Source organism: Raphanus sativus, chromosome 3 (assembly GCF_000801105.2).
Source record: "Raphanus sativus cultivar WK10039 chromosome 3, ASM80110v3, whole genome shotgun sequence".
Taxonomy (NCBI): domain Eukaryota; kingdom Viridiplantae; phylum Streptophyta; class Magnoliopsida; order Brassicales; family Brassicaceae; genus Raphanus; species Raphanus sativus.
The window spans coordinates 18,433,829-18,498,336 of NC_079513.1; the positions used below are offsets into that span (position 1 = coordinate 18,433,829).

General features: G+C 37.6%; 5 protein-coding genes and 1 pseudogene across 7 annotated transcripts in view; 3 read left to right on the forward strand and 3 right to left on the reverse strand.

Moving 5' to 3' along the window:
- LOC108808653 (ABC transporter A family member 2-like) overlaps positions 1 to 1,462 on the reverse strand; it is an 8,350-nt gene extending 6,888 nt beyond the window's left edge. The window contains exons 1-3 of the mRNA XM_057006403.1: positions 1,291 to 1,462; positions 1,029 to 1,198; positions 760 to 945 (exon numbers count right to left, since the gene is read on the reverse strand). Coding sequence (XP_056862383.1) covers positions 760 to 945; positions 1,029 to 1,198; positions 1,291 to 1,462 — 528 coding nt within the window. The remainder of the gene's footprint in view (positions 1 to 759; positions 946 to 1,028; positions 1,199 to 1,290) is intronic.
- LOC130494648 (ABC transporter A family member 2-like) overlaps positions 1 to 1,520 on the reverse strand; it is a 23,914-nt gene extending 22,394 nt beyond the window's left edge. For both annotated transcript variants that reach the window (XM_057005867.1, XM_057005868.1), the window contains exons 1-4: positions 1,291 to 1,520; positions 1,029 to 1,198; positions 760 to 945; positions 586 to 681 (exon numbers count right to left, since the gene is read on the reverse strand). The gene's annotated coding sequence lies outside the window, so the exon portion shown is untranslated. The remainder of the gene's footprint in view (positions 1 to 585; positions 682 to 759; positions 946 to 1,028; positions 1,199 to 1,290) is intronic.
- Positions 1,521 to 29,994: 28,474 nt separating this feature from the next.
- On the forward strand, positions 29,995 to 45,874 carry LOC108809207 (ABC transporter A family member 3-like; annotated as a pseudogene).
- LOC108833392 (uncharacterized) lies at positions 38,252 to 40,686 on the reverse strand. The gene is made up of 6 exons (XM_057005833.1): positions 40,608 to 40,686; positions 39,753 to 39,937; positions 39,548 to 39,674; positions 39,109 to 39,396; positions 38,817 to 39,026; positions 38,252 to 38,710 (listed from the first exon to the last, which is right to left on the reverse strand). Exons 1-6 carry the CDS (start codon positions 40,677 to 40,679, stop codon positions 38,438 to 38,440), a joined length of 1,155 nt encoding a protein of 384 aa, XP_056861813.1. The 5' UTR covers positions 40,680 to 40,686; the 3' UTR covers positions 38,252 to 38,437.
- A 2,132-nt stretch (positions 45,875 to 48,006) lies between the features above and the next one.
- LOC108809204 (ABC transporter A family member 7) lies at positions 48,007 to 53,940 on the forward strand. The gene is made up of 16 exons (XM_018581344.2): positions 48,007 to 48,262; positions 48,369 to 48,756; positions 48,839 to 48,918; positions 49,009 to 49,156; positions 50,340 to 50,459; positions 50,540 to 50,664; positions 50,741 to 50,899; positions 51,206 to 51,368; positions 51,479 to 51,604; positions 51,694 to 51,777; positions 51,879 to 52,225; positions 52,307 to 52,507; positions 52,622 to 52,731; positions 52,899 to 52,983; positions 53,094 to 53,222; positions 53,319 to 53,940. The coding sequence occupies exons 1-16, from the start codon at positions 48,191 to 48,193 to the stop codon at positions 53,811 to 53,813; spliced, it is 2,832 nt and encodes a 943-aa protein (XP_018436846.1). The 5' UTR covers positions 48,007 to 48,190; the 3' UTR covers positions 53,814 to 53,940.
- Positions 53,941 to 58,552: 4,612 nt separating this feature from the next.
- On the forward strand, positions 58,553 to 59,962 carry LOC108830225 (putative DNA glycosylase At3g47830). 2 transcript variants are annotated; one of them, XM_018603823.2, is made up of 4 exons: positions 58,553 to 58,976; positions 59,103 to 59,303; positions 59,441 to 59,497; positions 59,591 to 59,962. In XM_018603823.2, exons 1-4 carry the CDS (start codon positions 58,602 to 58,604, stop codon positions 59,801 to 59,803), a joined length of 846 nt encoding a protein of 281 aa, XP_018459325.2. In that variant the 5' UTR covers positions 58,553 to 58,601; the 3' UTR covers positions 59,804 to 59,962. The 2 variants fall into 2 exon arrangements, with proteins under 2 accessions (XP_018459325.2, XP_018459324.2); XM_018603822.2 differs by having other exon boundaries at positions 58,554 to 58,976; positions 59,573 to 59,962.
- The last annotated feature ends 4,546 nt before the right edge of the window (positions 59,963 to 64,508 follow it).

A 64,508-nucleotide genomic window follows, 5' to 3' on the forward strand; every position in this document is an offset into this window, starting at 1 on the left:
ATAAAATTATAAATAATTTCGAAAATGATTTAATAGAAAAAGAAAATTAAATTTTATATTTGGATAACACATTAACTCAACTGAAAAAGACAACATTAAAATAGGTAACTTAATTTATATTAGGACAACACATTAACTCAACTGGAAAAGACAAGCATTAAATTAGGTAGTTATTTAATTCTCAGTGGCATTTAGACGTAAATACTGTGCAACTTATAGGGTTAATCCATATGTGTACTTCTGTTTTAATAAAGTAGATGTGTTTTTTGTGGTTTTGATAGAATAATACATTTTGTGGTTTGGTGAAAAATATGTCTACTTGAATGTTAATTTTTTATTAGAATAAAAGTTATTCGTCATTTGTTATTTGGACAGATTCATCTCCATCAAGATGCACCAATTAAAATCATCTTGATAAATCATCCAGATGAATCTTATATGAGGTTAAAATTTTATAACCTATCTTGATGGATCATTGGATGATGAACAGTAACACTAAACAAATATCAATTTCATCTCTATTTAAATTGTCCTTTGAATGGACAAACAAACAGACTCCTATTTGTTTTGCATCGAGAAAGGTACCTGTGTTATAAAACTAATCAGAAACTCAAAGAAGCCAACAGTTGTCGCTGAAGATGCTTTGCTGATAAAAGCTGATAGCATGAATGCTAGTCCAATCTAGCAGGTCATGTAGAAGAGAGATATAAATCCTCCAATATGTATGCAACGTTAGTGTTACGGACTCAGTTTTTTTACCATATTGATCTGGAAAAGCATGAAAAGTAAGAAGACGACAAAGAAGCTGTTCTTCAAGAAAAAGTCGAACTGGAACATCATTCCAAAGAGAACTATCAAGAGCGCCGAGATTGTTGTAAGAATCCCTTCCCATGTAAGCCATGCCAACCAATAAGCAGTGTCAAAAACACCCATCATTGTCATTGCCTGTTACAAAACAAGTCACGCAATCAATGTACGACAGAGTGTGGGTAAAATAACATCCTAAGTAGATAGGAACTATATCATACCTGGCGAAGTTTGAGCTCTTTCTCAGTGATCAAAGAACTGAGTTGAAGTACAAAACCATACATCGCAATGGCAAGGAAGAAACTTGGTCCTACTGCGTCCAATGCAACAACAGCTTCAATAGCTAGGTGTGGAAACTCTTTAAATCCGAAAACCCAGTTAAACTTTGGATCTGCAAAACGTATGCCACAGAATCAGCACTAAGTAGCCACATGCTAGAACCACAAGGATTAAGCAAGAAGATACATAAACAATATGCATAACCTCCAATTAAAGACCTAGCGATTTCACGCTCAGCAGCAACTTGAAGAGGTATCTGGAACTTAAACGTAGGATCTTCGAACCTTCCTCGTTTCATCTCTGGTGCTGAATTTGTTTGAATTCCATAGCTAATCACTGTAGGGTTTCTTTCCTTAAAGTGCAAGGGATTCGCCATGAGCCAGGCATCTACATCATCATGACTCTTGAATGATCGAACCTGAGTTGGACCACATAATTCTAACGGTTGGTTAATACGCACATTCGATTCCACTCGTCAAAACCCTTTTCTTGAAAAACACGTAAAGTTTCCAGAAAAGACAAAACCCTTAAAAAATTACGTAGAGACACGACATACCTTTTCCTCTGGAATCGGTCTCCCTGGATTGTTGTCTCTGATCGCGTCAACAATGTCTCTCACCCGCCGGGTATCATTTCCGCTCCATACGAAGTCAAAACAGGGGAGCTTATCCTCACAAGGCGGGATTGGCGGAGATATCAGCGCCGTGGGATCAGTGACGGGCAGTGGATGTAGGGACAGGATTTACATCCTCCCACAAGGCCCGAATAATAGATGGCCCGGCCCACTAATGACTTTGTGTTGGCTCGGCCTGATAGCACAAATGAGCTATTCTCGCTTGTTCGGCTCATGAGCACTTTCAGTTGGCGGCTCGGCTCCCGACGAAGCGGCGCTCCGAAGCCCACTAAGTTGGAGTTACGTCATCCGGCCTACGAGCAAAAGCCCATCAAGCTTAGGTCACGAAGATTAGGTCACGAAATCAAGAAGACGTCAGCTATAAAAGGAGGCAAAGGGACAACGAGGAGAGGATCCGAAATCACACACACTCACCTGGCGGCTAGAATTAAGGTTTTCATCTTGTATTCTCGCCGTTATATATTTCCGACCGACAGCTTCCGAGCTCCGGTCTCTCTTTCTGACCGTTTGTTTCCCCTTTTGTACACCGATTGAACTCTTTCTCATCTGAATAAAAACGTCTTCGACTAAACCCACAATCGAAATCTGTCTACTTTATCATAGAACCGTTTTCCGATCAAACAGTTGGCGCCCACCGTGGGGCAAAGCAAAGTAACGTCAACATCAGATGGGATCGACTAACGACGGTTCCACTTCAGGAGAAGAGCAGGACGCTCGTGAGCCGACTCCAACCCCGACACCGGCGACTCCCTTTCCGGCGCCACCACCAGCAACCATCGATACCATTATGGCCCGTCTAGCTCAACAGAACGCCGATCAGAAAGCAGTAACCGACCAGCTCACCGCTCTCGCTGCTCTCATCGCCCCCCTTGCTGCGAACGTCGACGCTTCGACGGCAGCATACCGGCGACACCTTTTCGCCACTGAGAGGACGGCCGGCGCCATCCCTACTCAAGACGAGGCTCCCGACGCCGACGACCGCGCCCCGGAACAATTCCCCGGCGTTTCCGACGCGCAAACCATCAACGAGCTCGCGGCGCTCAAGCAGTCCATCCTCGACATCAGCTCGCAGATCCACCACGTGACGACATCCGCTCCGCAGATCGAGCGCGTCTGAGAGAACCAAAATCGAGCACCGTCCTTTTCGGTTCATGGACATGGCCCATGATGGTGATCATGTCGACCAGCTTGATCCAACCGAGATTTTTCCATCAGATCGTGACACTACTTTGGAGCTAGATGAGCTGAGTGAGATAAGTGACACTACTATGGAGCTGGATGAGCTAAGTGACACTAACTTGGAGCTGAATGAGCTAGGTGATACTGAAGAAGGAGCTGGTTTAGCTGCTGGGCGAAATGAGCCTTTTTCGGCCCACCGAAAAATTCATAACAAATTCAATTTGGGTCCGTTTTACACCAAATTCGACCAGGCCTTTCCTGATGGTCTCCTGCCCATTTGCATCAAGAAATATCAAGAAAAGGAGTCAAAGTCGTGGCCTGCATTGATTTCTTCAAAGACTAGTCAAAATTCAACTTCTTGGTTCTACAAAAGTCTTTAGTCTTAGTCTTTGTTTGTGTTTTCTATGTTTCTAGTTTTCCACAATTATTTAAGTCTTTCTTTGACTCATTCTACTATAAATATGTAATTCATTTCATGAATAAAATCAGTTCAATTTGGTTGTTTATTTTTGTTCTTCTTCTCTGAGTGAGAGAGAGTTCTTAGCTAGTTCATCGGTTTGTACCGGCTTGTTGATTTGGTGGTCAGCCAATCATCTTTGTGTGTTGTTTGGTGGTTAGCCAACACATTCATCCATTCTTTGGTGGTTAGCCTTAGATCGTTGGTATATCAAGAGTCATTCCGCACCTCTTGACGATCCTATCAATCCATCCCAGTTCCAGAAGTGCCATTGCCTTCTCGGTTCATATCCAACACCCGGCCAAAGCCATCCTTCCCGATTTTGGGTCTATCATTTGGTATCAGAGCCACTTTGGCTGGTTTGTTTTCTATCTTCTTTTCACCTTCTCATCTCTTCATCATTTCTTATTTCTTTTTGGATCCGGGCTGTTCTTTTACTCCCTTGTGATCGCCTTTAAAAAAAAAAAAATCGATAAAAAAAGAAAAAAAAAATAAAAGTTTTGGCTTGAATCACTTCTGAAGAGAAATCCAGGGGGAGTGGTGGAAGAGAAAGCCTGCTGGCCGAGGAGAAATCCGGCCTTAGGACAGTTAAGGCGGATCCACACAAAACAAAAAAAATCTCTTCATCTTCATTTCTTTTCTTTTTCCACAAAGTTTGTTTTTGGGTTTTTGATTGCTGAATTTTGACTGCCTATCATCCTTTGAACCAGTAAAAGAACTCTGAGTGATCACCTAAAAATCGTGAGATCAAACACTTTGAGAGTGTGAGGATTTTTTTGTGCTAACATTTGTTAAGTGTTTCAGGATGTTTCGACTTCTCAAGAAATCAAAACCACTACAAGATGATATCCTCTTTCCTTTTAAAACTGTTTCGGAAAAAGAGCAATTAATTTTTGGAAATAAGAAACAGTTTGCTGTTAATAGGTTTGATTTTGTGCAAAAAAGAAAGAGACAAAACAGGTCGGATGATGAGAAGTGGGTCAGAAGTGGTGATCGTCCCTTCACCAAAACCCAGAGAAGCAGCCGTGATGTGTTTGATCAGAATGAGATTCAGACTTATGCCAGTTTGGAGAAGATGTTGCATAAGGCGATTCATGCTGTCCGGCAACTCAAAAGGAAGGAAAACACCAACACTTCTTCAGCACCAAAACAGCAATGTAAGTCTTCTTATCTTTCAAATTCTGATTTGAAAACTAATGATAATTCTTTTGATAAAAGCAAAGCTGTGAAACCCACAAGCAAGGCTCTTTCTACCAGGTGTTTCAAATGCCATAAGGTCGGCCATTATGCTAACAAGTGCCAAAAACAGAAACTATTGGTGACCTTGAAGAACATTGAAACCGAACCAGAAAAGGAAGACCGTTTGCCAATTTTCGATAACTTCACACATGAGCCAATGGAGGGGCTAGATGAAGAACAAATCCATGGTCATCTAGCCAACCAAGAAGGGTCTTCTTCCAATCAAAAACTGGACCAAATTCAAGGTGAGCATTGTGTTGATTATAATTCTTTTGCTTATAATCCTTTTCCTTTTAATGTTTCAGATTTGAGGACAAATCTTTTTGAAGAGGGAGAGTATGATAGAACCAAAATCGAGCACCGTCCTTTTCGGTTCATGGATATGGCCCATGATGGTGATCATGTCGACCAGCTTGATCCAACCGAGATTTTTCCATCAGATCGTGACACTACTTTGGAGCTAGATGAGCTGAGTGAGATAAGTGACACTCCTATGGAACTGGATGAGCTAAGTGACACTAACTTGGAGCTGAATGAGCTAAGTGATACAGAAGAAGGAGCTGGTTTAGCTGCTGGGCGAAATGAGCCTTTTTCGGCCCACCGAAAAATTCATAACAAATTCAATTTGGGTCAGTTTTACACCAAATTTGACCAGGCCTTTCCTGATGGTCTCCTGCCCATTTGCATCAAGAAATATCAAGAAAATGAGTCAAAGTCGTGGCCTGCATTGATTTCTTCAAAGACTAGTCAAAATTCAACTTCTTGGTTCTACAAAAGTCTTTAGTCTTAGTCTTTGTTTGTGTTTTCTATGTTTCTAGTTTTCCACAATTATTTAAGTCTTTCTTTGACTCATTCTACTATAAATATGTAATTCATTTCATGAATAAAATCAGTTCAATTTGGTTGTTTATTTTTGTTCTTCTTCTCTGAGTGAGAGAGAGTTCTTAGCTAGTTCATCGGTTTGAACCGGCTTGTTGATTTGGTGGTCAGCTAATCATCTTTGTGTGTTGTTTGGTGGTTAGCCAACACATTCATCCATTCTTTGGTGGTTAGCCTTAGATCGTTGGTATATCAAGAGTCATTCCGCACCTCTTGACGATCCTATCAATCCATCCCAGTTCCAGAAGTGCCATTGCCTTCTCGGTTCATATCCAACATCCGGCCAAAGCCATCCTCCCGATTTTGGGTCTATCAGCGTCCTTGCCGAGTCTCTCCGTACCCCTTTTACTGAGAAGATAACCAGGGTTAGGCTCCAGAAGATGGACAAACTCCGTTTACCGACCTTCGACAGACTCTCCGACCCGACGGTCCACGTCACGTCGTTCAACATCGCTATGCGCCGTGCCAATCTCTCCGACGAAAAGAAAGACGCCGGCTTTTGCCAGCTCTTTGTCGAAACCCTAGAAGGGATAGCCTTGGCTTGGTTCACTGGCCTCAAAGAAAACTCTGTCAACAGCTTCCACGATCTCTCCACCGCCTTCTTGAAGAACTACATCATGTTCACCCGCGAGGAAGCGACTGCTTCCGATCTGTGGAACCTAACCCAAGCCAACGGTCAAAGCCTCCGCGACTTTATGGAAAAATTCAAGTCTGTCGTCTCAAAAATAGACATCCCCGACCAGATAGCCGTTGAATCCTTGAAGAATACCCTTCATCTCAAGTCTACGTTCCGAGCCGATCTCTACCGACACCCGACGCGATCCCTCGTAGATGCCATAGCACGTTCTCATAACTTCATACGCATGGAAGAGGACACGAAGGCAATCATCGGACGACAGAACGCTGCGAAAGACGCAGCAGCGAAGCAGAACTCGGCCAAGACGAGTGACAGTCGTAAGGAGCCGAGGCAGCATTCGTCCGGCAACCAGAAACGTAACTTCGCGTACGCCGTTACCGAGGAAGAAGACCCCGCGTCTACTTCTGTAGTTCGGGAAAATGGTTGGAACGTTTACAACCGCCCCACTTCCGAAAATGATCCGAAGAGCCAAACACCTTCCGAGTCTTCGGGTCCTAGCACTCCTCCTTCCCGCAAATACTGCGCCTATCACAAAGTCGACACCCACGATACGAACGAGTTCAATGTCCTCTACAAGCAATTCTTATTGTCTGTCGCTAGCGGCAAACTGGAGATTGAGCCACCTCCCAAACCAAAGCCCAAGAACAACAAAAGCTGGAGCAAAAACAAAGAAAAGAAGTCTCAGAAATCCAAAGAGAAGCAATCACAAGCCAAAACAGAAGATGATGACGCTCAGGATAACGACGACTCATCGGCCGACGAAGATCAGCCGAGAAACCGTCGACGAGTAGAACTCATCCTCTCCCGAATGAGCGACTCTTCGGAGGACGAGCAAACCGAGCGAACCCCTCCCCGAGTAAACACTACCAACGCAGAAGGGACCGACCTTCGGACTTTGCTAAAACAGAAAGCCGCAACTGCAGCGATGCTTGCACCGACCGAGGCTCCACACTTCAGCACAACAGACAGCGCATCCAAATCCCGAAGGATCGACCCAGATCATCCCTTCCAAGTCTCTGACCTACGTGATAGCCTCAACTCCAAGGCCGACGACCTAAGGATAAAGCTCAACCGTTCCAAACATTCAGACTTGCGTCGCCATTTGGAAAAAGCAAAGGAGCGCCATCCCAATGTCACCTCTGACGACGCCGGGACTACCGATCTCTGAGAGCAAATCGAGTCTCGGCGCCGAAGTCGTTTTCCCCGGATTAGCATAATCATGGGCGGGTCTCCTCTCTGTGGCGATTCCGTCAGAGCAGTCAAAGATTACAGGCGACAAGTTGTCACCTCCAAACGGTGGCCCTCGTCAGTTGACGACAACCATCAGATAACATTTTCCAACGCCGATACACGGGGTGTCCACATGCCTCATAATGATCCGCTCCTCGTGGATATCGGAATCGGAGAGTGCCAAGTCACCAAGGTCTTGAGTGACACCGGGAGCTCGGTCGATCTCATCTTCCGCCACACGCTGGATAAGATGGGCGTCGACCTACACAACATGAAACCATCTTCTCGAACCCTCACCGGATTTAACGGAGCTTCGGAGCAGATGCTTGGTACGATACGCCTCCCCGTCTACGCTGGAGACATCGTTCGGACAGTGAAATTCTCTGTCATATAAGCCAAAGCACCGTACAACGCAATCCTTGGCACTCCCTGGCTCCATGCAATGAAAGCCATCCCATCGTCTTATCACCAATGTGTCAAGTTCCCAGGAAAGGATGGCAGCACGCAGACCATCCGCGGGGACCAGCAGGCCGCAAGGGAAATACTCATCGCGACAGTGAAACTCCAGCAGTCTGTGTCCCTTATCAATTTCGTCTCCAAACCTATCCATAAGGTATATCCTCAGAAAGAAGAGATCCGCGAGGTGTCGCTCAACGTCAACGACCCGACGAAGGTCGTCCGCATCGGTGCGTTCCTCTCGGATGAAATGCAATCCCAGATCATCTCCTTCCTCCGAGAAAATGCTTCGGCATTCGCTTGGTCGGCATCAGACATGAAGGGGATCGACCAAACTATAACTTCACACGAGTTGAACGTTGATCCCACTTTCAAGCCTATCCGGCAAAAGAGGCGGAAACTCGGGCCCGACCGTTCGAAAGCAGTCAACGAGGAAGTAGACCGTTCACTCGAAGCTGGATCCATCACCGAGGTACGGTACCCCGAGTGGTTGGCAAACCCGGTTGTCGTCAAGAAGAAAAATGGGAAGTGGCGCGTCTGCGTCGATTTTACCGACCTCAACAAGGCATGCCCGAAGGACAGCTATCCGCTCCCCCACATCGACCGACTAGTCGAGTCAACCGCGGGCAACGAACTACTTACCTTCATGGACGCCTTCACGGGGTATAATCAAATAATGATGCACCCCGATGACCGAGAAAAGACAGCTTTCATTACAGACCGAGGGACCTACTGCTACAAGGTCATGCCTTTCGGATTGAAAAACGCCGGAGCGACTTACCAGCGCCTCGTCAACAGAATGTTTGCCGACAGACTGGGTAACACCATGGAGGTATACATCGACGACATGCTTGTCAAATCACTTCACGCAAACGATCACCTCGACCATCTACGCGATTGTTTCAAGACACTGAACAAATACGGGATGAAACTCAACCCAGCCAAATGCACTTTTGGCGTCACCTCGGGCGAGTTTCTGGGGTACATAGTTACCCAGCGAGGCATCGAAGCAAACCCCAAGCAAATCTCAGCGATAATCGATCTACCTAGCCCGAGGAACAGCAGAGAGGTGCAACGTTTAACCGGCCGAATCGCAGCCCTCAACAGATTCATTTCTCGATCCACCGATAAATGCCTTCCGTTCTACGAGTTGTTGCGAGGAAACAGACGCTTCGTCTGGGACGATAAGTACGAGGAGGCGTTCACTCAGCTCAAGCATTATCTCACAACGCCCCCGGTCCTCGCTAATCCCAAAGTCGACGATATCCTGTCTCTCTACATCGCGGTCACCTCCTCGGCGGTTAGCAGTGTCCTCATCCGCGAAGACCGCGGGGAACAAAAACCCATCTTCTACATCAGCAAGCGCATGACCGAAGCAGAAACCCGCTACCCGACCCTTAAAAAAATGGCCCTCGCTGTCGTTACCTCGGCTCGCAATCTTCGCCCTTACTTTCAATTACATAGTATCGAGGTTCTCTCCAACCAGCCTCTTCAAATGGTGATGCAGAACACGAATCAATCAGAACGACTGACCAAATGGCCAATGGAACTAAGCGCCCACGACATAACATATAAGAACCGCACAGCAGCCAAGTCGCAAGTCCTTGCCGACTTCCTTATCGAGCTCACACCGGAGCTCGAACAAAACCTCGTATTACCTAGTAATAACTGGATATTGCACGTTGACGGCTCCTCCACGAACAAGGGATCAGGCGCCAGCGTCCAGTTGCAGTCGCCAACCGGAGAACTGATCCGACAGTCCTTCAGCTTCGGCTTCGCCGCATCCAACAACAAGACGGAGTACGAGTCTCTCATCGCGGGAATTCGCCTCGCCCAAGCCGTCAAGGCTAAAAGACTAAGCGCTTATTGTGACTCCCAGCTCGTCGTGAGTCAATACCACGGTGACTACGACATGCGCAACGATCAGATCGATGCATACCTCCGCATCGTCCAAGATCTAGCCAAAGGCTTCGAGTTCTTCGAATTAACCAAGGTGCCTCGCGGAGATAACATCTGCGCCGACGCTCTCGCTGCCCTCGGCAGCAAGCTTCACGATCAAGTCAAGCGAACAATTCCGATCCAACGCAAACCGAGCATCGACTTAGACCATCAAGAAAGTGGAGTCGTTACTTCGGTTACCGAAGTAGCGCCGTCGGCGACGATTCCCCCATGACATCACAAGACGATCAAACGACCGACTGGCATACCGAGTTCATTAATATCCTCGCTCACAGAACGTTACCCGCCGATAAGTGGGAAGCCAGGAGATTGAAGCGACACAGCGCGCATTACGTTGTCACGGAAGGAGAGCTCCACCGATGGACAGCCACTAAGGTTCTCCTCAAGTGCATTCATGGCGAGCAAACGAGGCTCGTTATGGAAGAAACTCACGACGGCGCTGCAGGTAACCACTCAGGACGCTGCTGGAACTCTATGCATCTACGACGCTTTCACCCATAAGGCAACCGCCAAACCCGCCAAAAAAAAAAAAAAAACCGAGTAAGTGCACCATCCAGTCACTCTTACTTACAAAAAAGAACACACCCGAGTAAGTGCATCCTTCGGTCACTCTTACCCGCGAAATCAAGTAAGTGCACCCCACGATCACTCTTACTCACAAAACAAGAACTACGAATGGCTTGATCCTCCCTCGAGGTACGTAGGCAGCCTTAACCGGTCCAGCTATAACCAAAAACAAAATCAAACCTTCCCCGAGAAGAATATCCCGCAAAATACGAGGGTTCATCCCCTCATGGCGGTACCTATACGCGAGCTCGGCCCGACCTTCTCGCTGACGTACTACGGTACCCGCCTCCCCGACACCGAATACGTCCTGATCAGACACACGTTCGCGGGGACACGGTCACGTCGCTACCATTAGTCGGCGCGCCCGAAGCAACGACTCTTTTATTTCGTGATTTGTAAAGTAATGGTTCGGCCGACCAAAAATTTTGAAATTACTTCGAAATCAATAAAGACTGTCAATGTTTGAAAATTTTTTTTCTAAGTCTAAATTGAGTCTTCCCATCTCCGTGTTCGTAAAAAGAAATTTCGGGATGAGGCAAGCCCTCTGAATAGCAATGTCTTAACAAACGACTAAGTTCCAAACTGGCTTCGTATACTTGCCTAAAAGGCAACGTGAGTAAAAATCAAAGCAAATCCGTTACTTGTTCAAAGCAAAAGTAAAACAAAAGAAAATACTACAAATGTTATTGGGGTACACAAACTCCTAAAAACAACAAACGGGAAACAGCAAGTTCAATCCTTTGTAGCGTCATCAGCAGCCTGCTCGGTGCGCCCCTCCGGTCCACGTTCCCCGGGTGCTCGCATTCTAAACTCTTTCCATTCTTCTTTCCTCTCTGGCTCCATTGAAGTCGGAGGGTCAACGTCAGCTACCGTCTGCGGATCGGCATCGTCTCCTTGCCCCCGAACCGAAGAGGCCCTCTGCTCAACGGCCGATTCGTCGTCTGGACCATCCGTCTGATCTTTCGCAGAAGTGTCGGATACAAGGAGAATCGATGGCTCTTTCTCAGTCTGATCTTGAACCACCTTTTTGTCTACTGAACGCTGACCGGAAATGGGGATCTCGCTCAGATCATCATTCGGAACCACGGCCCATGATGGCTCGCCATCGAGGCTCCGGCTCCCCGAGTCTTCGGCTACCAGTCGAGAAAGTGCAGCTGCGTCATTCGGATCAATTAAACTTGCATTTGATCCGAAAGTGTCCAGGCCGGCCAATATCCTCTCATCGACGAACTCAGACGGCAACACGAGCGGGGAAAGAGTGAGATCGGTCTCTGGGATAGCACCCACATCGAGCTCCTTCGCCTTCTCATCATAATCCTTTTCGCGAACCGAGAACATGTCAACTGTGTCCTGCGGGATATCGCGGCCAGCTTCCTTCAAAACCTCGAGACAAGACCTCGTCCTGAACGCTTGGTTGTACATCGCATTCGCATGGTCGAAAGGCTCCATGTGCTTCTCTCGATCGGCGATACTGCGGAAACACCTATGGCATTTCGCGATCATCTCTGTTTGGACGCGAACCCTCTCCTTCGTCACTTCGAAGACCCGCGAACGCTTCAGTCGCTCGATTTCCATCGGTTGCTGCTTGATCTTCTTCTCGTGCTGCTCGATGATCTTCGCCTGCTCCTTCTCCATCTCCTCTTCCGTCTCCTTCATGAGAGTGATCTGCGTCTCAAGGATCCCCACGGTTTCTTGAGCAGCGCCCAACTCGGTTTCGACAGCAGCCAGCTTCTCTTTTTGAGCCTTCCGACGGGAGATCACACTGGATGCTTTGAGCTTGTCGGTCTCTTCCGTCCATTCAGCCTTTTTCCTCCTGATGAACGCATCCTTAGCAGCCACCAACTTCTCGGAGCGCCTCAACTCAACACGGGTCGCCTTAAGCTCGGTATCATATAACTCAACAACGAAGTTCATGCTCCCATCACCCTGAAAAGAGAAAGATTGCGATCACCGTCAGCACCATAACTAAGATGCATGTCACTTAATAAAAATAAAAGAAGAATCCTTACCCGAAGTCTGGCTTGAGCAGTGTCGGTGTATTCCTTCTTGAAGATGAGATCCTTCAGAGGCAGTGGCCGGGGACCGCCGTTTATCTGGCTTACTAGTTCGGCGCATTTATCCGGCGCGTAGATAAGAGGAGTCGTCCCATCGTACTCGAAGCGCACTCGATCCGGAAACTCGGGAGGACCTCTCCTCGGGACAGAGCCTCGTCCGGCCGAAGCCTTAGACGTTGATGGCTGAGCCAGAGCCATCGTCGAAGCAGTTGGAGCGGCCTTCTTCTTCTTCTTCCTGTTCAGTTGGAGCAGAGCCTCGGGAGAAGCATCCTCAGCTTCCTCCGTTGGTTCAGCAATCGTATCCTCGCCTTCCCGAGGTCTGGTCTCTTCCTGCTAAAGCGGTTCCTGACCGGCTTTTGCTCCCTTCTTCTTTTTCTCTTGGGAGGACCCTCGGTGTCCGGACGATCGCCAGACGCTTCTTCCTGGTCCCCCTTAGCCGACGATTCGTTGTGGGATCTCTTCTTTCCTTTCTTCTTTGAGGGGTCGGGGGTTGTCGCTGCGACATCCTCGGAGACCTCATCAGCCTGCCGAACCTCCGCAGCAGGATCCTCAGTTGGAGAACCCCTGACACGAACCGGAGATCTTTCCATCAGAAGATCCGGAGAAGCGCTCTCATCAACGGGCTCCCAAACACGACGCGGAGGATCAGCCCTCGGAAGATTTAGTTCAGCTCTTATCAGCTCACTTAGGTTCGGAGGAGGCATCATCTTTCTGCCTTCGTTTATTATCTTCTGAAACAAATCCCTATCACTTAGCAAAAATAAAGAGAAGAAAATAATGGAAAGGGAGGAATATTTACTCCTCGAGATCCTGTCGATACTCCGGCGAATTCTCTCCCGAGTGATCGTATTCCAGTTCTCCTGACGAAGCAATGCAACCGTACGAGCACTCGCAAGAAATTCCTCCGGATACGCGGCCGATGTTGGATGATCAACTGCACAAACAATGAACACACAAAAAAAGAGTCAGCAACCTGAAGGCACGTCTAAGACAATCAGAGCAATCTACCAATATCAGGGTTCCACAGGAACCGATAGTCGTCACCAGGAGGATCCTCGAAAGCCGACTCATCCGACTTTATATAGAAATAGCATCTCTGCCAATTGTTCGTCTTGCTCGGATACCAGGTGACTACATTATAGCTTGGGCGCATCTTGATTATCCAAAGCCCATCGTTCATCGTCTGAACAGATGTCAATTCCTCGAAGGCCCGAACACTTAGCGATACATCGTTCTCAGCGGCCATAACCATCAATGCCACGGCTAGCCGATATGACCCGTTCAGGAACTGACTTATCGCCGCATCCCGATGTCTCGCGTATGATGTGACCAACCGAGGAATCGGGAACCACAACCTCGTGTCCTTCTGAAAATAGGACTCATAAACACACTGAAACCCCAAAAGAGGAGACCACTGCCTCTGTTCCGGTGAAGGGATCAGGAAAGTCACCCCGATCCCTCGGAAATCCCGAAGCAGCGCCTTCACGCTGCTTGGCGTCGATCGAGTTCCCTCCACATTGCTCCAGGACTGTCCCGCCACATCCGGAGAACGGATAAATTCAGGAGGCAGGGCCGAGAGCTCCTCGAAGATCCCCTCGGGGAAATAGATCGTCGGGAGGAAAGCAGGAACCGAACCCCGGTCTCTCGCTCCTCCTTGACCGTCCCTTCCGCACTCTCGAGCCCGAGAAGCTGTTCCCTCTCTCTCTCTTCCCTGTGTAATCGTGCCGCCTCGGACACTAACACCCTCTGCGCTCGATCCATGTTCTCGGTATCCATCATCGCTTCTCGATGGATCCGATCAACATCACCCCCGTCTCTCGCGGGATTGGATCTGCTGTCTATCCTCTTCCCCTTCTGCTCTCTCGTCAATTTCCGACTTGCCGACATACCGCTATATAATATACAACAACAACTAGAGAGAGAAGTGGAGGAAGAGAGAGAAAGTACCTGGTCTCGCGAAGAAGAATGAGAGAAATGAGAAGGGAGGACGCTAAATATAGAGAGAGGGGTTCGCGTCTAATTGAGGCGTCATAATTAGGTCTATCTGGGCCTAATTGGGCCTTCTCGGAGAGAACCGGAGTAAACCAATACGAACCGTCGGTTTACATCAACAATCACCAAACCAATGTGTCGGTTTGATTTCCAGAGGAAAACCAAACCCAACCGGAAAGGACCATCGGTTTGGGGCAAACCGATGCGTCGCTTCGACTTCCCTGGAAAACCGGAAAGAACCATCGGTTTGGGGTAAAACCGGTACCGGTCTCCAGCCAACGAACTGGACGAAACCGTAGCGCCGAATAAACGCCGACAGCCAAGTCCATTCACACCGCATCACCGTACCTCGGCCTATCTACCATTCAAGCCACCTTCTTCACAATTCATCGAGCTCGGCTCACGCCTCCCATCAATAAACTGGGGGGGACTTACTGTAGGGACATGATTTACATCCTCCCACAAGGCCCGAATAATAGATGGCCCGGCGCACTAATGACTTTGTGTCGGCTCGGCCTGATAGCACAAAGGAGCTATTCTTGCTTGTTCGGCTCATGAGCACTTTCAGTTGGCGGCTCGGCTCCAGAAGAAGCGGCGCCCCGAAGCCCGCTAAGTTGGAGTTACGTCATCCGGCCCACGAGCAAAAGCCCATCAAACTTAGGTCACGAAGATTAGGTCACGAGATCAAGAAGACGTCAGCTATAAAAGGAGGCAAAGGGACAACGAGGAGAGGATCTGAAATCACACACACTCACCTGGCGGCTAGAATTAGGGTTTTCATCTTGTATTCTCGCCGTTATATATTTCCGACCGACATCTTCCGAGCTCCGGTCTCTCTTTCTGACCGTTTGTTTCCCCTTTTGTACACCGGCTGAACTCTTTCTCATATAAATAAAAACGTCTTCGACTAAACCCACAATCGAAATCTGTCTACTTTAGCATATAACCGTTTTCCGATCAAACAGTATAGGAAGAGAAGCTCTTCTCCATAGCCTCCTGGATACAGAATATGAGGAGGATGAAGAAGAAGGAAGCGAAGAGCTGAAGGAGCGTTGATCTCTTGCTACGCCATGAGAGAAGAAGATTTTTCCAGCACAGAGCCGTGTACTGCTGCCAGAGAAGAGGCAAACCTCTCTGCAACGTCATACTCACCGTTTCTAATTTTTCTTCTACTACAGTATTTGATTTGATACTAGGAGACGAAAGTAGTTATAGTACCTCTGGAGTTTGACAAAATTACGAACTAGCCACTCAGATAGTCAATTTGCCTCGGAAACTACCTGCGAAGATAACTTCCAGACAAAACCTTGTTCAGATAGTAGTTGCAGATTATTTATTTTTTGCAATTAAAAGACAGAAAGACTGGTGTTCTCAGATTAAAGAAACACACGACAGAGTAATATTTCATTTAAATTAGTACTACTAGATGAAAAATATAATTATAGCTTTGACTGATATAAGTTCCTTTTAATTATTGGCTACTATTACAAAAAAAATAAAAATTGGCATTGAACCAATAAATATGTCGGATATCCTTTTTTAAGTTTAAAAATAGAACTTAAGACATTATTAATTTACTAACACCAAGCTTTTAGAGTTTTCTATTTTTTCTGCGAAAACTTTATTATCTTGTATGTACCAACTATATATTCTAACATACCAATAAGATCAACTATATTTCAATATTTTAAATTTTCAATTATTTATTTTTAATTTTAAAACTATATATGATGTGACATTTATGAAATTTAAAGTTTAATAAGATAAATTCGCCTTTTGTAATTTAATTTTCTGCAATGAACACGTCTCTCACAAATTCTAACTATGAAATCTTATATAATAAAGTTGACTTTTTTCTCCCTAAGGGAAAAAATCGCCATGTGTCGACTTAAATTAAATGGTGCGTTTCTGATTTTTAATCTGCGTTCCGTTCAGTTTTATTTATTTGGTTTGGGCGTTTGTTACCATTATAGGTCCATACTTTACCTTGATTTCTTCTCACTTCAGTTTAACGATTTTGTGATCGTCGATCGGCTTTACGATTTCCTCTCCAACTGATTTGCTTCCTTTCGATTCATCTTCCCTTTTACTCTAAGACAATATTTCCCTAATGGCAACTTCGCAGCTTCATTTCTCCCAGTTGAAAGCTGACCGCTGTAGGTATGTGGTTCAAACGAGACTCCTTGTAAGGCTCGGGATGTCAAAAAAGGAGATCAATTGATGGGCGTCAGCTATTAGTGATGGTTTAGTGTTGGTTTACATCTGTTAGTAAACCGGTTATCTTTGTAAACCACTATATAAGTGGACGTTGTACACTCTGTTTTGTTTAACGAGAATAACAGAGTTTGTTACAGTTCCATCATCTTCTTCATCTCTCAAACTCTATTATGGTATCAGAGCCTTGAGGCTGAAACCTCAAGCGATCTTCTTCTTCATTTTCTCTCCTTCATTGACCTAGAACAATCGATGATTCTCTCGATTGCTCAATCTCTTTCCTCGTGATCGGTTCATCAATTGGTTATTCAACCAAGATCCGATTCGAATCGATTCGCCAATGGTGATCCGTCGTTCGTTACGTCGCGGTGCAAGACAGGCGTCGTCGTCAGCTCGTCGAGCTCCTATTCCAGAATCGTCGTCTCCGTCGTCACCTGAAGCTCCGATTGTAACAGAGATCTCACCAGATAGCATTCATTCACCTTATCACCTAACAAACATTGATAATCCAGGTCTTTCGATCGTCTCTGAAGTTCTCGATGGTTCGAATTACGATAACTGGAGTATTGCTTTGACTATTGCATTAGAAGCTAAAAACAAGCTAGCTTTTGTTGACGGAACTCTTGAACGCCCTGCGGAATCACATCGTCACTATCGAATCTGGTCAAGATGTAATTCGATGGTGAAATCTTGGCTTCTCAACTCTGTTTCTAAACAGATCTACAAGAGTATTCTCCGTTTCAACGACGCTGCAGAGATTTGGAAAGATTTGTTAGCTCGTTTTCACATTACAAATCTTCCAAGATCTTATCAACTATCTCAACAGAGTTGGTCACTGCAGCAGGGATCAATGGATCTTGCAACGTACTACACAACTCTGAAAACCTTATGGGACGAATTGGATGGTGCGAATTGTGTTGATACTTGCAGGAATTGTGAATGTTGCAGAGCCATTGAAAAGAAAGCTGATCATGCGAAATTCATAAAGTTTTTGGCAGGTTTGAGTGAATCTTACTCTGTGATTCGAAGCCAGATAATCATGAAGAAACATGTACCTGAGCTTTCTGAAATCTACAACCTTTTGGATCAAGATTACAATCAGAGAAACATCATTCCTGTACAAAATGCGACTGCTTTTCAGACTTCGGCTCCTCTCATCAATGCTACGCAGGCTTCGTTGCCTCCTAAGCAGAGCAGACCTATATGTGCTCATTGCGGATATAACGGACATACAGTTGATACCTGTTATAAAATCCATGGCTATCCCGCAGGTTTAAGCACAAGACTAAACAATAAGCTGATAAGCATTCTCATGCGGCCAAGAATCCTGTTGTTGCTCAAGTTGCTGTTACAGAACCAGTCTCAAACTTGATAAACAATCTTACTAAAGAGCAGATCGAGGGAATGATTGCTTACTTCAACTCTCAGATGGCTTCTCAGCTCAAGTGAACTGTATGGCCTCTACTTCTGGAGGAACAATCACTACTCTCCCCGGTATTGCATTTTCTTCCTCTACTCTATGCTTTGTAGGCATGCTTAGAGCGACGAGAAATGCTTTATGTTCTGAATCTTGGATTGTTGACAGTGGTGCAACTCACCATGTTGCACATAGCAAAGACTTGTTTATTGAGATGTCTGATGCTGTGAACACTTCTGTCACACTTCCGACTGGACTTGGGATTAAAATTGCAGGGATTGGAAGCATACGTTTGAGTGATTCTCTGATCCTCAAAAACGTTTTGTATCTACCAGACTTTAGGCTTAATCTACTGAGTGTGAGCCAGTTGACTAAAGAGTTGGGATACAGAGTTGTTTTTGATCCAGATGCTTGTATGATACAGGATCCTACCAAGGGGTTGATGATTGGGAAGGGTGAACAAATCTCTAATCTCTACGTGCTGGATGCAACAGCTATGGCGAGTTCTGCAATTCTGCAACCTCTGCAACCTCTGAAACAGTCTTTTGCTTCATGTTCAAGTGTTGTTGTAGATGTTGGTTTATGGCACAGTCGATTAGGCCATCCTTCTATGTCTAAAACAGAGTCCATTCTTGATGTATTGGGTCTCAAACATATGAATAAAGAACCGTTTCACTGTGCCATATGTCCTCTTGCCAAGCAAAAACGACTTCCCTTCCCTTCTCAAAACAACATGAGCCTTCACGCGTTTGATCTTCTGCATATAGATACTTGGGGACCTTTCTCAGTATCTACAACAGAAGGTTATAGATATTTCTTGACCATAGTGGATGATCACACTCGTGTCACTTGGATCTATCTAAAGCGCACCAAAGATGAAGTTCTCAAAGTCTTTCCAGAGTTTATTACGATGGTTGAGACACAATATCATACTAAAGTCAAGGCAGTAAGATCAGATAATGCTCCAGAGCTGAGATTTGATCCGCTCTATAAGAAGAAAGGGATCATATCTTTTCACTCTTGTCCAGAAACTCCTGAGCAGAACTCAGTTGTAGAAAGAAAGCATCAGCACATCCTAAACGTAGCTCGAGCTCTTCTATTTCAGTCTCACTTGTCTCTGGAATTCTGGGGTGACTGCGTCTTGACAGCAGTCTTCACCATCAACAGGTTACCTACACCTCTGCTTGATGGAAAGTCTCCTTATGAGGTTCTCACTTCAAAGAAAGCAGACTATGATGCGTTAAAAGTCTTCGGATGCCTTGCTTACTGTTATACATCTACAAAGAACAGAAATAAATTTCAACCACGGTCAAAACCTTGCATCTTCCTCGGTTATCCTGCAGGATACAAGGGTTACAAACTTCTGGACTTGGAGTCTCATAGCGTACACATATCCAGAAACGTGGTGTTCCATGAGCAGATATTTCCTTATGCAAAGGAACAAACAGAGCCATATGAAGATATTTTTTCTTCAGCTATGGAGTTAGATAAGTCTTCTGCGTCAACTAGTGAATCACTTGATGTGATGAATGATTCACAGGCAGAAGAACATCCTACTCCGAAAGTCTTTAAAGCAGAGGCAAAACGGATTTCAAAGCTTCCTGCTCACTTGAAAGACTACTACTGCAACATATCAGAATGTGACACTGGGATACCCTATCCGATGTCAAGCTATATGTCTCTTGAGAGTCTTTCTGATGAGTACAAGAACTACATTTGCTCTGTAGAAATGTATCCTGAACCAACAAGTTTCACTCAAGCAAAGCGATTCGATGAGTGGTTAAAGGCTATGAACGAAGAGCTTATTGCTTTAGAGAAGAATGAAACATGGACAGTATGTTCTCTACCACCAGGGAAGCATGCAATTGGATGTAAATGGGTTTATAAGCTCAAGTTCAAAGCTGATGGAACCTTGGAACGCTATAAGGCTCGTTTAGTAGCCAAGGGTTATACACAGCAAGAAGGTATCGATTTTGCTGACACCTTCTCTCCTGTGGCCAAGATGACGACTGTGAAGACTCTTCTCTCTGTCTCAGCTGCAAAGAATTGGAGTCTTACTCAGTTGGACATCTCTAACGCCTTTCTGAGTGGTGACTTACATGAGGAGATCTACATGACTTTACCTCCAGGGTATACACCAAAGGAGGGGGAATCATTACCTCCGAATGCTGTATGCAGGCTCAGGAAATCATTGTATGGGCTCAAGCAAGCTTCCAGACAGTGGTTTCAGAAGTTTAGACACACTCTTCTTCAACTGCATTTTCACCAATCCAACTCTGATCATACTCTCTTCATTCGAAAGAGTGGAGGTCTCTATACTGCAGTGTTGGTTTACGTGGATGACATCATTATTGCAAGCAATAATGATGCAGATGTTGATCAGTTGAAGAAAGACTTGAGCGCTGCTTTCAAACTCAGAGATCTTGGTCCACTAAAATACTTCCTTGGTCTTGAAATTGCTCGTTCCAGTAAGGGCATTTCAGTTTGTCAAAGGAAGTATACGCTTGGACTTCTTGAAGATGCAGGACTTTTAGCCTGCAAACCATCTCAGATTCCTATGGATCCGAATGGAAAACTCTGTTCTGATTCTGCAGAACCGTTGCTTGATGATCCGGCAGCTTACAGACGCCTTGTTGGACGCCTAATGTATCTGACTATAACTAGACCTGACATCACATTTGCAGTCAACAAGTTGTGTCAGTTTACTTCGGCTCCAAAGGATACTCATCTTCAAGCTGCTCTGCGAGTTCTCCGTTACTTAAAAGGAACGGTTGGCTATGGTTTGTTCTACTCTGTTGAGTCTAATCTTGTACTCCAAGCGTTCACTGATGCAGACTGGGCCTCTTGTCTAGACTCACGACGCTCTACCTCTGGTTACTGTATGTTTTTGGGGAATGCATTGATCTCATGGAAGTCTAAAAAGCAGCAAAGCGTCTCTCATTCATCAGCAGAGTCGAAATATAGAGCTATGGAGTATGGCTCTAGAGAAGTTATTTGGTTAAGGAATCTCTTAGCTGATCTTCAAGCACCTCAACATGGACCTGTTGCTTTCTTCTGTGACTCTACTGCAGCAATTCATATTGCCACAAACCCGGTCTTTCATGAGCGCACCAAACACATAGAGTTGGACTGTCATCAAGTTCGAGAACGAGTTGTACTTGGCTTCATCAAGCTTCTACACGTCCGTACGAACAACCAAGTTGCTGACATCTTCACCAAAGCTTTATTTTCACCTCAATTCTACTCTCTCGTTGGCAAGATGGCATTAAAGTCTATCTATTTGCCATCTTGAGGGGGAATATTAGTGATGGTTTAGTGTTGGTTTAAATCTGTTAGTAAACCGGTTATCTTTGTAAACCACTATATAAGTGGACGTTGTACACTCTGTTTTGTTTAACGAGAATAACAGAGTTTGTTACAGTTCCATCATCTTCTTCATCTCTCAAACTCTATTATCAGCTGCTTGATTCCAAGGTATTTTCATTTGTTCCTTATTTAAATCTTTTGTTGATCTGACTATATCGATGTTTTGAGCAATAACTTCTCTTATTCAAGCGGTTTCTTCTCAGGTTAGCCCCCAAAGCTTGGAAACATTTTAGATGATCAGTTTGTTTGTGAAAGGTATATTAAAATTGACTCTCTTTCACATGTTTATCTAAACAGTTTTGTAAAGAAATTTTTAAAACCCAATGATTCTGCTCCAGTTGCAACCAAAGGCATAAGGGCAAGGAACCTGTAATATGGATGGTTTTTGGAGAGGTGATGCCCGAACGAAGCATCCTAGGGATGGGAAGTGAGAAATGAAGTGTCTTAGAGGAGCCACATCTGTTTCAAGTACGGCTACTGACTTTTGCGCTGAAGCAAAGGCATTGAGATGGAGTGTTATTTGCATACTAGAGCTATAATAAATTCTGAATTTTACCACTTTGGCTCTCACCAGTACGATGTTATAGGTCAACTGCTTGAAGGAAAGTAAGGTCTCATATATAGTTCAGTTTATAATTTTATTTGTTTAGCATTTGATACGTATATTGATGAATTGCAGAAGCAAAGGAAGATTTATTAAAACATCGCAAATGGATTTCGTTAATGGTGGGAGTTTGGAGTTCGGCGAAGCACACTGTTTACTCCAGAAATTTGTGAGAGAAAAAGCCTTTGCAAAAGTCAGGGGAATCTCTCTAAAAGCAGAAGTGACGAAATGTGATGATATAGCACAATAGAGTTGAAGCTTAGATGGCTAAAATCAAATATGTGGCTAGAGATCTCGATCTGAAGCTATAGAAAAAGTAAGAGTGAGCACTAGAGCAATGTGTCAACCTTAAATCAGACATCTTCTGAGATAGAAGCTGCTCGACGAGAAGTTGAGGAAAGGAGAAACAAAGCCACTGTGTTGGAGGAAGCTAAATTCTGAGGGTCGCTCTTAAAGTCGAGGAAGAAAAAGCTGTCGAGGTTAATGAGCTTGAACAAATAAAGTCAGTGTCTGAAAACTCAACATTTCCTCGAATCTGTACTACCACGACATCTGAGTGTGGAGCTGGAGCTTAGAGCATCGCGCTAATCTCAGGAAGAATTTAAGTCGCCGAGCAAAGGAGCTAAGGTATTCGATAAGCTGGTGAATATGAAAATTTCAGCCGCGCTGGCTCAGGTGGAAGCATATAGAGCTAGCGAAAACAAGACACTGAAGAAGTTATAGGCACGCAAGAGGAGATTGAGAACTTAGGTATGTTGTTGAAGGACTCAGGAGATGTCAGGTAAGATATCAGAAGAAAGCAGAGGAATCGGCGTCGAGGATTCTTGCGGAAGCTAAGCAAATGATTCCGCTGAATCATCACCACAAGATCTCTACAAAGCTACGAAACATAATCTATCCACAACAAACTCGAGAAGACAAAAATTTGTGGTATAAAAAGGTTGTTTACCGAAGCTAAGTGTAATCTTAAATAGAAATAAGAATCGAGTGGAAGGGGTTCTCCTTCTTATCTCTCTGGAGAGAAACCCTTTTTGATGTATGCTTTCTTTTCAAGAGTTGAGAATTTTGGTTGTCGTGAAAACGACCAGAGTCTTTTTACTACATAAGGTTTTGTAGTTCGAGATTAGAAGCAAAGTTGGTCTTTCAATGTGAAAACTGGTTTTATTTCTGTTGTTTTATTGTCTCGTTGAGTTGTTGTAGCTGAGGAAGTTATCGATAATGTTTTGGAGAAAACTTGGCCATGATCTGAATGAAGATAGACGCAACAAAAGATTTGGCGGTGTCTGTCAACTAATATTCAAAAGCAACGCTAAACAAGTTGAAGAAAGAAACAACTGATTATGTATCACAGCATCTATTGCTCAGTGTCTCAGATTTTTGAAGAATGATACGATAAGTTTATCATCACATGGTTTGAACCTCTCACTCTAATACCTCTGTTCACCCTATTCACGTGAACGGATTCAATCGAAGAACTTTTTGAAATTGTAATCCAGAAGTAGAAGCAGCTGTCTTCAGGAAATATCCTACTCATGCTTTGGAAGGTCTATTTGTATTTGACCCTATTTCTTGTTATGTTATCACCTTCCTTACCATGAAATAGAACATCCCAACTCAACCATGCTTATTCAAGAAACAACTGTATTTGATTAAACTACGGGAAAATCACGTAAAAAACGTCACATAAAAAACCTTTAGAGTGTCACTTACTAGCACTTTAAAACTCGAAGTTTTTTCACTAACACTTTTAACTTTGAAAATGACTTGTGTATCACAAAAAACCTCCAAAGAAAAAAATTGACCTATTCAGCAGGTAATTTTTCAAAAATAATTATTTAATTAATATAAACAAAATAAATAAATAAATAAATTCAAATAATAAATAAAATCGAAACTTTTAATAAAATTCTCAAAAATGAAAACATAAGAAAAAAAAATTAAAATTTTAGAAAATTAAATAATTTTCTAAAATTTGAAGAAAATAAAAATAGCTAAAATTTTAATAATAAATAAGATTAAATTTAAATAGAGAAGAACTAAATAAAAAGTTCATTTAAAAAAAATAGAAAATTCAAAATTCAAAATAGTTTTTTAATTATAATATTTTTCAAAAAATATATTATATCATCGTGGAAAATAACAATTTCAAATATATCACTAGTGACAATGATGGTTTCTGATTTTTATTTAATTGATGAGTTTTTATTAATTTTTACGATTTTGTTTAATTTTCTGATTTTTTTTATTTTTTGTTTATTTTACTTATTAAATAATATTATTTAACTAGTTAGATAATCAAAAGAAAATTAAATAAAATCAGGATATTAAACAAAAATTGTAAAATTTAATAAAAGCTCATAAATTTAAAAAAAATCAGAAAATTAATTAATATTTATAAAATTAAAATTCATAAATAAATAAGATCAAAATAAAAAACAGAAAAATAAAAATTTCATATATTTCAAAAAAATGAAAATTCAAAAGTTTGAAAAAGTTTTTTTTGTCATTTTCAACGATGATGTTGAAAACTATCATTGGAGATATGGAAATTATCGTCATCTTTAATGGTTATGTGAGAAACCATCATCGTCACTAGATTTTGAATTTTGAATTTTGAATTTTCCATTTTTTAAAAGATTTGTGAACTTTTTATTTATTTCTTCTCTATTTAAATTTAATCATACTTATTATTATTTTTTAATTATTTTTAATTTATCAATATTTTAGAAAATTATTTAATTTTAAAAATATTTATTTAATTTTCTTAAACTTTAATTTATTTATTTTTGATTTTTTTCATTTTTGTAAATTTTGTTAAAAGTTTCGATTTTTATTTATTTTTTGGATTTTTATTTATTTATTTTGTTTACTTTATTAATTAAATAATTATTTTTGAAAAATTACCTGCTGAACCGGTCATCTTTTTGATTTGGAAGTTTTTTATGATACAAATGTTACTTTGAAGGTTAAAAGTGTTAGTGAAAAAACTTCAAAGTTTAAAATGCTAATAAGTGAGACTTTGAAGGTTTTTTATGCGATTTTCCCATCAAACTACTAATAGCCGAAGACAATAATATAACTGATGATTCTCAAGTCACTCTTACTATCACAGATTACAACCAAAATACGACTGTAAGACTTGACGTCAACCTTATCATCATTGATCTTAAGGTAATTAATAGGCTTTAAAACTACAGAAGAAAAAAACGATATATGCTTTATATGCTTTGGAAATTAAAATAATGAAATCTATCTATGATCTCTTACCTGAGGCCATATTTTTCATTTCTGTTGTATTGATCAATGGTTTGGTACAAATATAAGCTATCCTATATGTAGGAAAAGTCATATATGATTCAGCATAATTACAATTTATAAGAAGATTTCTTATGTTCCAATTTTCAGTTTCATTTACATACTGTTTTTGATTTTAGTTTTTATTTTCAAACAAAATATATAAATGTTTTTCCTCATTTCTAAATATGTTCCATTGCAGGAATGGATTTCTTACCAAATCAAATAAGAAGAATATATAAATAAAACTTTATTACATACGTTTAAATCCATATTAGTATAAAAAGTAAAATTTCAAATATTGTTCCTTCTTTATACTACACACATGGTACTTAACAGTATAAATATGTTTTTTAAATAAAACATTAACTTTACTTTATTTTTAAATTCCAACTAAATTAACTTTTATACGATTATTGTTTTTTATTCTATTTTTATTAAATCGATAATCACTATCAAATGCATCAAAAATGCCATTTTCTTTCGACCAATTTTCATATTTTGAACATATTTTATTTACTAAGACCATAAAATAAATTGTAAATTTATCTAAGAATAAAACATACGAATCCGGTGCGTAAAGCTGGAATATCACTAGTTATAATTAAAATATAACATTAAGATACTAAACCAAAAAGCCTCGCTATATCATCCAACTAACTGCTATATGATCACATCGATGGTGTGCACACGTATTTAAACTATTTTTTTTTAACTCGAAGAAAGTTGAGATACATAGTGTCGATAAAAAACCAAAGATAAAGAACATAAACCAACCAAAATAAAACAAAGACATAAATAGAGCCTAAAACTCATATATGTCCACAAGTCTATTCTTTCCACCTTTCCAGAATAATTCGATATCGATGGAGCTGACCTAAAGAACAAATGTCTTGAGCAGTCCCAACCCTAAAAGGAATATCACCAAGCCATACTAGAACCAACAACATCAGAAACAATCGAGAGGTCAAATCTACACCAACTCCAGCAGCTGCTATCCATGTGAAACTTGCATGACCAGAAACCACCACTAAAAATAAGATACAAAGACAAAAGACCTTGAAACGCTACTTGGAAAAACGTCAAAGAAGACCACCAGCTCTTACACGCGGACACTCGCAAAGCAGCCAAGTGACCTACAGAACAAAGACTGCCCACCTCCTTGCAAGAGAAAAACTGAAGGTCAAGTTAACTGCTTCGTATAGAAACCATCTTCCAATACCACAAAGGTCCAAGATAAGGTCTAGTAGATACCTCAACAGCGAACATAAATCACAAAAAAACGAACCCAAAAATTCAACTTAGGATGCGACGAAGTGACTGAAACAGCAAGAACCAAACAAAAGCAGTATTTCCACGACTTCAAGCTAATACTAATTCACTACACAAGAACATAAGTTCCGGTGATCGAGATGTTAGAAAAATCATCATTTCCAAAGATATAAAACCGGCGATAGAGATGCTAGAAGAATCATTCTCTCCCGGAGACAAAAAGCCGGCAGTAAAAAGTTTTGAGAACTTCTTTCCCCATAATCTTAGCCGCACCTGGTGGCGGTGAGAACCACCAACCACCGGAGCAAAAGAGAAGACCGACGGCTGCTCTAAACACAGTACTTAAACTATATATAACACAATTTTTCTTAAATATATATTACTAGGGTCGGACCGCGCTTCGCGCGGCGAGTAGATTTCATTAAGAATTTAACATGTTTTTTTTTTCAAAGATGTAATTATATATTTTATAGGATATTATTTATGTGAAATCGCTTTATATAGAATTTCAGTAAATTAAACCTCAAAATCGTTGACAAAACAAATAACATTTTGATCAGAAAAAAAATTCAAACTAAAATATTTATTAAAAATACAAAACACTACACTATATCATTTTACCATTTACTTCATGTTTAAAATAATTTTGATGCAAAGTTTATTTGGAAAATACTTATAAGTGGATCACATTTGTTTATGTTCCCTGATATAAAATTAACTATATTATTTATTCAGTGGCTTAAAATAAACTATCTATCATGTAGTTAATTGCCTCATATGTAGTTGTTGCTATTATCATTTTGGTGTTATTTTTTGTATTCGAATAATTGTGGGTTTGTATCATTTATACAGAAGAAGTTGTGGTATGTGGGTTTGTCTGCAATGTTGTTTTCTCTTGTAGTTTCATCTATAATTATTAAAAACGTTTTTTGTTGACCTTGTTATACGTTAAAAATCATAAGTAGAAGTCATTATTCAAAAAAAAAAAATCATTATTCAAGTTCAGCATACAAAACACACACACACACCAACCACTCTATCTGAGACACTCATACCATCAGGCTCGTTGCCCTTGGGTCTCCTAAAAACGATGAACCAAAAATGAAACGCTGAAGCTTTAACACATATCACGTCATCACCATACCTCAGCCACAGGACCAACACTCACAAAAGAGTAACAATAAGACTCAAAACTCCTCGAAACGTCTGCGGCACTTTCAGCATCATAAAAATTGAATATTAGTTAAATCATATGCATAAAGGTCAAGGGTGAAACCTATATCATTTGCTCACAATTGCTAAAGTCTTCAACTTGTTTACCCCGTCTTGTAGATAAGATATTGGAGTTGCTTTCCTCTGTAAACTTCTTGTAACAATCCACCACACAACACAAAAGTAACTCGGTTGTCCTTCACTGTACTCTGTTCCACAACAGTAGCAAAACTCATGCCCACACCTACAAAGAACACAAAGAGATATCTCAACACTGATATAAGAAAGCACAAAGCTAAACAATGTATAAATATGAAACGTTCTATGGGTGTATGTCTTACCAGAAAGTCATGTGGTTGCAGCTTTGAGCAATTAAGTGGTGATATATCTTGTAAGGAAGACAAATGACGACAAAGCTTGAACACATCAGAGGCTGTTCTAAAGCCTAATAAGCGTGTGTGGAAGAAAAGAGAACAACTCTAAGCAGCCTTAGGCTTGGGTGGTCTCTTCTTCAGGTTGCTGCACTTTGAAGAGGTCATCCTCGAATTTTTCAGTCCAATGAAAAATAGCAGTGCCCCCACCAGCTCAACGCTCTACAATCAAACTATATAACGCAAAAGAATGAGACATATAGAAGAATAGAGTATTAAAATATGCCTTAAAGGAACATTTTTTTATTGTCAGGGTAAAAACAACGCTAAACGAAGAGAAGTGTGTTTTAGACAAAACCTGCAAGAACTCAGTCAATAAAAGATAGAGTTGGGGGTCCTCGGGTCCATAGTTGTAGAAATCATATAAAATATGATTACGAAACACTAAGTTGAAACCAAACAAAGTTAAATGAAAATCCAAAGTCAATACAAACAACTAATTTTTGAACATTATAAACAGAGAGACAGAGAAGTCCTAACCGGAAGATAAGCACCAAAGATGTAAACCGGTTTAAGATTGACGCCTTCGGTTAACTTTTCGTGACGCCTAGGAGATTCATCTGCAATCGAAATCAAATTGAGTCAAAGGCAAGAAACAAAAGGGTGAAGCAGGCCGAATCAGATGTCAATTAAATCATCACCTGAGAAGGATAGTTCAGATATGCAGCGGCGAAGCCAAAAACGCAGCGGCAGATGAGCCATCTGCATATGGAATAAACAGTGGCTCAACCTTTGCATATGCTTTCAGCAGCAGTGCAACAGATGGGAGACCAGTGTCGCTAGTGACCAATCTAAACCAATACTCAATACTCAGAAAACGTAAAGAGACCCGACATAATCTATATTTGAAAAAATAAAAAATTTAAATATGGAGGAAACGGAATGAAGACTCACTGGAATCTATAAACGACACAGATACATCCAAATCTGGAGAGCAACGTCCTACCAGAAGCATGTGCCCCACATGAGCTTCCCACCTCATTTGACATTCTTAGCCTCCCAAAATCGCAGAAACCTAGCCTCAACGACGGATGAGCACTTCAGATCGGAGAGAAAAACCCTAGAATTAGCCATATCACCTTCGAACGAACCAATATGTGAAAGAGAAGACCGATGCTCACGTATATTTATACGGAACTACCACCACCTATCAGGACGAAATTAAACATTGAAGACGACATCGTGCGTGAGTGAATCAATGAATTTAAGACAAATTTATAACACCATGGAGGAAGCAGGAGCGTCATCATTGTCGTCACCAAAATCTTATCCCAACTCTTCGCAAAAGTAGATTAGATCGTCAGTCTCAGATGATTACAGCAGGCCAAGCAGAAAGAAGAGAAAAAGCCTATGACGAAGCGAAAAAGCCCATGACGAAGCAAGCCCAAACCGCTGTTTAATGAAACGATGAGTTTCGTCCATGGCAGACACGTGTCGCACCGTCATCTCTCGACTTTCCAGTCTGGAATCCGACGTGGCGCAACAGGAGGGAAGGAAATTGTATTATATATAAATAGATTCAATGGCAAAAGTTTATTAATTTCCAAATTTCCAATCCCACAGGTTGTCGAATAGACAGTTGTGGGGATCACTCGTTCGCATTCTTTTGAAAATTTATATTGATGTTCATGTTGATTTATTTTTTTCGTTATACAATAAAACTACATACATATTATCTTAATTTACATCCATTTTGATAGAAAAAAAATTATTCAGGTTTTACTCTCAAATCCGATTAATTATGACCTAAGTAATTGACGGTGGTTTAAAGAAACAGAAGTAACAAAATAAGGGAACTCTACCAAAGCTTCATCAATGGCCGATTCTGGTCCAGGCAGCTTCTTGACGCAGGCCAATGCCATACTTAGGAAAAACTTAACATATCAGGTTCGGCGTTTTTGTTTCCGCTACTAAAGTTAAGTCCATAATTACATATACATGCACATATGAGTTTATGTTTTTCTTTGGGGGGGGGTGTTTTGCAGAAGCGCAACATATGGAGCAACGTTCGGCTCATCATGATCCCTTTCTACCTCTGCGTGGTTTTAGTTGGCATTCAAGCTCTGTTTGATTCACAGGTCAATAACTCACTCGATAACCAATGTGGTTGTAAATGCATTCACAAAACCGGAGACGAAAAATGCCAAATGGTCTGTGGTGTAGAATATTCTACTCGTGATCAAGGAATCTTTTGTGCCGTCCCAAATCCACAACCATGGCCTCCTTTGATTCTTATTACGCTTCCTCGGTATAGTGTTGTCGATGCCAATCTCACTGATGTATCATGCAGGCAAAGAAACAATTGCCCTGTAACTATACTTCTCACTGGGAATAATCAATCTCTTGGCGGAAGTATGTATGCTTCTCTTTCTTTTAGTCTTGTTAAAGCATATTCAAAATTGATACAACTCATAATATTCAAGCTTTCTCCAGTTTTTGTCTAGAAATCTTCTCAGAATTTCTTTTGCAATGAACCACTCTGACCCCTTGTTTAGTTTAGCTGATAATGTATTGGTAAGTTCTCTTGGTCTGTTGATATTTTGTCTTTGTCTTCTTTTTTTACTTTTAGCTGCTGTTTTCAGGCTACAACATATAAAGGAAGTCCCACCAATTATCTTGATGCAGGGATTGTCTCAGATCGTTTCTTATACAACCTTCAACCTCGGTGCACTCAAAACTCCAATTTTTCATTCTCAGTTGGACAACCACCTCTCAATTTTACCAAAGGTAAAAAAAAATTATATGGTGAAATCATATCTCCCTACATATGCATGTATTTCTAGTTTGTTAAGAAGAATTTAATGTCCTTTCTCAAAGTTATCATCTGAAGAAATACTAATTAAGTTGATTGACTATGTTTTTGTTTCGTGGAAACAAGAGATGAGATGCGTTCAAGGGTTGAACCTTTGGAGAAATAGCTCCAGAGAAGTTAATAATGAGATTTTCAAAGGTTATCAGAAAGGAAATCCTGCAGGGATGATAAATGAGATTGTTGCAGGTTCTTATACTGTATTTGTCATTTATCTGTAACGTTTGATTAGTATGCATATGAAATTTTCTGAATGTTTTTTAATGCTTTGATTTGCCTTAGCATATGATCTCTTGGACACAAATGGGACTAACTTCAATGTGAATATCTGGTATAACGCAACGTACCTGGATGATTCAGGAAATAGACCTCACAAATTGCTCCGAGTTCCCCGCTTAGTTAGTTTGGTAAGAAACTAAGTGATACACTCAACAGCATCCTTGTGTTCACCATTTTCTTGATTGAACAGATTCTAAGACTCTACAAAACTGCAGCTGTGAAATGCTTATCTTCAGTATTTGCGAGGCCCGCGGACGAGGATAGTTTTTGAGTTTGTCAAAGAAATGCCTAAACGAGAAACTAAACTACGTTTAGACATCGCTTCTTTGATTGGTGCAGTTTTCTTCACATGGGTTATTCTTCTTCTGTTTCCTGTAAGCTCATTTTAAGTTGACTGCTTCAGGCTCTTACAATATGATCATCTGTAAACCTTGGAAGCAATTTGTCAAATTTCTTTCTCAAAAGGTTATCAAACTCGCCAACGAGTTAGTGGCTAAAATTATTTAAATATCTAGTAGGGATCTATGGCATGGGTTCAATCTACTCTAATAAACATTAAAATAGTTTGGATCTCGTGTTAGAATATGTAAGAACCTTCGGATCCAGAACATCTAAATTCATAACTAGAACAGACGGCACAAAACAATTCCAAGAACAATTATCTCTTTATTAAGAATCACTGAAACAATCTTTTACAAAAACTTGTCAAATCCGAATTACTCAACGCCACACACGGCTTGACACGGATCAATTCTTAATCTACCCTTATGAGGAACCAACCCCTGTTGATCACCTCTACAAATCACTCACTGTCTGAAACCCCAAAGCTGCTGCTGTGTTTCTGTGAGAATTACAACGTCAAAAGCTCTAACCCTAATTCTAGGAAAAAGCCACAATATATATTAAATAATATTTTCCTATTATCTAATATAATATTTCCTATATTTTAGCATCACCAAATCTTCCAATTTGTGATCTAATCACGCTCCTTTAATGCATATTTCGTCAACCAAGTATGTAGAAATATTTCATATCATCACATCTTGATGTTTCCTTTTTATTCTTCGAAGCGTGTGTCACACACCATCCTGTGTGTGTAACACAAGTACACGAACCAAAACTCCACCACTGCAACAGCTTCTCAAGCTCCAAGTTCTTGAGCTTACATTCTCCCCCTTTTCACTGAGTTTTACAACTCAAGCCTAAGAACAATATGCATCATATATACCACCAAAGTACTAACTTAAACTCCCCCTGAATTAAGTATCATCTCCTCCTGCTTGAGTGAAAAACTCTTTGAACAACTTCATGATACTTGTGGGACCATCAAAAATTCTCAGTACCTTCTAGGCCATCGAACTGGTTCTTCAAACTCAGTATATTGATCACCCATTCGATTGTATGACACACTAGTATGCTCGTGTGACACACCTTTCGTAAACTTAGGATACAGATCCTTCTTAGCTATCCAAACATGTCCATATCTTTTAGGCTCCACATAACAAAAGTTCATCCTCCAAGCTCGCTCAGTCTGGTTTCTCCTAGAATAACAGAAAGCAACAGTATGTCCGGTCTTACCACAAAAGAGACAGCCATTCATTCGCTTAGCAACAATTTTTCTGTCTTGTATCTTTGGAACCACAGTCTTTGCTTGAGTTTCATCCTTTCGTTCAGCTGAAACAACTGGGATTGAGCATTTTACAAACTTTATTCCTTCATTTTTGTCAACCTCTTGTGAAGTCGTCCCTTTATAACCCAAACCCCAACTGATTTTTGGAGACTGCCCAATTGACAAGATATGATCCAGACTTGCTGATCCAGTGTTCAACATTCTCACTTTCTTGTAGTTCTCAGCAAGTTGTTTTTCCAGAAGCTGACTCTTCTCAAGTTCTTGATTCAACAGTTGTTTCATCTGATGAAACTTTATTTCAGACTCTTGTTGAACTTGATTCTGCTCTGCAATAACTCTCTTAAGAGACTGAAGTTCGTCTTCATTATCATCCCCTCTCACCCTACACTTTGATTCACCCTTCGCATCAGTCCGTTCCATCTCTAGGGTGTTGACTTGATCTTTCAAGACAGCTTTATCCTTGATGAGCTGTAGGTTTTCGTGACTGAGTTCTGCAAATTTACCAAAGAGAACCTTATACTCGGCTAGAAAATCTGCATCTATATCACTTTCTGTATCACTGTGTGACGCATCTGAATTGGTGTGTGACACACCCGACATACGAATTTCACCTTTAGTGATGTCTTTTTCAGATCCTATAACTCCATGAAGAGACACGAAATTGAGAGCATCTTCTTTTCTCTCTGGTACTTTATCACTGCAACTTCTCTTCATCTTCATCTTCATCTTTTTGGTGTTCACACAATCTGATTTTATGTGCCCATAACCATTACATCCATTACTCTTGAATGATGGACAATCTGTTTTGACATGCCCAATACCATGACAATTAAAACACACCACTGCCTGCCATTTATGTCTTTCTTCTTCTCTAGGCAGTCTGTTGCTGGACATCTTATTCAAAAGATTCATGGTTTCTTCAAGTTTCTGAATCACCAAGTGAATAGATTCTTCAAGCTTCTTAGTTCTCTGGATGTCTTCTTCAACTGTAATTCGAGAGTCTTGAGCAGGCTTTAAACACTTAGATTCCAATTCCATCTCCTCAGCCTTTAATATCCCTACTACCTCGGCGAACTTCAATTCATCAGTGTTCATCGTCAATGTTATCGTTGCTTTATGTGCTGCAAACTTAGTAGGCAAATATCGCAAAAACTTCTTCACCAATTTTGCATCTTCATATTTTTTACCTAAAACTTGTGCTTCATTGGCTATGGAGCTGAGCTTTGCACTGAAATCTCCTATCTTCTCATCATCCCTCATCTTTATGTCTTCAAACTGTGATGCAAGCAAGTCCAATCTTATCCTCCTAACATTCGCAGTACCCTCGAAAGCATTTTGTAGTATATCCCAAGCCTCCTTAGCTGATTCACATCCCTGTATAAGCTCAAAATTGTTTTCCATCTACAGAACTGAAGATTGTATCCAGTGCTCTTGCATTAAACCTTGAAAGCTTTTTCTCTGTTGCTGTCCACTTTGTCTTCAGTTTAGGTATCTTCAAACCATCTTCTTGCATCACAAACGGTTCTTCCCATCCAGTTTGAATAACTGTCCAGATATCTTCATCAGCCCCACGTAAGTTTGCTCTCATTCTTACTTTCCAATACCCATAGTTCACATCATTCAGCAGCAACATATTTTGTGCCAAAATCGCCATATTCTCTTCTCAGGATCTCACCTTGGTTCGAAGAACTCTCTTTCGTTTAGGTGTCCCGTTCTGATACCAATTGTAAGTTCGAGATACAGCGAGAACAGACGGCACAAAATAACTCCAAGAACAATTATCTCTTTATTAAGAATCACTGAAACAATCTTTTACAAAGACTTGTCAAATCCGAATTACTCAACGCCACACACGGTTTGACACGGATCAATTCTTAATCTACCCTTATGAGGAACCAACCCCTGTTGATCACCTCTACAAATCACTCACTGTCTGAAACCCCAAAACTGCTGCTGTGTTTCTGTGAGAATTACAACGTCAAAAGCTCTAACCCTAATTCTAGGAAAAAGTCACAATATATATTAAATAATATTTTCCTATTATCTAATATAATATTTCCTATATTTTAGCATCACCAAATCTTCCAATTTGTGATCTAATCACGCTCCTTTAATACATATTTCGTCAACCAAGTATGTAGAAATATTCCATATCATCAAATCTTGATGTTTCCTTTTTATTCTTCGAAGCGTGTGTCACACACCATCCTGTGTGTGTAACGCAAGTACACAAACCAAAATTCCACCACTGCAACAGCTTCTCAAGTTGCAAGTTCTTGAGCTTACATTCTTATATGCAGGTGATCTTGACCTCACTAGTGTATGAGAAGCAGCAGCGTCTAAGAATTATAATGAGAATGCACGGGCTAGCAGATGGTCCATATTGGATGATTTCCTACGCCTATTTTCTCGCCATATCCACTCTATACGTAATATGCCTAATGATATTTGGGTCAGCAATAGGTACTGAATCATTTCCTTATTTATTATAGACAGGTGCCCGTCCAACATTTTCAACTATTTTTTGATGCCCTATGCTCACTTCAAATTTTGTGTCTTTTTATTCAGTAAAATTATTTGTGCCCTATATATAACAAAAGTTTCACCTAAATTGTGATGTCCTGAGAGCATCTCCAACTTCGCTACATAATTTACTACAAAATAAAGTGGAAAATATAGTCATGAACAAATAAAAAAACATTACTCTATATATGTATTAATGCCTTTTTTATTTGTTCATGACTGTTTTTTTTCACTTTATTTTGCAGTAAATTATGCAGTGGGGTTGAAGATGATCTAAATGGTCGGTTTCTTTTGTCTATCTTCGGGACCTTCTATAATTTATAGAACAATTATTTTTTCTTGCAGGGCTGAAGTTCTTTCTGCTAAATGACTACAGCCTCCATTTTGTTTTTTATTTTCTCTACATAAATCTGCAAATCTCCATTGCCTTTCTAGCTTCCTCAGTATTTTCAAATGTTGAGACAGCATCAGGTACTAAAATCAGACCTTTTTAGAAATTTACTAAAGAACATGTTGGTGATAAAAAGGAACACATTCTGTTGTAGTTGTTGCATACATATACGTGTTTGGATCTGGGTTATTTGGCTGGTTTCTCTTCCAGTTTCTTATGGAAGAGTTATCTTTTCCCATTATGCTATCAAGATCACTTATTTTCTCTTCCAGTTTCACTTTTTGTGTGTGGTTATTCTTACTATTAACCGCAATGCTAATATAGTCTTCAATTTCTGTTACCAGGACACTGAATTTTTGTCATGGAGCTGTATCCTGGTTTCTCGTTATTCCGCGGGTTGTATGAGTTCTCTCAGTATGCTTTTCAGGGGAACTTGACTGGGAGGTGTGGAATGAAGTGGAAAGATATTAGTGATAGTTCAATGAATGAAGTTTTCTACATCATTATAGTTGAATGGTTTTTCTTACTCATTTCAGCATACTATATCGATAAGATGTCTTCATCAGAAAAAGGGATTTTTTTCTACTTGAAAAACCCTTTCGATAAATTTCGTTCTCCACGAAGGCCTAGTTGGCAAAATCAGGTTTCTGTAGAAATGGATAAACTAGATGTCATTCAGGAGGTATTTTTCAGAAGTCACAACATACTCCATGTTGTTTGGTTCTCTAGTTGTTTCTGATTAAAAACTTTTTTTTCAACCAGAGTGAAAAAGTTGAGAAACTGATGCGTGAGCAAAGCACAAGCCATGCGATTGTATGTGACAAAATGTAGAAGGTGTATCCAGGCAGGGATGGAAACCCGCCCAAAATGGCGGTTCAAGGGTTATCTCTGGCTGTTCCTTCGGGAGAGTGCTTTGGTATGTTAGGCCCCAATGGTGCCGGGAAGACCTCATTCATCAACATGGTCAGTAGTACCCCAAATGGAATAATCTTTTAAGCTTAGCATCTGCCTAGAATAACAGAGTTTAGTATTGTATTTTTGTGGTCAGATGACTGGGCTTGTGAAACCGACATCAGGGTCAGCGTTTGTTAAACGGTTGGACATATGCACAGATATGGACAGAGTATACACCAGCATGGGTGTGTGTCCACAACACGAGTAATTCTTAAAAATATTTTTATTATGTTACAGAAAATTCAAATTGTTGTTTTATCATGCCCTTATTGTCTACTGTAAACCAGCTTACTCTGGGAAACACTGTCAGGAAGGGAGCATCTTCTCTTCTATGGGAGACTTAAGAATCTCAAAGGCTCTGATCTAGACCAAGTATGTTATTGTTGGAATTGTGTGAGCCCATGTCCAACTCTTTATTATCCGATTAGTACGATATTGTCCACTTTGGGCCTAATAGGCAAGCCCGCATGGATTTACTTTTGGTTTCCATCTCAAAAGGCCTCGTACTAATTAGAGTTGGACTTCTCTTTATATATTAGACACTCCTTGTCTAATTATCCAATGTGAGACTTAGTTTGATATCTCACATTCTCCCCCTCAAACTAAGGATCACATTCATCTCCCGTCCCATAACTGATTTTCAGGATCGTCTTGACTTGATCTATGCCACACACACCTCTCATCATTCCTAACTCATAGGATCACTACAAGAAAACAAGGATATTGTGACAAAATTTTCCGTCACAATAGATAAGAATTCGTAACAATATTGATATTGTTACGTTTTTGTTACCAAATTTTAATGGTTACAATACATGTGTCACAAATGTCCTGGAGTAACAAAAATGTCACAATTTCTTGTGACTAATATTTTTGTAACAAATTGTCACCCATTGTGACGTTGTATTTTGGTAACAGAACTGTTACAATTTCTTACTCATCAAATTGTCTCAAACCGTCTTAATTTGTGACCGTTTTAATGTGACAACTATGTCATATATAGTGACAGATCTATTGTCACAAAATGTCTCTAATATAGACGACACTATAGTCCTTTTTCCGTCACAAATTCTGACATTATATATCGTCCCAAACCGTCATTTTTCATGACTAATTTAAAGTCTTAATATTGTAACCTATTATAACCAAAACATTAGTCACAAAACGTAATAATCAGTGACTAAATATAGATATTTATCCGTCTTAAATACATACTATAAATGTGTTACAAAACTGTTGTATTTTGTAACATTCATTATGTTACTAATTTGTCACTTTTTGTTACGAAAACAATGTCACAAACTATGACCGTAACTAGTAACATCTCGGTTTCAATCGGTTACAATTTTATACGCATATTTTTATTTTATCATTTAAATCTGTCACATTTTTTATTATTAAATATTCGGCACAGTTGATATTAGAGATTAAAATGCAAATCAAATATCAGATTTGCAAATAATAATATGTAAATAAATTTCTCATAAAACTGAATTGTTTTTATTTAAATATTAAATAAGCATAAAACAACAACTGGTTTACTAAATAAACTGAAATTTCAAATGTAAACAAACTAAAACCAAATGAAAACCAAACTAGAAAACCAAGCTAGAAACACCAAACTGAAAGAAAACACGACAGATGCTCTTGGAGAGGCAACAGTGAAACAACTTCATGCGAGTGGGCTTGCATCTGTTGGAGTCAACACATTTTCACCAAAAGCAGTCTTCAATATCTTCTCCATTGCTTCAATCCTATTCTGAAACTGAACTTTCTCTTCATTACTCTTTTGCAACTCTGACTCAAGCTCTTTGACTCGGTGAGTTAAAGTACCATCATCTTCAACAGCTTGTGGTGAACCTGAAGAACCATCTAGTGGCATACAAACTCCACTTTGAAGTGACCCAAGTCCAAACACACGACCTTGTTTTGTAATTCCAGCAACCTAACCAAAAAAAAAAAACAGTTCCATAAACACATTAAACACACGTTTTAAAGCTATGCATAGAAACATAAAGAAAATGCAAATTTAAAAAGTGACAGAGATTTACCTTTACATAGATTTCATTTCTTTCCTCCACAGTAAGAGAATCCATCAGAACCTCTCCATTAGAAGGCTCAACCTGTGACAATCGTTCCTGCACATATTCATCATATTTCTCCGCAATTAAGCGTGCCTTTTCATCACCATATGAGCCATCTGATTTCTGGTGTGTTTTCTTCAACACAGCAATGAAGGAAGAGTCTTCATTATTTGCTATCTATACAAACAAACCAGTAACGTAAGCAATGAAAACTTTCATTTTTAAAAGTAAAAGTAAATGCTAAGTAAACTAATATTACCAGATTATCTTGAACTTTGGCATAGGAACGTGAGCCTGATCTATGGCTGTGTGGACCTAAACCATCACGATCAAACAATCGAGCTGCACGAGCTTTCTCACTTTTTTCTTTGGCTTTTGGTGTCTTCCAGTAGTCTGACATTTCTCGCCAGTATTCTGAAAGAATCCAATCAGGTTTTTCTCCATTGGATTTTGCAAGGCTCACCATTCCTTTGAGGCGAGTGGCAGCTAGCTTATCAAAGTTAGCTTTCACTAGAGCCTCAATAGATACATGCCACTCATACTTAGTCTACAATCAAAACCATGTGCACAGAGTTATTAAATAAAAAATCAGAAAATGGGACAACCATGAACTACTAAATAAGTTCATGAAAAATAAAAATCTTAAATGTGAAGCAAGTAAATATCTATTGGAAGTGTAACATTGATGGAAAACAAACCTTAAATGTTGAATACCAAGCATCTTTGTAAAACTGTGGTACTTTTCTCCAGCTGTACCATGGTCCTTTAAAACACCCTTCAATAATTTTCCTAACACGGGTTGATATTTCAGTGTTGTTCTTGAACCTGTTACAAATATAATTAGGTTTGTTATATATAGACCATGTTAAATTAGAGAAGAGTAGTACAGAAATGTCACAATACCATTTAGCACCATTCCTTCTCGAAGGATGAAGCACTCGAAAATCTCGTTCAACAGGTACGACTTCTTCTCTTGGTTCAATTGGTTGGGAATTTGCAGCAGCTCCTTCCCTCTGTCTCTGGAGACCAACGGATTGAAGAGATGATCTTCCAAACAATTGACCGCCTAACATCATTGGTGAACGCATCTATGATTGTACAAAAGAAATGACATAAAAATATGCATTGGACAAGTATTAGATTGTATTAGATCAGGACATAACAAATGATTCACAAAAACACTTATTTGATTGGGACTTAACGATATAGAATTAACCGCAAACAAGAAAAAGAAACAAAGAGATTTGAGACCTTGACGGCTTTGACTCAGTTTGAGATGTACTTTAGGTTCTTAGGTTTTTAACGTGAGAAGAGGTAACTAATATACTTCCTTTATATATTAGTAAGACATTAGGGTATATATCTCAATATTCTTACCATTTTTTATGGGATTTTCCCGGTTCCTACTTAATTTTTAGGTTTTGCCGCTAAAAATAAAAATCTAAGTATCTCCATAACACTTAAAAGGAAATCAAAGCGCCAAAGTAAGACGCCATTATTTATGCTTTGCCGCTCCAAAACAAAAATCAAGATCTTCAATAAATGATTTTAAGCAACACCGTATTGCATAGCGTTGGAAACTTTCTAGCTACCATATTACTAATGCATAACACTAACGCAGTTTGAAAAATGATCTAGAGCAAGAAATAAGTATTTAAGATAACTGAGAAAATCTAAGACAACATAGCAGAGATGCACCAAACGGTTCAAAAAATCATGAGACACAACACACATACTTGGTTTTGAGTTACGACTTACAATTTTGAAGAGGAAACTGTGTTGTTGTTCTTGTGCTCTCCTAATTTGATTAAGCGAGTCCAGTGTCGACATCAGTGAAACAAAGGTTTAGGGTATTGAGCTCCAAGATTAATTTTTGAAAAATAAATAATTTTTAATTTTAATTTTATTATTTTACAATTTAAGAGTTGTTGTTAGAATATCAAAGTTTGAAGTTTGTGTTTAGAATTTAGAGGTATTGAATTAATTAAGATTTGAGATTATTTTTAAAAAATATTAATTTTGTGTTTCAACTTTAGATTTTAAGTTAAATTTAAGATTTGATGTTAAAATATTAGAGTTAAATGTTTTTATTTAGAGGTTAGAGGTTGTATTTAAAATATTAGTTTTAGGGTTTTAGATTTTAGATTTCATCATCTTTTGAGGTAAATAAAATAGTGAGTGGGAAATTGAAACAGGGGCGAGAGGAAAAATCTCAAATCTATGCATAGCGTGTAGTTATTTTTCCGCTTTAGTTATACATAGAGTTTCAAAACTAAAAGTGCTATGTATACTATGTTCGAAAACTGTTTTAGAGAGATTAAAATCGGACTAATTTAACATTGCGTTTGCATATTCGCAAACGCTATCTAAAAGTAAGAGGTATGTCAGTCATAGCATAACCGAAAAAACGCTATCCCGGCTTAGTCTGCTATTCAAACCCATTTTTCTTGTAGTGACGATCAAATCACTTCTTTACGAGGGCAAGGATAGGATATGATAACGCAGTGGAGATGTGGTTTAGCACACTGTGACTGACAAGTGTTTCTTAATTTATCCTTGACATCTTGAACAAGACGAGAGACTATGCCATCAAACGAGCCGCTTGCGTAGTTGTCCCGAAACTAGTTATTGTAACGTAATTACTATATTTTAAAGTCACAACTTACAACATTTTTTATGTCATTGTTTCGTAGCTATTTGTGATAAATATTTAGTCCTTTTATCGTCATAAACGGCGACACAAGAGTCCGTCACATGTTTGTCATATTGGTAACAGTAAATTTAGTCGCAATTTTGTCACGGCAATTGTTACATTTATTTTCGTCTTATATATGTCACTGATTGTGACAAAATTTTGTCACATAAAAATCAGTCCCTATATTGTGACGAAGAAGCTACTTTTTTGTAACGTAAAATAAGAGTAACAAAATAGTCTCTATTATGTCACAAATATGTGACTGAAATTTTCAGTCTCAAAAAATTGTAACAATATCCCCTTTTTTTTGTAGTGGATATACCCGTTCATCACTCGAAGGGTATTTAGGTCTTCATGCATATTTCTCATTAACCGCTCTGATACCAATTGTTGGAATTGTGTGAGCCCATGTCCAACTCTTTATTATCCGATTAGTACGATATTGTCCACTTTGGGCCTAATAGGCAAGCCCGCATGGATTTACTTTTGGTTTCCATCCCAAAAGGTCTCGTACTAATTAAAGTTAGACTTCTCTTTATATATTAGACACTCCTTGTTTAATTATCCAATGTGGGACTTAGTTTGATATCTCACAGTTATCAATATGTTTAAGTCCAAAAGTATCAAAGCCTAAATGATTGATATTCATCATATTAGGCTGTAGAAGAGTCTCTTAAAAATGTAAACCTATTGCGCGGAGGAGTTGCTGAAAAACCTGCTGGAAAATACAGCGGAGGTATGAAAAGACGGCTGATTGTAGCCATTTCACTTATAGGGAGTCCTAAGGTATGCATTTGGTTTACTTAAATGGTGTCTTAAGTTTACAAGCCGTAACAGTTCTATTTATTTATTTATTTTCTTATAAAAAGGTGGTGTACATGGATGAGCCTAGCACAGGACTTGATCCAGCTTCAAGAATGAACCTGTGGACAGTCATCAAACGCGCAAAAACAAACACAGCGATAATCCTCACGACTCATTCAATGGAAGAGGCAGAGTTTCTATGTGACCGTTTGGGGATATTTGTAGATGGGAGGTTACAATGCATAGGAAACCCAAAAGAGCTAAAGGGAAGGTACGGTGGATCTTATGTGTTAACTATGACAACAGCACCAGAACATGAGAAAGATGTAGAGATGTTGGTTCGAGATGTTTCTCCAAACGCCAAGAAGCTATATCATATCGCTGGGACACAGAAGTTTGAGATCCCAAAAGAAGAAGTTCGGATCTCACAAGTGTTTCAAGCGGTGGAGAAGGCGAAGCGCAGTTTCAAGGTGTTTGCTTGGGGACTTGCCGACACAACTCACTACAAGAAAACACGCAGATACTGAGGAACTTTTTCCTCAGTACGTTGTCGGAATAACAGTATTCCGACGACATACCGAGGAAAAAGGTCCTCGAAAAAAACTCCTCGAAATTTCATTTTCCCTCGAAATTTCCTCGAAATTTTCTGACTGAATTTAGAGGAACAGTAATTCCGAAGAAATTGTGAGGACGAGGGTTCGTCACAAAAGTCCTCAAAATTTTCCTACGGACGTGGTCGTCGAAATATTCTGAGGGAACCCTTTCCTCAGAATTTTCAAAAAAATAAATAAATAAAAAATATTAATTTTTTAATGAAATTCGAAAATATAAAATATAAAATAAAAATTGAAATTAAAATATATTAGATAATATTATTCAAAATTGTACAAAATAAAATATATTAAAAATTAGTTTTAATAAATAAAAATTTTAAAAATCCAAAAATAGTTTTTAATCACAAAAATATAAATATATAAAAAAATAGTTTAATAATTACTATATATAGTTTTTAGTATACATGATTTATACATATATATATATATATATATATATATATATATATATATATTTATATTTATATTTATAAAAAATTACAAATCGTTTATAAATATAGAAAAAGGTTTTTAAATATTTTAAAAATTTATAAAAAACGTTTTATTATTACTGTAAACTTTAAAAAACGTTTTAATATATATAAAAATAGTTTAATAATTACAAAAATAATTTAAATATATAAAAAAGAGGTTAAATATATAAAAAATAGTTTAGTAATTACAAAAAACGTATTAAAAAATCATATACACATTTTTAAAAATCAAAAAACGTTTTAAAAAATCAAAAAACGTTTTAAAACATGAAAAACGTTTTGAATTTTAACCAAAACACAAAATAAATCGAAAAAAAAATAAAACAACAATTTCATTATTACAAAAAAAGTTTTAATATATATAAAATAGTTTAATAATTACAAAAATAGTTTTAATATATAAAAATAGTTTAATAAGTACAAAATAGTTTTAATATATAAAAATAGTTTTAAAAAATCAAAAAACGTTTTATAAATTCAAAAACGTTTTAAAAAATCATATACACATTTTTAAAAATAAAAAAAACGTTTTAAAAAATCATATACACATTTTTAAAAATCAAAAAACGTTTTAAAACATGAAAAACATTTTGAATTTTACCCAAAACACAAAAGAACTAAAAAAATATATAACAACAATCCAAACAACAATCCAAACTTGAAAATCCTAAGCTATCCATTCAATCCTAGAATTTCCTTCCTAACAACCTAAATTTCGAGATCTAACATCCAAAGAATCGATCTATGAAGAGAGGAAGAGAAGAGAGATGAACTTACATGATAGGAAGAGAGGAGAGGAAGAGAGGAGAGGAAGAGAGGGGATTTGCCGCGCAGAGGAAGAGAGAAGAGGAAGGAGGCCGCGCAAGAGAGGAGAGGAAGAGAGGAGAGGCAGAGAGAAATGGGGAAGAGAAGAACGTAAAACCTAATTTATGAGACGTCCGACGGACAGTGTCCGTCGGAATTTCCTCACAAAATTTAATAAGGTTCCTCGAAATTTCCTCGAAATCTTCTAATCTAATTTTCGCGAAACGTTTGGCGGCTAGGATTGCCGGGTTAATGAAAAATATTCCGAGGAAATCAGGTTCCTCGAAATTTCCTCACAATATTGTGAGGAAATTCCGAGGAAACAGAGTTTGGGTTTTGAAAACATCGATTTTTTTCCTCTATGTCATTTCTTATACAAATGTAATTCATACTAATGAGGTTTCTTTGTATAGATGATCATAAACAATGAAATAACACAATTACAAAAATAATTGTAAGTATTTAAAACTTACAATTATTTTTTAATTGTGTTATTTCATTGTTTATGATCATCTATACAAAGAAACCTCATTAGTATGAATTACATTTGTATAAGAAATGACATAGAGGAAAAAAACGATGTTTTCAAAACCCCAAACCCTGTTTCCTCGAAATTTCCTCACAATATTGTGAGGAAATTTCGAGGAAACAGGGTTTGAAAGCAGGTTCCTCGAAATTTCCTCACAATATTGTGAGGAAATTTCGAGGAAACAGGGTTTGGGGTTTTGAAACCATCGATTTTTTTCTTCTATGTCATTTCTTATACAAATGTAATTCATACTAATGAGGTTTCTTTGTATAGATGATCATAAACAATGAAATAACACAATTACAAAAATAATTGTAAGTATTCCCTTTAACGTTTATTAAAATGTATAAGTGTTTCTCTTATCTTGTGTGGTTTCCGTTCAATCCGCAAAACATTATTTTCGGTTTAAAACACTAAAATTTGACTTCATAATCTGCCTAAGACACTTAATGAAGGTTATATACGTGTTATTCAATCCGTAAAACGTTGTTTTCGGTTTAAAACCCCTTATTCCTCGATATTCCCTCGGAATATTGTGAGGGAATTTCGAGGAAATACCGAAAATCATTTGTTTCGTCGAAATTTCCTCGAAATATTTCGAGGGTATTTCGACGAACAAGGGGTTTTAAATCAAACCCCTCAACCGTGAAAGGACATTCCGAGGAAATTTCGAGGAAATCCTATTGTCCCTCGGTATTCCCTCAAAAAATACTGAGGAAATGTGTCTTCCTCGCAATTTCCTCGAAATTTTTCGAGGAAATGTGTCTTCCTCGCAATTTCCTCGAAATTTTTCGAGGAAATACCGAGGAAACCACATTTCTTGGTTTCCTCGGTATTTCCTCGATTTTTCGTCAGAAAATTCCGAGAAACTCATTTTCCTTCGGTATGTCCCTCAGAATACCGATGTTTTCTTGACTATCGAAGATGTCTTCATTAAGGTTGCTACAAATGGTCAGGCCTTTAATGTCTTCTCTTGAAAATATTCTGTTCAACGTCAGTAAATTTTCTCGTTTGCTGAAATGGGCTTGTAGAGAGGTTTGGAAATATTCATGTATACTATTGGAATTTTGGCTGCATCTTTGTAAAGGAATAGCTGGCAACTAAATATCGAGGAAATGTCAAAATGCTATTGAATAATTAAAAGACTGTTTCGTAACAGAGACATTCATTTCTAGTCTTTTTATCAGATCGTGCGTTGCTTCTTGTCCAAGTATGTTCCACACAGGAAATTTGTTTGAATTTGAGCAAAAAATAATAATAATTTAAATGGTAATAATAACCAAGTTACCCCGACATTTACGTGAGACAATTAAAAAAGACTAGTTGCACATGGATTATGTCTGAGATGACGCCATTTACCTTATTACTAGGTGATTTTCCCGTGCTCATGCACGGATATAAATATTTATAAAATAAATATATTATAATAACTGATCGTTATATACTTTAATTTTAAATTAAATTAATAAATTTATGCATAATTATTATTAATAATATTACAACACTTTAATTAGACATATGATTTTAGATATGTCATATTTAGTCGATTTTTTTACAGTCGATTAAATTATTATTTAGGTATATTGGATTGCATTTATTTCTCTGAATTCAACTAAAATATTTTTATTCCAAATATATTAAAATTTTGATTAATTTTCTTGTTTGCATTTAAGTTGGTTGTTGTCTTCCTTATATTTAACATAATCTATTATTTTAGATATAAGGTTGATTAGTCGAGTCACTCATATTGTGAGTATATTGAGTTACATATATTCTTTCAAATTCAAATTGAAATATAATTATCTTTTCTTGTTTACGTGGTCGGACTAATAAAATTAAGTATCCAGACTCCGTTTAGCAAAAATCCAATTGAAAATTAATATATATATATATATATATATATATATATATATATAATTATGTTAAATAAAATTAATTTTATTCATCGTTTAAATGTGCATGTATGATCATAATATTTAACAAATTACATGTTCATTTTTAAAAAAAATATATATATTAGATAATAAAACGATGATCAATAGGAAGTTATGTAAGTGATACAGTTTTGGAAACTCATGAACACCTATCAATATTTACAATAATTAAAATATTTTATAATATCTAAATAATTTTATTTAATAGATTTATTGAAAAGTAAACTAAAATTTATTTTCTATAATCTAAAAATGAGAATTCATATTTACTTTGGTATTATGATTATAGATATATTAAACTCCACAAACATTAAAACATAAAATTTAAAGCAATTTAATATTAGGAAAACATATAATTGTAATAATGAAAAATAAAATATATCTACCTCGTTAAAGTATATAGTGTTATGTTATTTAAAATATTTTATAACTATTTGATCAAAAGATGTTTATTGTTAAAATGATAGTCTTTTATAATAACACTTAAAATAAGCAGTAAAAAATTGTGATTGTATTTGAGAAATCATATTACATAAGTAAAATATATTTTATAGATATTTTGCTGTAATTGAAAGATATTATAGTCAACTAAAAATATGAAAAAAACATTTCAATAATACTAATTATAAACAAATTTTAGTCAATTAAACATATATCAGTTTATGTTACTTAATTATTTTATGTAATCATCAAAAAATTAGATAGATATATCAAAGTATTTATATTAATTTGAAAATAAATATTTTGTATTGTTTAAAATTATGTTTTAAAATAAATAATATTTCTTTTTCTAATATCAAAATTATCTTTCTTAAATTAGTTTTTATGAATAACATTATATACAAATATATATATTTCATCTACGAAACAATAGATATAAAGTAAGTATTTTATTACTTCAAAAGTATAGTTTATGTTATTTAATAATATTTTTAAAATAGAATATTACTATCTTGTGAAATTTCCTTTTTAATGAAATTATACTATATATACATATATATTTTCGTTTTTAAATTTGATTTTTAAAATTTATAAATGTTTCCTTTTTTAGTATATATGTTATATGAAATTTTTTAAAAAGGAAACTACATAAAAACAATAATAGTATTTAAATGTAATATTTTTAATTCATTAAGAATATCAATGTAATCAACCATCGTGAGAGTTAACGTGAGCACGACACATAGGAAACTGACTTCTCAAATAATATTATAGAGATATTAATAAAATAAAAGTAATAATTGAAACTCTTCTTCCTCCTCTTGCACTAGTTAAGGAATCTAAGGGTCGAGGGATCACTACTTGGAAGCTTCCCTACATTGAAGTTTTCGCGATGGTCGCTTTCTTGATTTCGTTGACCAAAAGAAATAGAATAAACAAAAATAATGAGAATCCTATTTTTTAACCTAACAATTAAACAAGGAATAAGAGTAAGATAAAAGAAACAGGCAAGGAGAAGAAGGTTCGGTAAGTCTTCTTCCTTCACCAATGGCGGATCCTGGTACTGCCAGTTTCTTGACAAGAGCCAATGCCTTGCTTCGGAAAAACTTAACCTATCAGGTATCCGTTTTACTTTAGGTCTTACGGAATCCAAATTATACTCTCTCTTTAGAGAAGTTTCCGATAGTTTTAAGTCAACTTTGTGTCTGTATATGTATTTGTGTAGAAACGGAACATATGGAGCAACGTTCGGCTTATCATGATTCCTTTCTTCCTCTGTCTAATTCTAGTGGCCTTTCAAATCCTGTTCGATACAGTGGTTAACAACTCTGATGATAACCGTTGTGGTTGTCAATGTATTCTCACCAATCAAAATGGCAATTGCTTAAACAAGACTTGCGGTATAGAATTTTCGACTTCGGATCAAGCATTCTTTTGCTCCATGTCTAGTCCTCCAAGATGGCCTCCGTTGTTACAAGTCCCGCGTCCTGAAAGCCGTGCTGTTAATGCTACTTTCCTTCCGGACATGGGCCTACCTGATGAAACTTGTAGAAGAAAAGGAACTTGTCCTGTTACCATACTTTTTACTGGGAATAACCATTCCCTTGGAGCAAGTATGTATGCCTCGCTTCCTCTTTGGGCCTGGTCTATATTTATTATTCTCTGGAACTAATAATCTTCATGTGTTTTCTCTAGGTTTATTAAGGAATCTGCTACCTAGTTCTGTTACAGTGAACACCTCTGATCCCTTGCAGGGTTTAGCCTATAATGTTTTGGTCAGTTCTCTGTTGGAATCCTGTTTGCTTCCACTATGAAGTGAATACATTTGTGTCTTAGCTCTTCTTTTTTGGACATCATTTTATCAGGGTACTGAGATAGAGTCAGAGCTCACCAATTATCTTGATCCAGGGATTTCGTCAAATCTTTCAATCTACAATATCCAATCTAGTTGCAATTCAAACGCTACGTTTCCGTTGCTCTCATTTGGAGACGAACCTCTCAATTTTCAGAGAGGTATTAAGTTTCCGATACTGAAATGTTAAATATAGGGGTGTTCAATCCGGATATCGGTTCGGTTTCGGTTCGGTTTTTTCGGTTTTTCGGTATTTCGGTTAGTAAAATACAACTACCATTCTAAATCCATATTTACATCGGTTCGGTTCGGTTTATATACTGTCGGTTTTCGGTTTATTCGGTTTTATACCAAAAAACATAATTCTTTATTTTGTGATCATATTATATGAATTTTAGAGTCATGTTGTCAACAGAGTCATTTATTAAAAAATATTATATGTTTATATAAAAGAACAAAAAATAAAAAATGTTTATACCATCTAATAAAATAATCAAATCTAGAATTAAAATCAAAGCTCAAAATTTTGAATAAAAATAAACTAAAAACAAAACAGAAGCACGAAACACTAAAGAAAAATTTTCTACTCTTCCATATTTAGCGTTCATCAAATTCATGTTTCTTCGATTGAACACGAATCTCTGTCCATTTATAGATTAAAAAAAGTTGTGAAGAATTTCTACTAATTGTTGTCCATCAAATTTATAATCTTTATTTCAATTTAGTCAATGCTAAAATAAAGCAAAAAGATCAAAAAGAAGACTAAAAAATAAGAAGCATCGGTTGCAATGAATTGTTATTTAATTATACTTCAAATGTTTTACAAATCATGACTTCTTTATTACTGTAAAAAATATGGTAATAGTTATTAGCAAACAAATTAACTTATGATTTTCATATGTCGTTATAAAATATATACATATTTACATGTTTCTATTTTTGATCGGTTTTATTCGGTTTATTCGGTTTTATCGGTTATATACCAAACCATATCCAAATCCTACGGTTTTTAGAAAATTACATCCATTCGGTTTGTATGGTATATTCCAAATCCAAACCATATTGTCTATTTCGGTTCGGTTCGGTTCGGTACGGTTCGGTTTTGCCATATTGAACAGCCCTAGTTAAATATGTTCATTAACTTTGGTTATATTGTAGTAACAGCTAAAAATCAAGCCGGCTTAGAAACTAATGCTCTATAAAGTGACTAATTACTTCCCAATTATTGAACATTGGATGTTATCGAATAGCTCTTAATGTCATTTACTCATTTAGTACCAAATTTATTAAGCATACTATTTTCTATGTGGGGAGACGATTAACTTAATGGTTTGTGTTAAACAGAGCTTACATGTGCTCAAGGATTGAATCTCTGGCGAAATAACTCCAGAGAGGTCAATGATGTGTTATTCAAAGGTTATCGGAAAGGAAATTTCGAGGGGAAAACAAATGAGATTGCTGCAGGTTGTTGTTCAGCTTTTCTGTCATCCTTACAGCGTACTTGAGATTTCTGACTCTTCCTGTCTGTTTTCTTGTTTCCTTAGCATACGATCTTTTGAACACGGATAGGAACAACTTCAATGTGCACATCTGGTACAATTCAACATACAACAACAGCACAGATGATAGGCCTTTAAGGTTGCTTCGAGTTCCTGGCTTGGTCAATTTGGTAAGAAGAAATTAAACATGTACTCAAGAAAATAAATATATAATATTTTCCACGTGCTTGCTTTGCCAAACTGCAGGTGTCAAATGCTTACCTTCATTTTCTGCAAGGCCCTGGAACAAAAATGTTGTTCGAATATGTCAAAGAAGTGCCTAAACTAGAAAGTAGACTTCGTCTAGACATCGCGTCTCTTATTGGACCTCTTTTCTTCACTTGGGTTATTCTTCTTCTGTTCCCAGTAAGTTTGCTTTTAATAGACAACGTACTTTAGGCTTTCTTCAACGAATATCCACCTTAATGTATACTATGCTTCATATGTTGGAAAAACAAAAATTCTGCTCTCCCTAAGATTTATGAGGCTTGAAACAATTACTGTTTCAAAACTGGATAATCATCCATGCATATATATTTTGGATGGTTAAACACTTAAATTTTGGGGGTCAAAACGATTGTTTCATTCCGTTGTCCCCAGGACTGGCCCCGAATATATCCATCATATAAGATATGCACTTTAAAACTTAGAGCCATTGTCTTGTCTATGCAGGTGATCTTGTCGTCATTGGTGTATGAGAAACAAGAGCATCTAAGAATCATAATGAAAATGCATGGGCTAGGAGATGGTCCTTATTGGATGATTACCTATGCTTACTTCCTTTCCATATCCATGCTGTACTTTATATGCCTGATAATATTTGGGTCAGCAATAGGTAATGCTTTATGAATGTTTTTATAATATAGAATATGCTATATGAATTCTCTTTATATTTTATGTAGAAAACTTTCTACTCTCTAGGCTTATGATGCTGGTTCCTTTCAGGACTCAATTTCTTTCGGCTTAATGACTATAGCATCCAGTTCACTTTCTATTTTCTTTATGTAAACCTGCAAATTGCACTTTGCTCTCTAGTTTCTTCAATATTTTCAAAGGTCAAGACATCAACAGGTAACAAAGTACAAGACCCTAATTGTTAAATTTGTTCAAGAACATGGAGTAAAGTAATTAATGGGCTTCCTCTTATGTCTAACTTACAGTTGTTTCGTACATATACGTGTTTTTATCTGGACTTGTGGGCACGTTTCTACTCCAGTTTCTTATTGAAGACTCATCGTTTTCTAGTAAGTTACTAAGCTTAACTTACAAGAACGTTATTTACAACACTCGTTTATGTGTTTGTCTCACTGTTGACAACGATTGATTCTCATTTATAATTTTCCAGGAGGCTGGATTATTGTCCTGGAGTTATTTCCCCCTTTCTCCTTATACCGTGGACTGTATGAATTTGGAGAATTTGCTTTCCGGGGAAACTTGAGAGGGGGTGATGGGATGAAGTGGAAAGATTTTAGTGATAGTGCAATGGATGAATTGTTCATCATCATTATTGTTGAGTGGTTTCTAGCACTCATTGCAGCATACTATATCGATAAGATTGTTTCATCAGGAAAAGATCCGTTGTTCTTCTTTAAAAGCCTTCTCAAGAAATCACCTTCTATGAGAAGGCCTAGTTTGCAGAGGCAAGGCTCCAAAGTTGTTGTTGAAATGGAAAAACCAGATGTCAATCAAGAGGTATAATAAATGGATTCACCTTATATTCCATTTTCTTGATTATTCAGGCTCTGAGATAAAGAAAATAATTGTGTAAATCAGATAGAAAAAGTCGAGCAGTTGATGCTTGAGCCGAGCACAAGCCATGCGATTGTTTGTGACAACCTGAAGAAGGTGTATCCAAGTAGGGATGGGAACCCGCCGAAGTTGGCAGTGCGTGGGCTATCCCTCGCTGTACCTTCAGGAGAATGCTTTGGCATGTTGGGACCTAACGGTGCTGGCAAATCATCTTTCATCAATGTGGTTAGTACCAAAATGGGAAAAATCTTTTCTGATTTTGTTAAGTTTAGCTTATAGTATCACAGAAGTGTATATATTTTGTAGCCATAGTAATATGTACTGTCTTTTCCTGACAAGATGACTGGGCTCCTGAAACCAACATCCGGAACAGCGCTTATTCGAGGTTTGGATATATGCAATGATATGGACAGAGTATACACCAGTATGGGCGTCTGCCCGCAGCATGAGTAATTTTTTTTTTTTTTTTTTTGCAGCATGAGTAATTGAATTCTTAACTTTCACTTCATTTTGTTCTTCCTCAAGAAATGGCAAAAGAACACATAAGCAGTTTCTCATTGTTCCACTATAGAGGAAATAGTTATTTTATGCTCCCATATTATCTCATGTTTATCAGTTTGCTATGGGAGACGCTGACAGGAAGAGAGCATCTGCTGTTTTATGGGAGACTTAAGAATCTCAGAGGCTCTGAGCTCAAACAAGTATGTTATCGATCTTTACTTCTAGAGATTCTTCCTTACTACAAAAGTTATTAAAATGTCAACTTCAGGGGTGATCTATTGAGCACTCGTTGTTATTTTCCTTTCATTAGGCTGTAGAAGAGTCTCTTAAGAGTGTCAACCTTTTCCACGGGGGAGTTGCTGATAAACCTGCTGGGAAATACAGCGGAGGTATGAAAAGGCGGCTGAGCGTTGCCATTTCGCTTATCGGAAATCCTAAGGTAAACCATTATTTGTAACCAAAGCTTTTAGGAGTAGTACACCTAGAGTGTTAACTTCAACAACCTTGTCCTAAAAATGTTTGTATCCCTTTGAAGGTGGTTTACATGGATGAGCCAAGCACAGGACTTGATCCAGCCTCAAGAAAGAATCTATGGACTGTCATCAAGCGTGCAAAACAAAACACTGCCATCATCCTCACAACCCACTCAATGGAAGAAGCAGAATTTCTTTGTGACCGACTTGGGATTTTCGTAGACGGAAGCTTGCAATGCATAGGCAACCCAAAAGAGCTGAAAGGAAGGTATGGTGGATCTTACGTGTTTACAATGACAACATCTTCAGAACACGAGGGAAACGTGGAGAAGCTGATTCAAGATGTCTCCCCAAGCGCCAAGAAGATATATCACATCGCAGGGACCCAGAAGTTTGAGCTCCCAAAGGAAGAGGTTCGGATCTCAGAGGTGTTTGAGGCGGTTGAGAAGGCTAAGAGCAACTTTACGGTCTTTGCTTGGGGACTCGCAGACACAACTCTTGAAGATGTCTTCATCAAGGTTGCTAGAACGGGTCAAGCTTTTAATGTCTTCTCTTGATTGGGGGTGATTCATAAAACGTCAATATTTGTTTGTGCATTTAAAAATTGCTACTTTATGATTTTGTGTATAATTTATCAGAAAATATCTATCTTATTAAAACAAAAATATTGTGTTGGACCTAATATTTATTTTGTAAGTTTTTTAAATTAAACACATTTTTTACTTTATAGTTAAACCAACATTAAATTCATTTCTTTATAATATTATTCATGTTTCGAAACAATATATTCATTTCTTTATACTACTATTCATATTTCCAAACAACACTGTAAGACTATCTCCTTGTGATAAAAAAAAAACTATTTCTAATTTATTTTGCTATTTTTTCCTCTATAATAGAGGAATTCCATAATAGAGATGTGAGTTGCTCCAATATATTTTTTAAAATAGAGATTTCTAAAATATATAGCAAAATATAGAGGAATGCTATTTCTTCCTCAATAAATAAAGTAGGGTGGACATTTCGGTTTAGTTTCGGGTTCGGTTTGGGTTTGGTTTGGTTTGGGTTCGGTTTGGTTTGGATAATTTGGGTTTTATAAAACTCAAACCAATTAAAACCAAAGTAGCTTTGGTTTGGGTTCGGTTTGGATTTAATTCGGTTTGGTTCAGTTTGGTTTGGTTTAGATTTAGTTCGGTTTACATTATTATGGTCTAATTTGGTTCGGTGTAGTTCGGGTTGGTTATAAAATATGAAGGCATCAGTTTTATACTTTTATTAAAAAATAATCAATTCATAAACGATAGAGTGAGAATATAAAAACTTATGCTACATGATTTTATATATAATAGTATTATTTCAATCGTATTTATAATTTTTTTTAAAGATATGGAAGTTATGAAAAAATGAAAAACGAAACTTTAACTAAAATTTACAATATGTTAATACATATATATATGTAATATATATTTTTACTATATATATATTGGATTACCGGTTTGGTTCGGTTTAAACCCAAACCAAACCAAACCGTTCGGGTTGAGTAAAACATGAACCAATTGGGTTACATAAAGATCACGGTTTGGTTTGGTTCGGTTTAACTTCGGTTTGGTTGGTTCGGTTCAGTTCGGTTTGAGTTTTTTGCCCACCCCTAAAATAAAGAAAAATATATTAATCTCTATCTTATAGAAAGAAATAGAGTAGGGTTGGAGTAGTTTTGGTTGTAAATGCTATTATTGAGGTTAGTATAGAAGAGGGTTAGAGATGCTCTAATTAATTTTAGTTATTTTACATCTACAATTTTTCTCTATCAAAATTTTGTAAAAATGTTATAATTGCAAAACAATGAATTTTAAAATTTGGATTAAAAAGTGACAAATTATAAACTTTAATAATTTAAATCAAATTAGATTATATATCGGTCATCCATCTCGGTCATTCATCTATTTAGTCGGTTAGTCTTGGATTTTTGTGAACTTTCTAAAAATGAATATTTTAAGAAAATCTAAATCGAATTATTAAATCACCTGATTAGCCAGTATAATCATGGATTCGGGTTAAATTTAAATGCACTGATTTAAATGCAAAAATATAATATATACAAACTCTTTTAAATTAAAAAAATATTCTGCGGGGGGAGGGGGGGGGGAGATGGGGTGTATTGAATTGTGGATTTTAATAATTTGATTGGATTTGAGAAAAACTAGAATTTGAAGAGATTTGGACTAAAATATCATTTATATGGGTGGGATTTAGAAAAAGGAATAAAGTTTTAGGTGAGATTTTTTCTTAAATTTCAGAGTGCTTTAAATCATTTGATATTTTACTAATCTATTTTGTTCAGTTATTCAGGAACATGATATTCAAATGGTTGCTGGTGTATTATTCCTTCTGCATCATCCATCACATGGAAAAAATCATCCCCTATATAGTAATCCTGGAACATTGCAACATTGTTTGGTAGCCACGTGTCACCATGAGAATTATTCTGAGGATTGTTAGAGAAATAAGTTGGTCCATCTACAAATATATTATAGCTTTTATTAAATAACTATTAAATCAATTATTAATATATAAAAGAATATCCTCTATTGTTTCCTTAAATAAAAGCTACGGAACTTCCTAATATGATTGACATATATATCACCATTAATGATTACGAATAATAAATATTTGATAATAATTTTTTATCCTTTATACTTTTCGTTTAATTTTATTTGTTAAAATAAATTAAACAATCACATTAAGCATATAATAAAAAAATTATATTTTTTCTTATATGTTGTATTTCGAATTTTTTAAAACGATTATAAATTACTAAAAATGGTACAAGCCTCACATTGAAAATTTTGTGATCAATGGTAACTTTTTTCAGTTCAGCCTATCATTTTTAATGGGTCTTGAACATTTTTTAATGATTAACTAAATAAATCACGTACATAAAAGAAAGTGTTTTGGTTTAAAAATTGTTGCATACCCAAAATCAGTATGAACCATCGTCACTTTAATTTAAAATTTGGTTACAATAAAAAATATATGGTTGGGAAAAAAATCCGAATCCAAATAACCGAACCAAATCCAATCTACAAAATAGTATAGAACTTTAATCAATTTGGTTAGATATCTGAACATGTTTAAAATTTTGGTATCTAAAAACCAGAACCGAACCCGATTCGGACCAAAATATTTTGGGTATCCGAGTATATTCGAATCAAATTTATATACTTAAATATATTATTTAAAAAAATTAATATCTCAAAGAAATTTACAAAATACTTAAGATGCTTTTAAATTGTCCAAAATATTTAGAAATATATAAAAATAGTAAAAATTATATATTTAAAATAACTAAACATTACTCAAAATACCAAAATACTGAAAATATCTATTCATTTTCTATCCAAATATTTAAGTTAAACCAATTTTTATGTTAAATTTAAGTATTTTGGTATACATTATTCAAATTTATATGTAACATATTATTTTTATTTTTATGTTTTGAGAAATTTAAAGTATATATGAACTTTAAGTTTTTAAAAAATTTAAAGTATATCTGAATCTAAAACCAAACCGAACATATAAAGATTCGAACCAAATTTGCAAAGATCCAAACCGAACCAAACCAAACCAAATGATACATACCCATATGTCATCCCTAATCAAATGTAAAAAAAATTATTGATAACAAAAAAATGTATTATTTATTTAGATACAACATATTTAAAAAAAAAGTTGACTCCGCGCAAGGCACCATTTATCATCTAGTTATCATTTGTTTTCTCGTTTTCTTCAAATTCATAGGACTGTTAGAGTCACCTAGTCACACAGCATTATGTGTAATTGCAGTGTTTTGTTTAAAGATCGTCTTTATCTCTTCAAAATCACATAATTTTCACGTGTAGATACACATTCCATACTTTATTATCTGCTCTGAATTTTTTTTGTTTCAGAGTCCCACCCAAGACCAGAACTGCAAAAAGAAAATTGCAAAGCTTTGGTACCTAGGCTTCAAGATCTTCATCATATTTTTGTACTGACCATAGGTTTTTGTTAGTCGAAGTTGTTGTAGAGTTGTTAGTATTCTGGATTCCACTATCAATTTACCATTGGCATCACAAAAACCTTGATTGATTTCATCCACTAGTAACCTCAATAACAACTTCTGTTCAGGTTCAGACCATGAATGGTTTTGACTTTTTACTTCTACCTTTAGATCTCCCCTTGTTTGTAAGGCAACTAGCCATACAACACCATATATATTATGAGAACCAAACTAAGTATTGTCTTTGTAACACCTTATCTAAAAAAAATGAATTAACAAGTTATAAATTGATCGTCAAAGACTCAAATTCATTGACAAACATCATCCGATTCATGAATAGTACACAAAATAATGAAACCAATTTGAAACCAAAGTAAACTGAAAATAATAATCACTTTGATAAATAAAAGAGAGATTGATGCACAAATCCTATCCTCAGTTTTGCAAGCCTCTCACCACCCCATGTTACTGACCTTATATACAAAGATAATACCTATCTAACCCTAATTAAAAAAAGTAAACAAAAAGAAGCCTATTATATTTATTTAATTTCTTAAGAACATCCTATAAAGCTTTTGAGAGTTGCAGCAGAGAAGTCTTTCTCTGTTCAATCAAAACACATATCAAATCTACTACTTTAGCTAGCATATTTGGAGAGTAGTCTCACAGAATACTTCCTAAAGGTTTTGAGAGTTGAAACAACGTGTTTGAGAATCATTATAAGTAACGAAGAATGCGGCGGAAGCTTCGTCACTGTCGTGCCCTTGGGAGAGATTGTGGTGGTCGTAGCATTTGAGATATGGATCATCGATTTGTTCGGCCAATTTTTTATATTGTTTTGGGTTTTGTCAAATAACAGGTATAGAGGTGTGATTTGTATTACGCTAGTTTTGACTAAAAATCATAAAATAAATTGCTTCAAATCCTTTTGTTAGTTTTTTCTTTTCAGAATTGTTTGTGTTTCAATAACAGTAGATTTGATTTAGTTTTTATAAACTGTTAATTGAATAACAGTGTATTGCAATTGATTTTTGAGGTGATTTTAGATAAATGTCATATTCAATAACACAAGATTTGAGAAAAAAATTAGAAATCATAAGTTGAATAACAGAGGATTTTAAAACAAAACCAAAACACTTTAAACTCCAGAATTCAATACATCCCCTGCGTTTTTGCGAGCGCGGATCAAGATCTAGTTCTTTTTAAATCTGAATATAAACCTAAATGTCCATCCATATATAAGATAACCGTCCGAAATAAACTAGTAAAACTAAAAACCGATCCGAATGTTGCACCGGTAAACGACATGAATAAATCCCTAAAAAGGAAACGCTCACTCAAAAACGACGACGGCGACTCAAAACCCCCGGCCTGTAAAAATCTCACCGTAGACGGCGGCGATCCTTATCCCGAACTCCTCAGACCTACGTCTGACGAATGTAGAGACGTAAGGGATGCTTTGCTGTCTCTCCATGGATTCCCTCCCGAGTTCGCCAGTTACCGCCGTCAGAGACTCCGAACACTTTCCTCCGTAGATGGTCACGACACAGAGTGTTCGGAGAAGGAGGAGGAGAGTGTGCTTGATGGGCTTGTCAAAATTCTTCTTTCGCAGAATACGAGTGAGGCCAATTCTCAAAGGGCCTTTGCTTCTCTCAAAGCTCAATTTCCTAAATGGGAAGATGTAAGATACTTTCTCAATGAGTTTTGTAGTTAATTAATGTGCTTTATAGACACACAAAGTGTGTTCCTTTTATTGCATTGTTTATTGGTTTGAAGGAGTTAATTAATTTTGTTACATCCCTTGTAGGTTTTGGTTGCTGAGCCAAAATTAATTGAGAATGCTATCAGGTGTGGAGGATTGGCCCCTAAAAAGACTGTCTGTATCAAAAACATTATGAGCCGCCTGCAGAACGAGAGAGGCAGATTGTGCTTGGAGTATCTGCGCGGTTTATCGGTAGAAGAAGTAAAAACTGAGCTCTCCCATTTTAAAGGAGTAGGTCCCAAAACGGTAAGAGTCATCTCTCTTTTCTTTTTTTTTTTCTGACTTTAATGGAAACAATATTTCTTATGCTGAGAACTTTTCGTATCAATGTCACAAGATAGTTTCCTGGAAATTGACACGGGAGGTGTATTGATGAATGACAGGTTTCTTGTGTTCTGATGTTCAACCTCCAACACAATGATTTCCCAGTAGACACCCATGTGAGTAGTTTCAGTAGTTATGTTTGGTATTTGTTTTCTTCTCAAAAATGAGATTTATAAAACCAACTTAACCAGGTATATGAGATCTCCAAGGCGTTAGGTTGGGTCCCGAAAACCGCAGACAGGAACAGAACCTATGTTCATCTCAACCGTAGGATCCCGGATGAGCTCAAGTTTGATCTGAACTGTCTGTTATATACACATGGTAAGCTCTGCAGCAACTGCAAGAAGAATGTTGCGAAACCAAAAGCTAAAGTAGCGTCATCTGATGATTGCCCTCTCCTGGGGTTTTCTGGTTTAGTCTAGATAACCAGGATAATAAATTAATAACTTTTTTTTTGTTTTAGTTTGGTTTGGATGGTATTTTTCTGTGGTCGTAGTATCCTTTCTTGACTCTTTGCTTGTAACGGAAAAAAACAATTGTAGGCCATGACTATGAATTTAGAACATTATTCCGATTTAACACACCTAGATTTTTTTTTTTCCAAAATGAAATTCATTCACCATCGAAATACTGATATTCATACCGAAATAGCTCTAGAAACAAGAACCCATACGAAGCGGCAACTAAAATTTACACAGGGACACTAAAACCTACACAAGGACAGCTTCACTTGAACCCACACTAGGATGACTTAAGTAAAAACATCAAATCTAAACGACACTAGAACCAAGTAGTAGGTTAACATCAACGCGACACTAGAACCAAGTAGTAGGTTAACATCAACGCAGGAGCCAAAACATAACACCTAACAGAATTTATAACTAAGGAATAACCAATGACCGGGAGTTACACTGCTGCCTAAAGCCCGCCACCCCATAACCTCCACTTCTACACCCACACATATATCGTTGCTGCCTCGTCCGCCAAACGATAAGATCAAGAACCAGAGACTTCATAATTTGACAAGGGGAACCGCTGAAGTTCACACACCTTTGAAACATAAACAACTGAATTTCATGATAAAGAAGCTCATCCAAACACCATGAAAATGAAGTCTTGCCAACTGAACCTCTCCTGGAACACACACAGGAGAAGAAACAAATGCCAAGCAACCATTGGACACATAATCTCAAGTAGAAAGACTGCTAAGCCACAACCAACAGAACACTAACTAACTTTGCGCAAATCGATCAAGACTCTCAAACCCAAAGTTACTAGAGCTCGACATCAACTTTGTTGCACTAAAACCCCAAAGAACACAAACTTCTTCCCACGACACAAAGAGAGGCGGTTCACAGCCCCTTAATTGGACCACTTGAACGAACAAAAAAATGGGTTCGAGAAGCTAACGCATCGCTAACCAAACACCGTCCAGAGAAAAATCAAACCTTGACAAATAAAACGGGATCTGAACACCTATTCACAGCTTCAAGAGGTGTAGAAAATGTACCACTGGCATGACCAAGGATTAGGGGTGGGCGTTCGGATATCCGTTCGGGTTCGGTTCGGGTATTTCGAATTTTGGGGTATTTCGGTATAGGAGTGTAATACCCGTTCGGATATTTCTGAACTTCAGATATTTTTAGTTTGGGTTTGGTTATTTCGGGTCGGCAAGGGAAGGTATAACCTGAAACAAGGACACGTCTCGCCTCGTCACGCGTCATTGCCATGAAGACTTTGTCACAGGCCGCTGAATGGAAAACCAGATCTGACAGAGTCGTCAGTTCTAAAAGCCGACTTTCAACCTACTGCCTTGCCTTGGGTCTCGTCGTATCTCCATAAGAAACCCAGAACATCACCATCTGACACTAAAGATCGTCCGGAGAGCTCTCAAGCAACACAAAAATCCGTACATATCAACCGAGGCTAAGACATGGTAGGATGAAAGCAATTGAAAACGAGATAAAGGAAAAGGAATACGCTTCCGGTGCCGTTAAATCTGACCACCGGAGCTAAGGTTTTACTGTGCGGCGTCTACATGGGTTACAGAGAAAAGGGAGAGCAGCGAGGATGTTGAACTTTCGACACAAAACTAGATTTTGACAGGGTTTATTTTTGAAAGGGAAATTTGGACGCATGACTATAGTACAATTAGAATTGAGGCGGTAACCATAGTGAACGGAGTGCTACGATATTCTTTATATAATATGTATAATGACAAAAATTACCCTTTATTCCTGTTCATTCTCACTCTCACTTGATCTTTGTTTTTTTTCTTTTATTCAATGATTATTTACAAATTTATGAAACCGTACGTTACACGACATATAATTATCATATCCACCAAGTGTTTGATTTTTTCTTCATATCTTTGTTTGGGTTTACAATTTTGCTACTATCCAATATATATGAGATTAAGAAGCAGATGATGCGTAAAGTTAGTGGAGAAGATGAACAGTATACACTTCGTCGAACTATACTATTTGATAAACATAAAATAGTACACCACGATGTGTACTGTTACATCATCTCTATGTCTTGTCTTCAAGCAATGTCGCTAATCATTGTTTCCTTACCTATTTCCACCGTCTCTTCTTTTTCTCCAATTCTTGTGGGTATTTTTTCTCCTACTTCATCAATTCCAACTACACCTCCATCATCCCTTTGCTAATGGTGTATCTTCTTACACTGCTCGGTTCTACTATTTAATGATTTAGTATATTATGTAGGGGTGGGCACTTTACCCGATATCCGAAGTGGCACCCGAACCCGACCCGAAAAACCCGAACCGAAATCCGAACCGAAGTAGTAAAATACCCGAACGGGTATTAAGTTAGGAGAGATTGGATATCCGAACCCGAACGGGTAATACCCGAACCCGAATGGATATCCGAAAATAACCGAACATGTGTATACTTACCCTTATATTTCTAGTTTACATCTCTCATTTTATTTAAAATATTTATATTGATGTTAGACATACTTTAAAATCATATAGTATATATATAATTATGGAGAAAATAATTTGATATTCATTTAAAATGCATGTTAAACTTTTTATTTCATGTATTAACCAAAGTTACTTCAAAAGTTTTTAAAAAATAGCCAAATTAATATTTTTATTTTGAAAATGTTATCTCCAAATCTATTAATCATTCAATCTATAAAAAGAAAAAAAACCAGTTAAGTAAAATCTATATTCTTAAATATAAAAAACTTAAAAAAAGAAAATTTTATTTTTATTTCTTTTAAAATTTAAATATCCGAATCCGATCCGAAATAACCGAACCCGAATTAAAAATACCCGAACCCGATCCGAAATTCAGAAATACCCGAACGGGTATTATACTCCTATACCAAAATACCCGAAAATCCGAAATACCCGATCCGAACCCGAACGGGTACCCCCACCCCTAATATTATGTCTCATCTTCTCATCTACTTCTTATGGTGGTTTTTTACTAATCCTTCAAATTTATTGACAATACCACTAGTTTCTTCACAAATCAGAAATCCTCCTCCTTTAGGTTTAGGGTTTATGGTTTATGGTTTAGAGTTTGGGTTTAGGGTAATTGTTTTGGATATATGGTTTGGGTTTAGGGTATATGGTTTGGATTTAGGGTTTAGGATTTATGGTTTGAATATATAGTTTGGGTTTAGGTTTAGGGTTTGAGTTTAGGGTATATGGTTTGGGTTTAGGGTTTGGGTTTAGAGCTATTGTAGAAGATGAATTGCATACACTTCGTCGAACTATACTATTTGATAAACATAGAATAGTACACAACGATGTGTACTGTTACATCATCTCTATGTTTTGTCTTCCAGCAATGTCGCCAATCATTGTTTCATCACCTATTTCCACCGTCTCTTCTTTTTCTCCAATTCTTGTGGGTATTTTTTCTCCTACTTCATCACCTCCATCATCCATTTGCTAATGGTGTATCTTCTTACACTGCACGACTCTACTATTTAATTATTATAGTATAGTATGTCTCATCTTCTCCTCTACTTCTTATTGTGGTTTTTTACTAATCCCTCAAATTTATTAACAATGCCACTAGTTTCTTCGCAAATCGGAAATCCTCTTCCTTTGGATTTATGGTTTATGGTTTGAGTTTAGGGTTTAGGGTATATGGTTTGGGTTTAGGTTTTAGGGTTTAGAGTTTGAGTTTAGGGGCGGCAATTCATCTCATGCCCCTATATCTCATTCCTTAATCTCTATTAGACAGTTTTCGTCTTTTAATTTTATATGTCTAACGAAAAATCATAAAATTAAATCGGAAACGTGACTATTTTTTATGTGATTTATAGAATTTGATAAAATTATTTCAAAAATCAAAAAACTGTTTTTTTATATTTTTATGAAAATCACAAAATATGGTTAAAACGATTTTTTTAAAATATTTTTTTCCAAATCTGAAAGGTATAGAAGTTAAATACTTGCCCATGGGTTCACTAATCCATGGGGGGGGGGGGGGGGGGGGGTTAGGGTTTAGTTTTGAAGAGGGGAGAGGATTTGATTTGGGATTTTGGGTTTTTATCTATCTCAGTACCTAAGGCTGCAAGCGTCACTGCTATGTCTTCTACACTCTCACATGTGTTTTGCCACCCTAACTAAATCGGAGAGAGCAGAGGTTAGGAAACGTTGAATAAACTGAAATTAAATAAAATAAGGCCAAGCTATTTTCATAACCACTAGGAAAGCCTACTAAGTTTAACTACTTTTTTTCTTAACATGTTTAACTACTTTCACATGATTACAACTTTGAAATATGGGCTGGGCATCTTTGCTTGATAACAAAAAAAGTTAATTAGATTTTGGGAGAGAGAGTAGAGAGAGATAGGAAGAGAAAGTAGGAAAGGGGGATGTTTTTAGATAGTTAGTGAATTTTTGTTTTTGTATATACTGGATGCAATTTCCCTTGAAATATTCTAAGTAAATTTGGGCCACGGATTCTCATGGGATAAGTATGGGTCAAAGAGCTTCGGAAACGTTTAAACAATTTCAAAAGGATTTACGGAAAACATTTAAACAATTTCAAAAGATATGCGATCAGAAGACAAGTTGAAGAACAAATTATCTGTCTCATTCTTTTCAGAAAGTAATGCTATTTACATTATCTGAAC

Coding starts and splice junctions, on each gene's coding strand:
- LOC108833392 (XM_057005833.1), bottom strand. CDS start 40,679: ATGTCGACACTGGACTCGCTTAATCAAATTAGGAGAGCACAAGAACAA. Junction 39,675..39,752: donor AGAAGGAATGGTGCTAAATG/GTATTGTGACAT, acceptor TATTTGTAACAG/GTTCAAGAACAACACTGAAA. Junction 38,711..38,816: donor GAAATGAAATCTATGTAAAG/GTAAATCTCTGT, acceptor TTTTTTGGTTAG/GTTGCTGGAATTACAAAACA.
- LOC108830225 (XM_018603822.2), top strand. CDS start 58,602: ATGAATAAATCCCTAAAAAGGAAACGCTCACTCAAAAACGACGACGGC. Junction 58,977..59,102: donor AATTTCCTAAATGGGAAGAT/GTAAGATACTTT, acceptor CATCCCTTGTAG/GTTTTGGTTGCTGAGCCAAA. Junction 59,304..59,440: donor AAGGAGTAGGTCCCAAAACG/GTAAGAGTCATC, acceptor GATGAATGACAG/GTTTCTTGTGTTCTGATGTT.
- LOC108809204 (XM_018581344.2), top strand. CDS start 48,191: ATGGCGGATCCTGGTACTGCCAGTTTCTTGACAAGAGCCAATGCCTTG. Junction 48,757..48,838: donor TAACCATTCCCTTGGAGCAA/GTATGTATGCCT, acceptor TGTTTTCTCTAG/GTTTATTAAGGAATCTGCTA. Junction 51,778..51,878: donor TGAAGACTCATCGTTTTCTA/GTAAGTTACTAA, acceptor ATAATTTTCCAG/GAGGCTGGATTATTGTCCTG.